General features: G+C 48.7%; 1 protein-coding gene and 1 non-coding gene across 6 annotated transcripts; both read right to left on the bottom strand.

Moving 5' to 3' along the window:
- Positions 1 to 14,248: 14,248 nt before the first annotated feature.
- Positions 14,249 to 53,211, bottom strand: TMLHE (trimethyllysine hydroxylase, epsilon). Of its 5 annotated transcripts, none has more exons than XM_053274354.1 (10): positions 52,839 to 53,177; positions 43,089 to 43,258; positions 42,390 to 42,557; positions 38,472 to 38,653; positions 36,478 to 36,654; positions 31,506 to 31,785; positions 26,883 to 27,002; positions 21,571 to 21,807; positions 19,586 to 19,724; positions 14,249 to 18,264 (listed from the first exon to the last, which is right to left on the bottom strand). In XM_053274354.1, coding segments are annotated over exons 3-10 (1,269 nt in total). In that variant the 5' UTR covers positions 42,392 to 42,557; positions 43,089 to 43,258; positions 52,839 to 53,177; the 3' UTR covers positions 14,249 to 18,132. The 5 variants fall into 5 exon arrangements, with proteins under 5 accessions (XP_053130329.1, XP_053130327.1, XP_053130326.1 ...); XM_053274352.1 differs by lacking the exon at positions 52,839 to 53,177 and adding an exon at positions 43,349 to 45,603; XM_053274351.1 differs by lacking the exon at positions 42,390 to 42,557 and having other exon boundaries at positions 43,089 to 43,208; positions 53,133 to 53,211.
- On the bottom strand, positions 18,766 to 18,840 carry TRNAT-CGU (transfer RNA threonine (anticodon CGU)). The gene has a single exon. It is a non-coding gene; the product is annotated as a tRNA-Thr (tRNA).
- Positions 53,212 to 71,254: the final 18,043 nt, after the last annotated feature.

Here is a 71,254-nt window from a genome sequence, read left to right as displayed (position 1 = left end):
GTTAGATAAATAAATAAATAAATAAATAAATCTGTCTCCTGTCCTTTCCAGTTAGGAATAGGAAGCCGTAATATCCTGGGTCAGACCACCAGTCCCTCCAGCTTAGTATTGTCTACACAGCTATCAATGGGAACTAGTTACCTCCAGCCTCAGAGGAACGATGCCTCTAAGTACCAGTTGCAGGGGAGCAACAGCAGAAGCGAGGGCATGCACAGAGCTCTTGCCTGTGGGCTTCCCAGAGGCATCTGGTGGGCCACGGTGTGAAACAGGATGCTGGACTAGATGGGCCTGATCCAGCAACGCTGTTCTTACACTCTGATAAAGCTACCTTATACTGAGTCAGACCACTGGTCCATCTAGCTCAGCACTGTCTACACTGACTGGCAGCAGCTCTCCAAGGTTTCAGGCAAGAGTCTTTCCCAGCCCTACCTGGAGATACTGCCAGGGATTGAACCTGGGACCTTCTGCAGGCAAGCAGATGCTCTTCCACTGAGCTCTGGCCACATCCCCTAAGGGGAATATTGTACAGCAGGCAGCACTCTCATGTAGTCACCCATCCAAATGTAAACCAAGGCACACCCAGCTTAGCAAAGGGGACAGATCATGCACCAGCTCTTCTTCCCCTTGATTCTGCAGTCCTCAGGCAACTGTGGTGTTCTTGCTGGAAGGGAGAGGAGAAGTGACTCTTTGCAACTTCTCCTTCTGTGGCTGACAACTGGGTTTGGGCCCGGATGTTTGTCTGAAGCAGGTGTTCCAAAGGATGGGAAAAGAACAAAAAAAAACCCACTGATCAAAGATCGGTTCGCTAAAACCTGGGACATGCTAATTATGGACAGAATCTCTTCACAGGTCAAGCGACAAATCGGCCTCCCAGTCTACACACAACCTCTGACCACATTAGATATATATTTTGTGGCATCCGATCAGATTAACCCACAGTTAACATCAGGTTCAATTTAGGTGAGTTTAACAAGCAGCTATTACGGTGGAGAAGCATATTCTCTGTTAGACTGGATATTCAAGAGATGTAGCACAGCTGCTGTGTATATTTGTGTGTGATCAATGACTGTAATAAAGATAGCAGGTCTTGTGGAGAGTTGGTCTTGTGGTAGCAAGCATGACTTGTCCCCTTTGCTAAGCAGGTTCTGCCCTGGTCTGCATTTGAATGGGAGACAACATAGGTGAGCATTGTAAGGTAAGACATTTCCCTTAGGGGATGGGAAGAGCACCTACATTGCAAGATATTTCCCTTAGGGGATGGGGCTGCTCTTGGAAAAGCACCTGCCTGCTTGCATGCAGAAGGTTCCAAGTTCCCGCCCTGGCAGCATCTCCAAGATAGGACTGAGAGAGATTCCTGCCTGCAACCTTGGAGAAGCAGCTGCCAGTCTGTGTAGACACTACTGAGCTAGATAGACCAATGGTCTGACTCAGTATAAGGCAGCTGCTGATGTTCCTATACCTGAAAGATATCAAGGGGGGAAATCCTCCTTGAACTATAGTGACAAGTCTAAAATAACGTACAGTAAACCAGGACATTTGAAATCCATCCTCACTGATTAACAAGTTGTTCTAATAAAAATGAATCAGCCTCCTTTCCTTTCACTGTCTCTAAATCTGGACTAAATTTGGTGCAAATTGACGCCCATGAGTTAGATCTCTTGCGCCTCAAATATTCATGTGTCCACCATCTTGGATCAGGGTGGATATCATCACATTACAAACTGCACCATTAAGGTGTCCCTGTGTGTCACTCCTTACTGCTGTTCCAAATTTGGTTCAAATTGGTTAGACAGTCCGCAAATTAGCCTGCTTGCGCCTCAGAGGTTCACACAGCCGCCATCTTGGAGTGGATGACATCATCACATACCAAATCATTTTGGGCATCCTTATGTGTCCCTATAGCTGTAGCAGATTTGGTTCAAATTGGTTAAACATTTCACAAGTTAGCCTCAAAGGTATATGTGTCCACCATCTTGGATTGGGTTGGGTGACATCATCACAACCTATGCCATTGAGCTGTCCCTATGTGTCCCTACAACTGTACCCAGTTTGGTTCATATTGGTCCAGGCTTTGCAGAGGAGTTGATGTGTGTGGGACACACACACACACACAGAGAATGCCAGGTGATCTCATAAGCCTACTGGAAAGTAGGCTAAAAATGCAAAACAAAAGTGATGGAGATAAACTCCATCACTTAACATAATGGATTATTAGGATCAGGATGATTGTTCTCATTTGAATACAAATACGACAAATATTTATATACTGCTTTTCAACAAAAGGTCCCAAAGTGTGCCGTCAAGTCGATTTTGATGCCTGGCGCCCACAGAGCCCTGTGGTTTTCTTTGGTACACTACAGGAGGGGTTTGTCATTGCCTCCTCCCTCATAGTATGAGCTGATGTCTTTCAGCATCTTCCTATATCACTGCTGCCCGATATATGTGTTTCCTATAGTCTGGGAAACACACCAGTGGAGATTTGAACCGGCAACCTTCTGCTTGTTAGGCAAGCATGTCCCATAGATACAAATGAACAAACAAACAAATAAAATGGCTCCTTCACTCCAAAGAGCTCTAAAAAAGAAGCATGAGAGAGACACCAGCAACAGCCACTGGAAGGATGCTGTGCTGGGGATGGATAGGGCCAGTTGCTCCCCTCCTGCTCAGTAGAGATAATCTCCACTTTTAAAAGGTCCCCCTTTGCTCAGCCGGCAAGGGACAGCTTCGTAGGGTGAAAATACCAAAATCAAGGGTGAGGAATTAAAAAATGAACAGGTGGTGCAAACGCCCTGGGAGTCTTGCTTTGATCTTCTGACGCAGGGGCAGGTGGTGAGGGGTGTAGCAAGGAAAGAGTGGGCCTTGGGGCAAGAAGTGGAGATGGACCTTGCTGCCTCTGGGCCTGCCCTAACGTCTTCTCCACCCCTGTGTCTTTGCTGCAGAAGAACTGGAAAGACGAAGCATTCTCTGCACACCATTTCTCCCTTTCCTGGGCAAATAAGGCCACACACTCTCCATGCACGAGGGCGAGCAGTTGCCCAGTCGGGGGGGGGCCTCCCTCAGCGACCCAAGGGCATCAGTCCCACCTTGCTCAGTTATAACTACGCCCCTGGGGGCAGCCCTCACATTGGGCTGTTGCCACAGACATGGGCATAAGGACCGAAGATGCTGCCTCCTTCTATACGCTTTTCTCTTGTAGAACACAAGCTAAGAACTTGTGAATGAGGCCGTAGTTCCGTGGTAGAGCGTCTGCTTTGCATGCAGAAGGTCCCCGGTTCCCTCCCTGGCAGCATCTCCAGGTAGGGCTGGGAAAGACTCCAGCCTGAAATCTTCAACAGCTGCTGCCAAGCAGTGCAGACAATACTGTGCTAGATCAGGGATTCTCAGCCTTGGGTCCCCAGATGTTATTGGACTTCAGCTCCCATAATCCCCAACCAAAGGCTACTAGGGCTGGGAATTATGGGAGTTGAAGTCCAATAACATCTGGGGACCCAACATTGAGAATCCCTAAGCTAGATGGACCAAGGGTCTAACTCCATGTAAGTTTTAGGGGTGTGCACAAAACCACTGGCCCGGTTCGGTTCGAGTCTGATCAGGACCTGAATAGGACCAGGCTCCAATTCGGTTTTGCCCATCAAATCCCCCCCCGGGTTCGATTTGGTTTGGGGGGTCCGGTTTCGAGTCAATCGATGCCAAACCTGTTTGCACATCCCTAATAAGTTTCCTAGGTTCATATGATTGGTGGCAGAGGTCTGCAGTTTTTCCTCCTTGCTTCTGCAGCAAATAGGCAAATATAAGTTACCCAATAACAAGGATAATAATGCACAGTCAGCAGGGCTTCTCAGTCTCAGCTCTCCAGATGTTGTTGGAGAAAACCGAAAACTCCCATCATCCTCAGCAAAGTGATGATCATCACAGGTGACTGCCCTGCTAACTGAGCAAAGAGGCACCTTTTAAAAGGGGCGATTCTCTATACTGAACAGGGGGAGAGCAACTGGCCCTATCCATCCCCAGCACAGCATCCTTCCGGTGGCTGACTGTTGCTGGTGTCTATCTTAAATTTCTCTTTTAGATGGTGAGCCCTTTGGGGACAGGGTGGGAGCCATTTTTATTTATTTATTTATAGCTACATAAACCACTTTGGGAACTTTTGTGGAAAGTGGTCGAGACATATTTGTCATGTTCGTATTCATGGGAGCTGTCGTTTGAGAAGCACTGCGGGAGAGCATTTTCTACCAGCCCCAACTAACTCTACAGAGAGCTATTTTTCACAGTGGCATGAGAAGTATTTGAAAAGCCTTCTCTGGGTTACTGGCAACGGCTGCCTTTTTCTCAGCCCCTAAACCCGCATCACCTTCCTGTCTTGGTTACCAGTGAAAAGGGAACTGCTTCTCTCTTCTGCAAAGCGGACGAGTGGCCTGCACGTCTTGGAGAGCAGCGTGAGCTGGCCTGCAGCCATTTCTCCTTTCCTCATCACAATCTCCCCACACCTGCATGTGATGCTCTACCGTGGAGTGATGAAATACAGACCTCCATCATCTGGAAGCAAGAGCATCCCATCCACAACATCTAACAGGATCACCCTTCACCAATGCCCTGATCTTATCTGACACAGATAGGGGCCACTTTGCATCTCATCACCCAGAGGGAAAGAAATTGGAATACTTTCTGAACTACAGACAGGTGTCAGCCCCACAGTTGCCTGGACCCAGCTCACCCCCTCCTCCACCATGACTTTAAAGCTAGAGGGCAAAGACCTGGCCAGCGTTCACCTGCTCTCCATCTGCAAATGGGTATCGCTGGGAAGAAGCTGTAGAGATTAATGCTCTCTCAGCCAAGGAGAGAGGAGAGCTGTTCTTCTGGTAGCAAGCATGACTTGTCCCCTAGCTAAGCAGGGTCCGCCCTGGTTGCCTATGAATGGGAGACTAGAAGTGTGAGCACAGCAAGATATAAGAGCGAGAGCCAGCGTGGTGTAGTGGTTAGAGTGCTGGACTAGGACCGGAGAGACCCGAGTTCAAATCCCCATTCAGCCATGATACTAGCTGGGTGACTCTGGGCCAGTCACTTCGCTCTCAGCCTAACCTACTTCACAGGGTTGTTGTGAAAGAGAAACTCAATTATGTAGTACATCGCTCTGGGCTCCGTGGAGGAAGAGCGGGATATAAATGTAGTAATAATAATAATAATAATAATTCCCCTCAGGGGATGAAGCCACTCTGGGAAGAGCAGGAGGTTTCAAGTTCCCTCCAAGATAGGGCTGAGAGAGATTCCTGCCTGCAACTTTGGAGAAGCCCCTGCCAGTCTGTGAAGACAATACTGAGCTAGATGGACCAATGGTCCGACTCAGTATATGGCAGCTTCCTATGTTCCTATGTTGTTCCTATGACCTGCCTACTGATAAAAGTAAAGTGTGCCGTCAAGTCGATTTGGACTCCTGGCGCCCACAGAGCCCCATGGTTGTCTTTGGCAGAATACAGGAGGGGTTTGCCATTGCCTTCTCCTGCACAGTAATGCCTTTCTGCATCTTCCTATATCGCTGCTGCCTGATATAGTACCAGCGGAGATTCGAACCAGCAACCTTCTGCTTGTTAGTCAAGCATTTCCCTGCTGCGCCACTTATAGACTAAGGTAAAACTGAGTGCTTGTTAGTGAGTTAATGCTTTTGTATTTTCTTGTGAATTCTGTGTACCTTTCTTCACTTCTGGTTTCAACCTATCTTTCCCCCAGTTCCTTATTCTGTCCGCAACCCTGGTTTCTTAATAAATTTCGTAGATTTGCAAGTGGCTTCAGTCTGATTTAACAGGTTCTGGAGGGTTACTTGCAAAACTCTTCCCCATGTACCTCGTAAGGTCATTTGCTACTGTTGAGTTGTTTCCAGAATAATAGACTGTTGTCCAGAGCTGGGTTGTGTGGACTCTGGCTGTACAGAGCCTGTAAGTCCCAAGCCAGATGGTTCCTGGTTGTTGAAGCCTAGATCAGTCTTCAGTTGGTGGCAGCCTACCTCGAAGGAATGGAGTGCTCCTAGATGGCAATCAGAGCAATCTCTCTACTTCCCAGGAAAACATAGAGTCACCTCCCTTTTTGTCACATGTACAGCAGGCTGTGTGAAGCACTTGAGGCCATTCAAAGCTATTACTTACACCACATAAGGTAGAACCTTGGGGACGGGGCTCTTGCTCCTACAAAGCATCCACTTTGCATGCTGGAAATCTCAGGTTCAGTCCCTGGCAGCATCTCCAGGTAGGGCTGAGAGAGACTCCTGTCTGAAAACTTGGAGAGCTGCTGCCAATCAGTGTGGACAATACTGAGTTGGATGGACCAAGGTTCTGACTCGGTAGAAGGCAGCTGCTTATATTCAAGAATTTGACTGCCAACCTGGATTTAGGCCTGCCCAGTAAAGAGGACTGCACAGAAAATCTGGGACCAGACAAGATCTGAGTTTCCCCGGGAAGGCATCCTTGTGCACCTAATCCTAACTTTCCCAGTCCTTTGGAACTCCTTGCTACAGATGCCTTACCCAAGCAGCTTATGTTTGGGGGAAGGGACTGTAGCTCAGTAGTAGAGCATCTGCTTTGCGTGCAGAAGGTTCCAAGTCCCCTCCCTGGCAACATCTCCAAGAGAGGGCTGAGAAAGACTCCTGCCTGCAACCCTGGAGAAGCCGCTGCCAGTCTGAGTAGATAATACTTGGCTAGATAGACCAAATTCTGACTTGGTATAAGGAAGCTTCCTATGTTCCTATGGCTGGCGGCAGAGGTTTGCAGATGTCCCCTCCTTGCTTTTGCACAATGCCCAATAGGGGGGTCTTAACGTTGGGTCCCCAGATGTTGTTGAACTATTTATGTATGTATGTAAAATATTTATCGGCTGCCTCTCCAGTGCACTGCTGCTCGGGGCAGCTAACCAATGCACTCAACAATAGAAAACAACTAAATACAATAACTAAAACCATTGAAAATATTATTAAATATTATTAATAATCATATTACAAGAAAATAGCTAAAACAATAGAAAACAACTAGTCTTTTTTAAACTAATAAACTAAATTATTAGTAAATAACAACTAGTTTTTTCAACTAGTTGTATACTGCCCAGAGCCGATTAGTTTAATAATAAACTATATTATTAGTTAATAACTAATAACTAGTTTTTTAAACTAGTTGTATACCGTCCAGAGCCTCTGGATGGGGCGGTTTAGAAATGAAATGAAATGAAATGAAAAAGAACAAGTCTCAGTTTAAACCAAAAAATCAAGATTGCAAGTTAAAAGGTTAAACGTTCACCCCCGCTTCATCCCTTTGGACCGGGGCGTGGGGATAGTGGAGCAAGGGGGTACGAGCATCCCTCAGCAGGCCAGGGTCGGCGGGGCACCAAGCCCCCTCGCCCAGAGCATCCCTTTACATTGGACACAGGGGAGGTGGTCAGTGTCGGGATGAGGCTATTCATGAGGAGGCAAGAAAGGAGTTCCCAGCCAGCGGTTCCGCAAACCCCTGATGTTGGAAACTTTGCAACGAGGCCGAATAGCTCCACCATCCCAGCACTGAGCACACCCCCTGCATCCGATGTGGACGCCGATCCCATGGCTTGGGGGCACTGCTGTTCCCTCTAGCAGGAATACCCAGCTGTGGTTGACGACAACTCCCATAATCCTCAGCCAAAGGCCACTGCAGCTGGAGATGTTGGGAGTTGTAGTCAACAACATCTGGGAATCCGTGTTGCCGGGACACGGCTTGGGCACAAGACATTTAGAGGGTGGGGCTTGCACAAGACACTTAGGTGGTGGAACCTTGCCCCCGCCCCGACTGCCAGCAGGTTCCCTATGCCCCTGCTTTTGATGCCACCCCCCTCGATCCCTTTCATCATTGTGGCAGGGGCTGATGGGTACTGCAGTGTAACAAAATCTGAGGGTCCAACGTCCAAGTTTGAGAAGTTTCTCTTCTATTTCGCCAGGGGAGAGCAACTGTCTCTTTCCAGCCCCAGCACAGCACATTTTCCAATGGTTGCTGGTGTCTAAAAGACCCTTGTGCTTGTGGCTGATGGGCTTTGTAGTCCAACAACATCTGGGGACTCCAGTTCGAGAACCCCCAAGCTGTAGGATTATGCCCCCAGACCATTTGATTACCAGTTCTCGTTTTGAAGGCCTTCTTTGGGAGCACGGCGTTCATTTAGCATACTGCATTTTTCCGATAACTCTTTGACAGACCAGGAAGGCGTCAGGGGAGCAGATATGTAGCACATGCGGTCCAGATCAGATACAAATAAGAAGACAAATTATATTTCTATAGCGCTTTTCAACTCAATGTCCCAAAGCAATTTACGTTAATATAAATAAATAAATAAATAAATAAATAAAATGGCTCCCTGTCCCCAACGGGCTCACAATCTGAAACAGAAACAGAAGATGGACACCAGCAACAGCCACTGGAGGGATGCTGTGCTGGGGATGGATAGGGCCGGGTGCTCTCCCCCTGCTCTACAAAGAGAATCACCACTTTTTAAAAGTGCCTCTTAGCTCAGATAGCAGGAAATGAAAACATATCAGACAAGACAGTGGGTAGTGGGTCTATTTAAAGTTGGCTGCTCCTGCAGCTGCTGAGAAAGTGTCTAGCTGAAGAGCATGTCAGGTTAAAAAGGGTAATAAAATGGGGAAATGAAATCATTTGCACAAGAGATCAAGATAAGACTGCTGTTCCGCATGAGGGGGTGACCACAAGCTTCTGTGGTTTATGCAGCAGGATTACAAGGCACAGCAACGATATGCAAAGAATACCATTGCTGTCTCCAAATTGCTCTTTAATTTCTCCCTCGTTTTCAATAGATTGGTGGGGCTCTAACATGAGGATATTGATCTGAAGGAGAATTCTCTGCAATGGGAAGTAATTGGGGAGGGGGCCGGGGCTGCAGCTTGGTGGGAAAACCCACACCCTTCGTGTGGCAGACGGAATCCCTGGTATCTCCAGGGAGGGGAAGGAAAGAGCCCCGTCTGAAACCTCACCCTGCTAATCTTAAAAACGGAGTTACTGTACATGAAACAACCGACACGATAGAATGCAGCTTCCTATGCTGCTGCCAGGAACATTGGAAGCTGCCTTATACTGAGTCAGACTATTGCTCCAGGCAGCCCAAGCTTGTCTACACAGACTGGCAGCAGCTTCTCCAAGGCTGCAGGCAGGATTCTCTCTCTCTCTCTCAGCCCTATCTTGGAGATGCTGCCAGGGAGGGAACTTGGAACCTTCTGTATGCAAGCAGGCAGGTGCTTTTCCCAGAACAGCTTTACCCCCCAAATGGAAATCCCTTACAGTCTTCACATGTGGTCTCTCATCCAAATGCAAACCAGGGCTGACTCTGCTTAGCAAAAGGGGCAATCTGTTTGCTACCGCAAGACCAGCTCTCCTCCCCTAAGGATGCTTGATGGCGCAAGCCGCTTCATGTATAAACACGATCCTGTGGTGGCTTCCCTGGTTACCCAGTTTCCTTCCAGGCTAAAGTGCTGATATTGGCCTTTAAAGCCCTACAAGGCTTAGGGTTGGGGTTTCTAGTGGACCACATCCACCCACACAGATCTGCTACAGCCCTCCATTCGGAATCTCAGACCCTGCTCATGGCCTTGCCTCTGATGGAGTTTCAGTCGGCAGGAACGAGAGACAGGGCCTTTTTAGCTGTGGCCCCTTGGTTTTGGAATGCCTCCTGGAAGAGCTCTGCCCCACTCTCTTCCTTGGGACCTTTAAGAAATGATTGAAGGCCCATCTCTTTAAAGAGGCCTTTTAATATTTTATCTGCATTGTGTATCTGGGGTCTTTGACTTTTTAAACGTCTAGGTTCCAATTTGGTTTTATATGTTATATTAATATTATAAATTATATTTATATTAATGCTATTATTGTTTTTATAGTGTATCTGTATATAGTGCGTTATAAAATAATATTTAATATATTATTGGTTTTATAGTGCATCTGTTTTATGGATTTTGTGAGCCACCCAGAGCAGTAGTGCACTGGGGGGGGGGGGGGCGCATACATATTTAAAATAAAATAAAATAAAAATGAAATAAATAAATCCAGGGGTTCCCAACCTTGAACCTCCAGATGTTGTTAGAATACAACTCCCAGCCTTTGGGCATTTTGGCTGGGGGATGATGGGAGTTCAAGATCTGAAGTTCCCTTTGCTAAGCAGGGTCTGCCCTGATTTGCATTTGAATGGGAGATATGTGTGAGCACTGGAAGATATTCCCTTTAGGAGATGGAGCCGCTCTGGGAAGAGCAGAAGGTTCCAAGTTCCCACCCTGGCAGTATCTCCAAGATAGGGCTGAGAGAGATTCCTGCCTGCAACCTTGGAGAAGCCGCTGCCAGTCAGTGCAGACAATACTGAGCTAGATGGACCAATGTCCTGACTCAGCATATAGCAGCTTCCTGTGTTCTTAAAAAAATTCCCTTGGTGCAAGTTCACATGGCATGCTCTGTTTCTTCCTTCTAGCCAGTGGGGATGGGGGTGGGTGGGTTTGAGCTTCCTAAAGAGCAATATCTGCATCTCTAAAGAGAGCATCCCTCCTATCATGCTAATGATTCTACCTCAGTGCCTCTCCCCATTTGCCCCTGGGGTTTCAGAAAAAGTAGCTTAAAACCATCATTTTTAAAATCCAGAGATAACGTTGAGATAAGCTAGAATTCGCATCACAAACCCCGATTTGTGTGTGGAGTGGGTCCGACTCCAAGGAATCGCAAAGGGACTTTGGGGTAAGTTCGGCTGGTGTGCAAATGGACACACTCTCTTCTGAAGGAGATTCGGGGTAGAAGCCCTGTGTGTAAAGTCTCTTGGGGACCCATGATACTTGTGAACCTGTATTTCGGTCAACACACAAAATCACAAAGCAGCTAAAGCAAGTCTGCAAGAAAGGAACGAACTGCAGTGTTTTCGAGAGACTAAGGGGAGCTTGAATGGCTTGCTCCCCACTCCCCCACAAGAATATCCCCCCTCCAGCCCCATTTCTTCATTCCAGAAAAGCAGCTCTTGCTCCGTTGGGTGCTCTTCTTTGCAGCTGGTCCTGTGGGTTGGAGACAGGCAATAGCTCACTTATTTGGGAATAGTTTTCCCGGTGAGGTTCACCTGCCTTCATCACTTTGTCCTTTTAGATGCCAGCTGAAGACCTTTTTGTTCACCCAGGCCTTGAAATTTTTTTAAAAGATGATTTTAATTGATTTTAAACTAAATTGTTCAGAATTGTATTTTGTATTCCCCCCCCGCCCATTTTTGGTCTGTTATGATTTTAATGTGCTGTGTGTGTTTATCTCATGTTTTAATGTTGTGTTGTAAGCCACCCAGGGAGCAATTGGTTATGGGACAGCTAACAAATAAAGTTTATTAGTAACTAGCTATTAACGAGTACCCGACATTGCTTGGGTTTATGGTGCAGGTTTCTCTTTGTTATTGCATCCATCTCCATTTTGTGGATCTACCTGTTGTATAATTGCCTGTCTATGCGAGGTGGTTGTTGGGGTTCCCGGGTGCCCTGTTATTCTAGGGTCCTAGACAGCTACTGTGCCAAGTTTTGTCCCAATAGCTCAAAGGGTGTGTGAATGTATAGGGGACAAACAGACATTGAATTGTATGTGTGTGTGGGTACCTCAATCAAGCTCAGAATGCCTAGAAATTCGATGGCTCATTTGATCTGGGCAAATGCTGCCTTTTGATGCTGATAACAAAGACAACTCAATAATAATATTAATAAATAATTTCTCTCTATATATACATCTGTGTAGAAAGAATGATCCTCCTTGCTGAATGCTTACGTTTGGGGTCACCCAATGAAAGAGATGGCTCAGGACTGACTTCTTTACCTGGCACAAGTAGTGTTTAGAACGAACCAGAAGATATGGAGATGGGCGCCAGTTTACAGAGGATTAAAAAGGGATTAGATGGATTCCCAGAGCAGACAGAGGTGTGGCCACAGTTGTTAACTATCTTGTCTCTCTTTTTGAAAGAGCTGGAAATGTTGTATGGACACATAACTGGAGGAATTGTCAGTGAGAGGGGAGTCCTGGCAGAGTCAGGGTAATGAGCAGATAAGTTGGTTTCACAAAAATCTGAAGGGAAAAACCTTCCCCCACATTGCCCCAGTGTAAGTCAATGGAACGGAATGTTTGTGGACTCAGAGGGCACTTAACAGACAAGCAGATGGGCAGAGCTAATGGAACTCTGCAACAAGAAGTGGAAGGGGGGGGGAGAGGCGGTCTTGCACACAAAAAAATGGGGAATTTCTCAGCTCAAAGAATACTCTCTCAAGACAGCCACAACCACTTCGGAGGGGGAAAGGTGCCTAAAACTTTCACCATGCTCAGGCACACCCTCAGCTAACACATGCACACCAGGGATATGCTGCATTTGTTGCGGGTCCATACTTGTGATACAGGGGTTCCCGAACTTGGGTCTCTGGATCTTGCTGAACTACAATTCCCATCACCCTACACCACACCACTATTTATTATGGCAAGGGAGGTGAGAGTTGTCGTGTGTTCCCTGTAACAGGGTTTTCCAGACACTGTTGAATACAACTCCCATAATCCTCAGCCAAAGGCCACTGCAGCTAGGAATGTTGGGAGTTGTAGTCAACAGCTGGGAAACCCTGTTATAAGGCAACACTGGTTGAAGCCCAGCAATAGCTGTAGAGCAGGCCTGCTCAACTTTGGCCACCCAGCTGTTTTTGGGACTACAGTTCCCATAATGCCTAGTCACAGTGGCCAGTAGCCAGGGACTATGGGAATTGTAGGCCAACCTCTGCAGGAGGGCCGAAGTTGAGCAGGCCGGCTGTTGAGTACGTATGTATGTATGCATGTCCCCTTAGCTAAGCAGGGTCTGCCCTGGTTGCATCTGAATGGGAGACTTGATGTGTGAGCACTGCAAGAGATTCCCCTCAGGGGATGGAGCTGCTCTGGGAAGAGCTGAAGGTTTCAGGTTCCCTCCCTGGTTTCTCCAAGATAGGGCTGAGAGATATTCCTGCCTGCCACCTTGGAGAAGCCGCTGCCAGTCTGTGAAGACAATACTGAGCTAGATAGACCAATGGTCTGACTCAGTATATGGCAGTTTCCTTTGTTCCTAGAGTCTCAGGTTGGCCATCTCCCAATATCGTCTATTTAGTTTCTGCATGGGTGCCAGCAAAATGTTGTGCAAGGGATAAATAAAACTAACTTCCCCTATTCCCACCCCCCTCCCAAATCCGATGGGGGTCCCCTGTTAAATGGGGAAAGAGGCACCTTTCAAAGTGGGGATATATTTAGCAGGGGGTGGGAGTGGGGTGAAGCAACTGGCCGTATCCAACCCCAGCACAGCATCCCTCCAGTGGCTGTTGCTGGTATCTACCTTGCATTTCATTTTAGGCTGTGAGCCCTTTAGGAAGCTGCCATATACTGAGTCAGACCACTGGTCCACCTTGCACAGTGTTGTCTTCACAGACTGGCAGTGGCTTCTCCAAGGTTTTAGGCAGGAATCTCTCTCAGCCCTATCTTGGAGAAGCCAGGGAGGGAACTTGAAACCTTCTGCTCTTCCCCGAGTGGCTCCATCCCCCAAGGGGAGTATCTTCCAGTGATCACACATGTAGTCTCCCATTAGGCAGACCCTGTGTAGCTAAGTAGACAAGTCATGCCTGCTACCACAAGACCAGCTCTCCTCTGGGGGACAGGGAACCATCTTATTAATAATTCTTCCTTTTTAAATGAAAAATGCTTTGAGAATGTTTTAGGTGGAAAGCACTCTATCAGTGATCTTCATAATTTTGCAAGCAGGGGCCACTTCAGTGTACACACACACACACCCCTTCAGTGTGAGAGCTGTTTGCCACCATGCGGACCTCTGCACAACACTGCACTTTCCTCTGAGCTGGGAGGGCCTTTTAAGAGAGATGGAGCCCTCTCTCAAGAGTTCAAGGAAGGAAGCACTAGGAAAGCCTACATTTCCCAGCATGCTTTTGAAGCCGGTGCAGGGGCTCAAGAGGGCTCCGTTTCCCTTAAGGGAGCGGCCGCCCCCACCCCGGGCAAATCACAGCACTGGTGAGGACTGAAGTCACTGCACTCCACATCAAAACATACCACTTGATACAGGGGCAGGGAACCCTGGCACGCCAGCTGTCGTCAAGCTACAACTCCCATCATTCCTAGCCACCATTTATTGCACCTGGAGAAGATGGGCGTCGGCCTTCCACAACACCTGGAGAGCCAAGGTTGCCCTTCCCCGCTCTGATGGAAGGAAGCCACCAATCCGCTGCTCCAGCAAGAAATGCCACTGATCTTTTATTAGCAAGTAAAGAGAGGGAACTGCAAAAAGAGAGTCGAGTACAAAGCCTGATGGGAATCCGATCGAGGCAAGAGCCGCTCCCGTCCGGAGTGACAACTGCATAGATTTACAGTAGGCTGGTGGCGGGAGGGTGGGGAAGCAAAATGAAGGCTAAGTCGCCCTACGTAAAATATGTATAGGGAAGGAGCTGGGTAGTGAGAGGAGGCTGTAATGCAACCGGCCCAGACTGTCATTTGGGAGACCGGTGGGGGGCTTGGAGGAGTCCTGTTGCCTCTAAAGGTACGGAGGCCGACAGAAGCCACTTTATTTAGCACCCCCCCCACCCTGCGTCACCTTTACAATTTAGATTAGGGATGCCCTTTACTTGTAAAGGGGAATCCTCCCTTTAAAAGTATACCTGAGCCGGACCACGAGCCGGTTCTTTGAACCGGGGGCCAGTCCGGTTCGAATTCAGACCCCCCAAACTGAGCCGGCTCACACATCTCTAGCTGAAGATTTATGACCCATGGGGATCACACACTGGTGCTAACGGCACAAACGGGTGCCTCCCCAAAGGGGTAACACAACCCTGCAAATAAAACTTTGATGCTGAAAAGGGAAGTGACCCCAGAGGAATTCAAATCTCTTCAGGGCTCGGAAAGCAGAACAAAGATGCACGCAAGTTGAGAGAAATCATTTCGGAGTAGGGCTAAAGAAGAGGTGAGAACACGCTGTAAGTGCAACCACCTCTTTTCCAACTTCGGTAGAGTTGCCATGCCCCCTGGAATTTCGGGTTTGACCCGGATTTTAAGCATCTCACCCAGATTCGACCGGATTTCAGCTTTCTTTCTTTTTTTTAAAGGTGGCGGGGGAGAGCTAAGCTCTAGCCCTTGTAGAAGCAGAGTTATGGAGCAAAATGTGTAGTCACTATTCTGCTCAAAAATTATTTCCAAGCCAATTTACATAATAATATGCAAATAAGGCTCCCGGATTTGGAAAGCCAGAAGATGGCAACCCTAATCTCCGGGGAGGTCAATGTTGCCAAATATCACTATAACCATTCAGCCCCCAAGACGGTGCTGATGGCCAAAATGGATGGGCTGGGCTCATGGACGAATCCCCCTCCGCTTGCAGTTCAGAATAATCTGACATCCTTTGGACATTGGACTCCAAATACATTGTGGTATTAAACGCACACACAGAGAAAGAAAGAAAAAGGACGTTGCATGACATTTCATGGAGATGGGGAGTAACAATAAGTCCCAGAGGTTGTGGATCACAACTCCCATAATCCCCAGCCAAAGGCCACTGCAGCTGAGGATGCTGGGAGGTGCAGTCCACAACATCTGGGAATCGGGGATCAGCACCCACGGTCTACCAAAGGCCTTTCATTTTAAACAATGCTTCCATGGGCGAGAGAGACGGGTCCTTTCCCTTCAAGTCAGGGACAAAGAGCAGGTCTCTGGCTGGCCCGAGGGGCTCTTTTCTTGCGAGTGGCGAGAGAGACGTGGCTTCTTGCATCACCACTTACATTGCCAAGATTCACGACCACCAGGTCATTCAGCCCGAGAGGCCGCCATCTCCAGAGATGCCCTTCTTCTAGTCCATGGGCTCTTTTCCTCTGGATGCGGCGAGGCGGAGATGCTGAACGCAGCTTCCGCAGCTATGCGGAGCCCAGAAATGGCGCGGTGGCTTCTTCTGCTAAGTGCCTGGCATGAAACACACCTGCGGAGACGGCAGAACCCCACGGGCCACGAATCTTCACTGTTCTCCATGGTGGGAAGGACTTCGGCAAACAATGCTCAAGGTGAAAGCAATTTCTCACCACACTGGCCCCTGCACAGAGCTGCGTTTCCCCCAGGGGGGCCCGAGGGGCCTACATCCACATCTTAGAAGACAAACAGGGAGTGCTGGGAAGTGTAGTTCTTGACAGCAATTTCCCTACAGGTGGGGGACAGCTCTAATTCAGGCCTGCTCAACTTTGTTCCCCCCGCCATCTTTTTTTTCAGACGACAACTCCCATAATCCCCAGCCACAGTGGCCAACAGCCAGGGATTAGGGGAGTTTTAAGCTGGGAAGTAGGCATGTGCGCAAATGGCTTGTGCAGAATGGACAAGCGGTGAGAACAGACGGGGCAGGGAGTGGTTCCCTTAAAAAGCAAGATAGGCACGCGCAGAGGCCCTGCACACGCCAATGCCACGCACTGGCAGAGCAAGCGCCGCGCATGGAAAAGCAGCAGGGCAGGTAAGGACCTGCTTCTTAAGGGAACCGCTCCCTGTCCTGCTGAACCGATTCGGCTGCGGGCACCCGAGCCGGTTCGACGCTTCCCAAAGGAGGCATCAAACTAGTTCGTGCACATCCCTACTGGGAGACAGCCAGCTCTTCGGTCTCCCACCCGGTCTCCCTGGCAAACTGCTGGAGTAGAGGATATTTGTAAAGGGGAAGACCCAGAAAAAGATTGGGCGGGGGGTGGCGTGGCAGTTTCAACAAGTCTGGAGAAAAGAAGGAGAGTGCACATCTTAACTTCTTATCCCAGGACCCACTTCAACCTGGCTCCACCTCAACAGGAGAAATACCGGGAAGGACTCCTTTTCCCAGAGCTCCCTGCATGCCTTGCGAGACGGTGCTCTGCTTCCCTGAAAGCCCCTGCAGCAAAGCACAGCACCCGGGACAGCCACCTCCACACGGTGCGATTACCGCATTTACTTGAACAGGAGGAGACTCAGAATTTAAGATGACACCCCCCCCCTTTAAAAAAGAGGTTATGTTTAAGTTATACCTGTATTTACCCCAAAGGAAGAGGATTCTGACTTTAAGACACCCCCCCCGCCCCGATCTCTAGCATTGAGGAATTGGGCAAAAACCTAGTCTTGGATTCAGGTAAATATGGTAAGATCAACAATTAGTTGGGGGTCTGCACTAACCCCAAACACAAACACATTTTGCTGACCCCGCCAAGAGGTCTTCCACTCCAGGAGTACAAAGCCCGGCAAGTTTTTCTTCTAATTGCCCGAGGTATTTTTCCAGCGTCTTCCGGCCTCCGCCACCGATTTCCCGTTCCTGACAGGCACGGCCCCCTCACCTTGCATTGGCAGGGGAGTAGAATCAGAACATTCCTGGAAGGCCAGAGCAGGAAGGACAAGGCAAGGGGGACTGAATGAAACCACACGTCACCTGCTGTGTCCCCCCCCCCCAAAAAAAACTAAAGCGGGCAGGATGGCACGACGGGGGCAGCCCCAGAAGCCCCAGGTGTACGAGACAGAAACAGGAGAAGAAGATGGAGAGTATTGCACCAGCAACCCTACTTGGTAGGCAGAGCGAAGGAAAGACCATCAGCACCACCTTCCTTCTCCAGACCGGCTGCTTCCCTCCCTGTCTTTGCTGCAAAGGTCCCTCGGGCAGCTTCCCCATCCCGTGGAAAGCTGAGGCCGCCAGCAGAGAGGAAGGACGCGCAGAATCCTAGCCCTCCTGGCATGGGGCAGGCGGGTGGGTGGGGGGACGCTGGTTTGGAAGTGCTTAAGGCCTGAGAAAGAGCCCGGCGACGCATCGGCTCTGCTGCGGCTTGACATTCGGCAGGAGAGAGGCTCCCGCTTGAAAGGTTGTGCCGGGACCAAGTCCGGAGTGACAGCGAACGGCCTGCTGGCGAAAGACGGCCAGGGCCGCTGCCGCTTTCGGGTGTCGAGGCAGGCCCAGCTCTGCCCTGCTCAAGCCAAGGAGAACCAGACGCACAGGCAGAGAGAGCACACGCGGATCCAAAGGGCAGTGATGCGTATTGGGCAGCGGACAATCAAGTAATGCTGTGGGGACCCCCCCCCCTCCTCTTGGGGTGGAGGTCAGGTCTCTTGAGGTATGCAAGACGCTCTCGGGCTCAGCGCGTCAGGCCTGGAGGCCCAGGAAGCGGGCCGTGTTCAGCACGTCGTCTCTCGTCAGGTAGCAGCCGCAGAGCTGGCGGTAGCCCGTGAAGGACTCCCGGCCGTGCAGGACCCGCCAGTTGTCCACAAAGAGGGCCTGCAAAGAGAACGAGGGAAACGGCGTAGGGGGCGACCTTGACTCTCAGACCCTTCTTCCAGGGAGCTCAGGATCGTCTACACCAGGGATTCTCGACGCCGGGTCCCCAGATGCTACTGGGCTTCAACTCCCATGATCCCCAGCCCCGGTGGCCTTTGGCTGGGGATTCTGGGAGTTGAAGTCCAATGACATCTGGGGACCCAACGTCGAGAATCCCTGGTCTACCCTGATTGGCAGCAACTCTCCAAGGTTTCAGGCAGGAGTCTCTCCCAGCCCTACCTGGAGATGCTGCCAGGGAGGGAACTGGGGACCTTCTCTGTGCAAGGCAGTTACTCTGCCACTGAACGATGGCTCCTCCCTAAGGCTGAAGCAAGACTGGGGGACGTAAGAAGCTGCTGTTCACCAAGTCTGACCACTGGTCCCTCTATCTCAGTATCGTTAGCACTGACTGGCAGCAGCTCTCCAGGGATTCCGGCAGGAGTCTCTCCCAGCCCAACCTGGAGATGCTGCCAGGGAGTGAACCTGGGGCCTTCTGCATACGAAGCAGATGCTCTACCACTGAGCCACAGACTCATCCTAGAATGAATTACAGGAAATGCACCTTCCTCTCCCCAATAGCCAAAGGAAGGCATGGAATTTCCAAATGGCCATTGGCCATTCGGAAATTCAATGCCTTCCATGGCCACATGGCCCATTAAGCTCAGAGTTGTCTACACTGACTGGCAGCAGCTCTACAAGGTTTCAAAACAGGAGTCTTTCCCAGCCCTATCTGGAGATGCTGCCAGGGAGTGAACCTGGTACCTTCTGCATACGAAGCAGATGCTCTACCACTGAGCTCCTGAGCCATTAAAATCCCTTAGGAAACTGCCTTATATCGAGTCAGACCATGAGTCCCTTGGATTCAGTACTGCCAACTCTGACTGGCAGCATCCCTCCAAGGTTTCAGGCAAGAGTCTCTCCCAGCCCTACCTGGAGATGCTGCCAGGGAGTGAACCTGAGATGTTCTGCAGGCAAAGCAGATGCTCTACCGCTGAACTATGGCCCTTTCCCCTAGGACGCGGCTGTCTACTGAGTCAGAACACTGATCCATCTAGCTCAGTACTGTCAACTCTGACTGGCAGCAGCTCTCCAAGGTTTCAGGCAGGAGGCTTTCCCAGCCCCACCTGGAGATGCTGCCAGGGATTGAACCGTGCACATTCTGCATGCAAGCACTAAGCGGTGGTTCCATCTCCTAACGTTTAGACACATTGGTTGTGTATCCACACCTTCAGCAAAATGCCCCCATAACTGCGACATCCCGAGGCATTCACTAGGACTCTACCTTGCCTGGCTTCAGCTTGACCCACAGCTCGTTCTCCGGCCTCCGCAGCTCGGTGGTGAGAGTCCGGTGTGCGGTGTACCAGCGGTGCACGGTGTCATAAGGCACTGTGTTAATGACAGCTCGGTCGTAGTTGTTGTACCTGTGAAGAAGTGGAACCAGCGTCCTTGGTGTGTTTCGCAGAGCCCAGCTGCTCCAGTTAAATCCCACACATATTAAGCGGCCTTATAAAGAGTCCAACCATCGGGTCGAGAGAATGAGAAAAATAGCATCAGAAGCTGCCTCCTACAGAGTCAGACCCCTGGTCCATCTCTCTCATTACTGCCTACTCTGACCGGCAGCATCTCTCCAGGATTTCAGGCAGGAGTCCTTCCCAGACCTACCTGGAGATGTTGCTGGGAAGTGAAGTGGGCACCACCTGCGTGCAAAAGCAGGGACTCTAGCATGGGGCTAAGGCTTGACCCACAACAGCCACCCAGGAGAAGCAAGTCGGTTTTGTCACCCAAACTGACCCCTTCACAAGCGGCTGAACTCAAAGATAAAGCTGCAACATGGAGATGTAACATGGGATGTAATGAGTACTATCTAAAGTGAAATACTCATGGAATATGCAGTGGAGCAAAGCATGCAGCCTGAATAAAAATACTGGATCCACACAGTGCAAACTAAATTTTACTACGTTAACTAAATTTTACTAAGTTTGTAAGGTCTTTATACAAAGCATGGAGGAGAGATCTATCAATGGCTACTAGTCTGGTGACTAGAGGCCACCTCCAGCCTCAGAAGCAAGATACCCAAATGCCAGTTGCAGGGGAGCAACAGCAGGAGAGAGGGCATGCCCTCACCTCTCGCCTGTGGGCTTCTCAGAGGCTTTGGGTGGAGAGGAGAGCTGGTCTTGTGGTAGCAAGCATGACTTGTCCCCTTAGCTAAGCAGGGTCCGCCCTGGTTGCATATGAATGGGAGACTAGAAGGGTGAGCACTGTAAGATATTCCCCTTGTGGGATGGGGCCACTCTGGGAAGAGCAGAAGGTCAGACCCTTGGTCCACCCAGCTCTGTATTGTCTACCCAGACTGGCAGCGGCTACTCCAAGGTTGCAGGCAGGAGTCCCTTTCAGCTCTATCTTGGAGATGCTGCCAGGGAGGGATCTTGGAACCGTCTGCCTGCAAGCAGGTAGGTGCTCTTCCCAGAAGGGCCCCATCCCCAGAAGGGAATATGTTTCAGGGCCCATACAGGTAGTCTCCCATTCAAATGCAAACTGGGGCAGACCCTGCTTAGCAAAGGGGAGAATTCATGCTTGCCGCCACCACACACTGAGTGGATCCAGCTTTGTTATTCATATGGCACCGTATGCTCCACTGGACATCCCAACCTCTATCCGTAAGGCAGGGGTTCTCCGCTTTGGGTCTCCAAACGTTGGTGGACGACCTGTCTCCGACAACTGCTCTGTAGTCCAACAGCCGCCATTATGGCCAGCCTCAATTAGGGATGATGAGCACGAGCCAGCTTGGGGCCTCCTCCGGGAAGTGCCAAAAAGGCTCGGGTGTGATTCCCTGCAGGAGCTCCTTACCTGCCCCTTCAAGGAAGCGCTTCCCGCCCCGCCAACCTGTGAACGAACCATTCGTGCACATCTCTAGCCACGATGGCCAGAGGGCAGAGGAGTCGTAGTCCAAGAACATCTGGGGACCCCAGGCTGAGAACCTCTGCAGGAAGCTCCTCGGGAGTCCGCGTCACTCGGGTTCCAGCAGAGCGTTAAAGAGACATACATCGACGTATCACACACAACATCCAAAAGGGAGAGAGGGCAACATCACCCTCACCACAACTGGAAAACGCCTCGCTTTTCCCAACCAGCGAAAACGAGGACACACCGCGGTTCACGTCTTGGCAGGGCTGCTGCCGGTCAGAGCCGCTGCTCGGGGGGCTGGGCTGGGCCCAGGCAGGCAGAGGGCCACCCGCCCCGCTTCCCGAGCGATGCCAGCCGCCTCACCTGATCAGGTAGAGCTCGTTGTTCCAAGGGTAGACATTCAGGACGGGGCCCACCCCGATCATGTGGTTGTGGCAGCCCCCCACGCTCTCGATGTACTCGTGCTTCAGCGGCACCTTGGCCAGCAGCTCGAAGTCCTCCGGGGCTCGCTGGAGGACCTGCCCGGCCGCGTAGAAGCCGTCCACCAGCAGCGTCCGGCCGCCTGTCCCTTCGTGGCGGAGGCAGTGGAACACCTGGATGCTGGGGGGGGGGGAGAGGAGGGGCCTGTCAGTCCGCCAGCTGCAGCAAAGGATGCTGGGAGTTGTAGTCTAGTGACCGCTGGAGAGCCTTGGCGCAGAGGAATACTTGACCAATTCCAAATTGGTAGGTTATATGTTAGGAGCATAGGATGTGGACCACTTAAGAGATGCAAATGGCGAGGGGTATATAAACGCATCATTTGTGTATGTGTGCTTCAGCGTGCAAACACACACAGGCACACGCTCAAACCATTGGTACATGTAGCTCAGTATGGTCTACACTGACTGGCAGCGGCTCTCCAAGGTTTCGGGCAGGGGTCTCTCCCAGGCCTACCTGGAGATGCTGCCTGGGATGGAAGCTGGGACCTTCTGCAGGCAAAGCCCTACCATGGAGGCTCAGTATCTCTATCCCCCCAAAAGGTGGCAGGAACAGAGGAAGCTGCCTTACGCTGAGTCAGACCCTCAGTCCATTTAACTTCGTATTGCCTACTCTGACTGGCAGCGGCTCTCCCAGGTTGCAAGCAGGAGGCTAGAGCTTCGGCATTCTCTCGAACAGGGAATCCCAGATGTTGTTGACTACAACGCCCAGCGTCCCCAGCTGCAACGACCTTTGGCTGGGAATTCTGGGAGTTGTAGTCAGCAACATCGGAGATTCCCTGTTAGAGGGGACGCAACTGATCTACAGCCCCATCCCCTAAAAGGACTAACATAGGAAGCTGCCTTATACCGAGACAGACTCAGTATCCTCTATAAAGTATTGAATCTGGGATCCTCTGCATACAAAGCAGATGCTCGACCTCCAAGCTACGCTCTCTCATCCCCAACAAAGGAAATTGCCACCTACGGAGTCAGACCCTCGCTCCATCTAGCTCAGTATCGTCAACAGTGACTGGCAGCGGCTCTCCCTGGTTTCAGGCAGGAGTCTCTCCCCAGCCCTACCTGGAGAGGCTGCCAAAGAATGAACCTGGAACCTTCCGCATGCTAAACAGATGTTCTACCACTGAGCTATGACCCCACCAGCTGACTGGAATATTCTTCAGGGCTCACATGCAGACATAATCCAAATGCAAACCAGGGTTACAACTCAAACCAAACCAAACACGGATGTGTAGTCTCCATTCAAATGCAAACCTGCTTAGCCAAGGGGACATTCATGCTCGCTACCACAAGGCCAGCTCTAGGGACCTCAAAGGGATGGGCTACAGCAGAACCATCACCTGGAGTGAGGGCTAAGGAGCTGGGAAATTTAGATGGGATGCAAGGACTAGCTAGCCCTGTTTTAAAATAGAGGACCCGGTTGTCAAAAAGCTGGATAGAAATGAAATGCACAAGTATATACAAGAGAGCATAGGAAGCTGCTGCCTACTGAGTCAGACTGCTGGTCCGCCGGGCTCGGTATTCTCGGCACTGACTGGCAGTATCTCTGCAAGGTTTCAGGCAGGAGTCCTTCCCAGCCCTACCTGGAAATGCCAGAGGCTCAACTGGGGACCTTCTGCGTGCTCCATCACTAGCTATGGCCCCATCCTGCAGTATCGCCCTATATGGGGAAGGTATCACAGCACAGGACACTGGAAGGCCTGGCGGATGAGAACTGGTCTTCTGTTAGCAAGCATGAATTAGCTAAGCAGGGTCCACCCTGGTTGCATATGAATGAGAGACTAGTAGTGTGAGCACTGTAAGATATTCCCCTCAGGGGATGGAGCCGCTCTGGGAAGAGCAGAAGGTTCCAAGGTCCCTCCCTGGCAGCATCTCCAAGATAGGGCTGAGAGAGATTCCTGCCTGCAACCTTGGAGAAGCCGCTGCCAGTCTGTGAAGACAATACTGAGCTAGTTGGACCAAGGGTCTGACTCAGTATACAGCAGCTTCCTATGGCCTTCTAAGCCATCAAGTTCACTTCCAGCTTCTGATGTTCCGAAACAGACCTCAGAGGGGAAGAATGCAGCCCTGCCCGTCTTACAAAAGATCGCTGTTTTTGTTAGCTGGTTATATAAAGTTGAGAACTGGCCACGGCCCTAGCACAGCTGCACTCGAGAGACAGCACCAATACAGAAGACTCTATGTACTGCCACACTGTATTAATTCTGCGCTGAACCGTTTGAACCTGCTTGGGCCATTCCCGGGCCGTAAAAACATTGGCTTTGGTGGAGATTTTGGGTGCATGTGTATAACACAGAGAATCTGCAAGTTAAGAGCTGGTCTTCCAGAGGAACATAGGAAGCTGCCTTATACCAATTCAGACCCTTGGTCCCTCTAGCACAGTATTGTCTGCACTGCCTGGCAGCGGCTTCTCCAAGATTACAGGCAGGCGTGTCTCTCAGTCAAACCCTGGAAATGCCAGGGAGGGAATCTGGGACCTTCTGCATGCAAGCACCCTTCCCCATCCCCCAAGGGGAATATCTTACAGTGCTCACATGTAGTCTCCCCTTCAAATGCAAACCAGGGTGGGCCCTGCTTAACAAAGGGGACAATTCATGTGTGCTGCCACAAGAGAAGAGGAGAGCTGGTCTTGTGGTAGCAAGCATGACTTGTCCCCTTGAGCACTGGAAGATCTTCCCCTCAGGGGAGGGATCCGCTTCGGGAAAAGCAGAAGGTTCCACGTTCCATCCCTGGCAGCAGCTCCAAGACAGGGCTGAGCGAGATTCCTGCCTGCAACCTTGGAGAAGCCGCTGCCAGTCTGTGAAAGCAATACTACCTAGATGGACCAAGGGTCTGACTCAGTATATGGCAGCTTGCCTATGTTCCTAAGACCAGCAATCCTACATAACGTGCCGTGTGGGTTTCTTGATTCTTGGGTCCTGCCAGAAGATCTGTAGTGCTTTCACACCCACAGACAACTTGACACACACAACCTTCCTCCCTCCCTCCCTCCCACTAGACTAGCGTTTCTCAACCTGGGTTCTCAGGTGTTGTTGGACTACAACCCCCATCATCCCCAGCCTCCATGTCCTTAAAAATTATTTATTTATTTATTTAATGAATCTGTGCACACCCCTAATTACTGGCAGCCCAGGTGGAGGCGGTGGCCAGGGGGGCCTTTGCACAGCTTCGGCTGGTGCACCAGCTGCGTCCCTTTCTCAAGACAGACAGATCTGGCCACAGTTATGCACGCATCACTTCCCAGCTGGATTACTCCAACACACTCTACATGGGGCTGCCCTTGAAGGCTATTCGGAAACTGCAGCCAGTGCAAAATGTGGCAGCTCGGATTTTATCTGGAGCTGCCTGGTGGGATCATATTACTGGACACCCATTTTGAAAGAGAGACACTGGCTGCCGATTTGTTTCCAGGTCCAATTCAGGGTGCTGGTTTTGATCTTTAAAACCTGTAACAGTTTGGGCCCTGGATACCTGAGGGATTGCCTGCTCCCAAGGGTTTCTGCCTGCTTGACAAAGTCACCAGAGGGGGCTCTGCTCCCAATGAAGGAGGCTTGGCTGTTGTGCGGGTGGGAACAGGGCCTTCTCAGTGACTGCCCCCAGACTTCGGAATGATTTCCTGGTGGGTATCTGCTCCCCTTTCTCCATCACAGTTTTTAGAAAGCAACTGAAATCTTGGCTCCCCCCCGCCAGGCTTTTATAGGAGTGTTTTTGTTGCTATTGCTACTCTATCTTTTATGGTCTTATTGTGTATGTTTCAAAAACTTTTAATTAGATTTGTAGTTTTGTATTCCAATTTCATTATTTTCATTGTGTAACTGTTTTTCAGTTTTATGTTTAAATGTTTTTGTAAACCACCTTGAGACCGTTTTAATGAAAGGTGGTATAAAAATAAAATTAAAATATAGCACTGCTAAAGCTAAGCGTAAAGCCGCCTAATGGCGCAGCGGGGAAATGCTTGACGAACAAGCAGAAGGTTGCCAGCTTGAATCTCTGCTGATACCTATATCGGGAAGCAGCGATATAGGAAGATGCTGAAAGGCATCATCTCATACTGTGTGGGAGGAGGCAATGGTAAACCCTTCCTGTATTCTACCCAAGAAAACCAAAGGGCTCTGTGGGCGCCCGGAGTCGACACCGACTTGACGGCACACTTTACCTTTAAAGCTAAGCTTAGAGACAAAGTCATGGAGAACAGGTCTATCGATGGCTACTAGTCTGGTGGCTACAGGCCCTCTTCAGCCTCAGAAGCAGGGGGCCGCTAAATACCAGTTGCAGGGGAGCAACAGCAGGAGAGGGGGCATGCCCTCACCCCCTGCCTGTGGGCTCCTTGGAGGCATCTGGTGGGCCACTATGTGAAACAGGATGCTGGACTAGGTAGGGCTTGTGTTCCTGTGGATCAGACGAAGTGGATAATCTGGCTCCTATTTTACTTAGTTGTAAATTTTACAGCATTCCACATAGCAAACTGATTTCACCTCTTTTATAGAGCCTTCAGGGAAGACCAATGGACTTCTATGTAACTGATCTTCTTGCAGATCAGACGGTATTTGTTGCTTCTTGTGTTGCTAGGTTCTGTGCCTTTGCATACAAGATGCATCAAGCAATGGAGAAGACCCCTGCCCTGACCCCATCAGTTAGGTAAGGATATCCCCGACTGGGTAGATTTTCTCGAAATGCAACTGTGATATCGGACAGATTGCACCAACTGCAATGAATGTCAACTTTGTACTATACTGCTGAATTACTGTGATAGAGATATTGACTAGATAGGCCTTGGGCCTGATCCAGCAGGGTGGTTCTTATGTCCATATACCTGGCCAGTGTCTGGATGGGAGCCCCCTGGGTACCCCACAGAACCTGCTCAGAGATTTCCAATTGGAAAAGTAGGATCCCCACGAATCATATGAATACACTGCAGCTGCGTCTGTTAAAGTCCGCCAAGGACTCTTGCAAGGTAGAACCTCTTCCAGGCAGCTCAGTGAAAATATTCCTTTTCCGAAGGAATATCGAAATATTCAAGTGATATTGACTGAAACGCGTTGGAATCAACCTCCTATTCTGCGGCGGCTTTGGCTATCTCAGCTGCATCGGTTTTGTATCTGCTAAAGCCCCTCACAGACACTTTGAAGAGACGCAGCAGGGCATGCACGGATCGTGCCCACCCAATTTCCTGCCGCCTCACAGGCAACTGGCACCTACCCACAGGGCTCCTGGAAGTAGGTGGTGTCCGTGTGACGGTCCAAAGCCAGCTTGGTGTAGGCCGTGTCTCCCCGGGAGAAGTCGGACGTGAAGTACCACATTCTGCCATAGATGGTCTCTCTGAAAGATGAAACAGCACAGAATGCCCAGTTGGCTTTGCGGGGAAGTAAAGTTGGGCCGTCGGGTCGGTTTCAACTCCTGGCGAACACAGAGCCCTGCGGTTGTCTTTGGTAGAATACAGGAGGGGTTGACCATTGCCTCCTCCCGCACAGTATGAGAAGATGCCTTTCAGCACCTTCCTACATCGTTGTTGCCCAATATAAGTGTTTCCTATAATCCAGGAAACATACCAGCAGGGATTCGAACCAGCAACGTCATGCTTGCTAGGCAAGTCATTTCCCCACACTGCGCCATTAGGTGGCTTGGCGTTGCAGTAGCAGGCAGTTATGGTCTCCATTGCTAAGCAGGGTCCACCCTGGCTTGCATTTGGAAGGGCAACTACATGTAAGCACTGTCTGCTGTAAGATCCTCCCCTTAGGGGGCAGGGCCGTAGCTCAGTGGTAGAATATCTGTTTAGCATGCAGAAGGTCCCAGGTTCAATCCCTGGCAGCATCTCCAGGGAGGGCTGGGAAAGACTCCAGCCTGAAACCTTGAACAGCTGCTGCCAGTCAGTGTAGACACCACAAAGCTGGATGGACCAAGGCTCTTACTTGGTATAAGGCAGCTTCCTATGTTGGTTTCCTTTATTTTAGGGAAGAGAGCTGGTCTTGTGGTAACAAGCATGAATTGTCTCCTTTGCTAAGCAAGGCCTGCCTTGGTTTGAATTTGGATGGGGGGGCTACACGTGAGCTCAGTCAGATAGATAGTGGAAGATAGTGGAAGAGCATCTGGATGACTGCATGCAGAAAGTCCCAGGTTCTCCCTGACAGCATCTCCAGGCAGGATGGGGAGAGACTCCTGCCTGAAACCTTGGAGGAGCTGCTGCCAGTCAGTGTACATACCACTGAGCTAGATGGACCAATGGTCAGACTCAGCAGATGGTAGCTGTCTATGTCAGGGATGGGGTCAGAGCTCAGTGGTAGAGAATCTGCATTTTCAAGCAGAAGGTCCCAGGTTGACTCTCTGGCAACCTCTCCAGGTAGGGCTGGGAAAGGCTGCCTGCCTGGGAGAGCCACTGCCAGTCAGTGTAGACACCCCTGAGCTAGATTGACTGCGGGTCGCTCTGTAAAAGGTAGCTCCCTATGTTCCAGTAGCCACAACTGGAAATGTAGCACTCTCTAGGCAGAGTCTGAAAACTGTAATTTTGTAAGAGTCTGAAATCTGAAGGCGTTAGGGCTGTCTGTGAATGCTCCCTTGTGGGCAAGGAACACAAACGCCGATGCGGGAGGAAAGCTGGGCTCGTGGGAGCCAGCATGACCTGTCCCCTTTGCTAAGGAGGGTCTGCCCTGGTTTGCATGTGAATGGGAGACTACATGTGTCAGCACCGTAAGATATTCCCCTCAGGGGATGGAACCACTCTGGGAAGAGCATCTAGGTTCCAAGTTCCCTCCCTGGCAGCATTTCCAAGATAGGGCTGGGAGAGAGTCCTGCCTGCAACCTTGGAGAAGCCGCTGCCAGTCTGGATAGACCCTAAGCAGGGTCTGCCCTGGTTTGCATGTGAATGGGAGACTACATGTGTCAGCACTGTAAGATATTCCCCTCAGGGGATGGAGCCACTCTGGGAAGAGCAGAAGGTTCCAAATTCCCTCTCTGGCAGCATCTCCAGGATAGGGCTGAGAGAGATTCCTCAGATTCCAATGAGAGATTCCAAGGTGTTTTCGTTGAAAAACACTGTGTAAATATTTGTAAGGACAACTAGAGGCCTGGTGTGCAGAAGGTGCCCCCGCCAACTTGACAAAGTGGGAATTCTCTTATCTTTAGCGGGGGGGTGGGAGCAACCGGCTCTCTCCATCCCCAGCAAAGCATCCCTCTAGTGGCTGTTGCTGGTATCTGCCCGATGTTTCTTTTTCGCTGTGAGCCTTTTGGGGACAGGAACCACCTTACTGGTTCCAAATAATGTTTATATGATGTCGTCTCCCCCCCCCCCCAATGTAAACTGCGTTGGGACATTTTAGCAGTATATAAGTAGCACCGTAGCGTGTGCTCCGTGGCCATGCCTCCTGCACCTGAGTTGCTGGCATCCTACTGCAAAGAGGCACTTTTTAAAAAGGGGCGATTCCCTTGTCTTCTTTCCCTATCCAACCCCAGCACAGCATCCCGCCACGGACTGACACTGGCATCGCCTTTGTGCGGCTTCTTGTTAAGACTTGCAAGGGCTTTGGGGGCAAGGAGCAAGCTTCTCATTCCTTTTGCTGTGTAACTAACATTCTTGTTGAAAGGCAGTGTTTTATTTATTTATTTGTTCATTCCATATCTATACCACCCTTCCAAAAATGGCTTGGGGCAGTAGATATTCTAAATCAACAAATCACAGATTGCTCTCCTGAGGCTACCTGACTACATGACGCTGCCAGGCCGAGTCAGACCTTTCGTCTACCTCACCCAGTACTGTTTGCTCTGACTGGCAGCCTCTCCCCAAAATGGCCTTGCCACCTCGGCTCTTTTTCAGAAGACAAAAGCTGAAACGAGTCCTGGGGCCGTCTGCAAAGCCTGAGCTTGGCGCCCGAACTATGGTCCCTCCTCTGTTAAGAATATAAGAACAGGCCCAAGGAGGCCCATTTAGTCCAGCATCTTGCCTCACACAGTGGCCCACCAGATGTCTCAGAGAAGCCCACAGGCAGGAGTGGAGGACATGCCCTCTCTCCTGCTGTTACTCCCCTGCAACTGGTATAGAGAGGCATCCTGCCTTTGAGGCATCACCTCAGAGGTGACCTCGCCTGCTGTTCATCACCATCCAGATCAGTGTCTGCTGTCACAGGGATTCCCAGATGTTGTTGACTACAACTCCCATAACCCCCAACCAAAGGCCATTGCCGCTTGAGATGATGGGGACTGTAGTCAACAACATCTGGGAATCCCTCTTACAGGGAACATGGATCCAGACTCCGGGTTTTTCATCGGGGTTAAGAACAGCGAGTCTTGTATGCAGATTTAGATCTTGCAGGAATAAAAATATTTATTAAAGAAAGAGAGAAATCTGGGTGGAGAGGAGAGAAAACAGTGAGGAGCATGGAGGAGGAAAAGTGAGCCAGCCTTAACGACAAGCCAGTCACGGGTGAGAATAAGGAAAGCGGAATCCTCCGTTGCAGTGGTGAAGAGTGGCATTCCCACGCAAGAGTGCCTGGTCAGACGTCATGCAAGAAAAGCCATACCCAGGCGAGGGGGAGAGGTGGGGGGGGGGTGGAGCAGGCAAATGGGTGCAATCGAGTTGCCTAATCCTTCCTTCCTAATCCTCAAGGGCAATTCAAAGTCAGTCTGGCCATTTCAATTTAATTGGGAGGGGAAAAAACCCTCTCCTTGCACTTTCCTCTGCAGCTCGGAGTCTGTTTTCATCTTTCGATCTCCCGGGGCCAGAGCTGCCCTCCTAACCTTTCCTGTCCAAACAGGAAATATTGCTCTCTGTGAACGCTAAAATGTTCCCAGCCTTGCTGGGGAAAAAAAAAATTAAAATCCTCATGCCTCAGCTTTTGCTCAGCTCTGGCTGCTCTCAGAAAAAGTCCTGCATGACCTTTAAATGACAAGAACAAAAAGTTTCCCCACGCTTGTGCCAAGAGAACACACTGACAGACGTCATGGTCCTAGAATACCACACCTGAAGCTGCCAGATACTGAGTCAGACCATTGGTCCATCTAGCTCTGTATTGTCTTCACAGACTGGCAGCGGCTTCTCCAAGGTTGCAGGCAGGAATCTCTCTCAGCCCTATCTTGGAGATGCTGCCAGGGAGGGAACTTGGAACCTAGATCTAGATCCCGATCTTATACTAGGGAATTGGAATGTTGCCCTTCTCGTAAATGTCATTTATGCAATGCTCCTGCGTAGGAATAGGGAGAGAAGATGCGACCAAGAGGTTCGTGTAGATGAGACAGCAAATCTCTTCTGGAAAAGTTTGTATGGTTATGTGCAAAAAGACAAGTGTATCTCTTCTAAACAGCAATGGGACAAATTGTGGAAATGGACATTGGACGTTAGCCCCCCGATTACCTGATGTGCCTTGTAATCCCCCCCCCCCCGTTACAGTACTGGGTGCATATACTTTATAACCCTGTGGGTTACCAAATCCTTGTTTGTAAATCTTTGTAGATATATGATGTACAAACAACCACTTTGTATATAATTGTGCTTTGGTAACGTACAGTATGCTTTGGTAATTTGTTGGTTCAATTAAAAAATCTTGCCCTATAAAAAAAAATTTAATTTTTAAAAAAATCTTGTCCTATCTTGGAGATGCCAGGAAGGGAACTTGGAGCCTTCTGCACGAAAGCACTCTTCCCAGAGCAGCCCCATCTCCTAAGGGGAATATCTTGCTGTGCTCACACATGAAGTCTCCCATTCAAATGCAAACCAGACCCTGCTTAGCAAAGGGGACAGGTCATGCTTGCTACCACAAGACCAGCTCTGCTCCCCTTGACCTCTTTGGGATTAGGATGTGGCCATCACCAAGAGAGACAGCCCTACAGGGTTACCTTATCAAACTGATCCTCTCTGCTAAGATCTCCGTGTCCTCTTTTGTCGGGGGAACGTTCTCGACAAAAGCAATCCCATAGAGCAGAAAGTTCTGCAGGAACTCTTTCAGGCCCTCGTTGGTCTCCAGGAAACTCTGGCAGTCCACAGAAGGCACCTCGGCATGCTGGTAGATCTGGGCGTTCCAGAGGATGCGCGGATGCATAACCTGCTGCTTCTGGCCCTCGTAGCTGTTCTTCAGGAGCCACTCCAGCCCGTACCTGGTCACGTGGTTGTCCGGCCCTGGCCAGAGAGTGGGTGGGAGGGGAGAGAGAGAGTCAACGCATTCTAAGAGAAAGAGAAAAAGTCAGCAATGGATTGCAACTCCTAGCTTGGGGGGGAAGACACTTCACTTACCAGAAAAGACAGAGAATATATATAGTTCAGTTAAGTTTATTAACGATCATTCATCACGTATACAGATCTCAGACCAGATCCAGATAAAAGGACATTAAAAGGTAAATATCCATACAAGGGTGTGTGTGTGTGTGCGTGTGCGTGTGTGTGTGTGTACGTACACAAAAGGACAGCCCTGCTGGATCATGCCCAAGGCCCACCTAGTCCAGCATCCTGTTTCCCACAGTGGACCACCAGATGCCTCTGGGAAGCCCACAGGCAAGAGGTCTGTGCATGCCCTCTCTCCTGCTGTTACTCCCCTGCAACTAGTATTGAGAGGCAACGTGCCTCTGAGGCTGGAAGTGGTCCACAGCCACCCGACTAGTAGCCATTGATAAATCTGTCCACCATGAATCTGTCTAAACCCCTTTTAAAGCCACCCAAGCTGGTGGCCATCACCACATCCCATGGCAAGGAATTCCATAGAATAATAAAAGTACTTCCGCTTGTCGGTCCTAAATTTCCCAACTTTCAGTTTCATGGGGTGATTCATGTATATATAAATGTGTGTGTGTGTGTATTTTAAAAAATCTATTAAATAAAAATTAAAATTAAAATAGAGTGAAGCAAACTAAAAGCCTGAAATAACCATTTCTAACTCACCATGAAATGTGCCGTCAAGACTATTTCGACTCCTGGTGCCCACAGAGCCCTGCGTTTTTCTTTTGGTACAATACACCGGGGAAATGCTTGACTAACAAGCAGAAGGTTGCCAGTTCAAATCCCCGCTGGTACTATATTGGGCAGTAGCGATATAGGAAGATGCAGAAAGGCATCATCTCATACTGCGTGGGAGGAGGCAATGGTCAACCCCTCCTGTATTCTACCAAAAGAAAACCACAGGGCTCTGTGGGCGCCAGGAGTCGAAATCGACTTGACGGCACACTTTACCTTTTACTTTAACTCACCATGAGTGCATCTTAATCGCAGCCAGACAAAATTTGCCTACCAGAAGTGAAACACTGGTGTATTTATCAGAGAGAAATAAGTTAATATTAATAACTCAGAGTTATTTGGGTATCTAAAAACAAGAGGAGTAATATAACTGGAGCGCAAATCACGAGAGGAGGAGACAAATATATACATGGACCGACCACAGAAACACACAAAGTGATCTAGAGAGATGTGAAATGCTGCCGCTGTGCAGTCTCCAAAGTTCTCCCTTTGGTACTGCTATTTGAAGAGACGCAGAAGCTTCTCACCGTATCTGGCTAACGTTACCCGTGCACCACTGAGAAAGGCAAGGTTGGCACTTCCAAACTATGCCCATGGCATATCTTGAAGGGAGATTCTGTAAAATTCCCATGGAACAGTGCCTCTGCCCCCGTGGCGCTGGCCAAGTAGAGGACCGAATCCACTATGTTTTACACGGTCCCATATATGATGTGATCAGGGAGAAAATGCTGGGACATTTAGAGATAAATTGAAGGGTTCAGCTGCAGAATGTTTGACTCATCTTCTTACTGACATGTTTCCATATGTAAGTTGCCAAGCTGCCCCTTTTACTTTACTTTCTTTTACACTTAGAAAGAAATTTAAAGCTGCCATGCTCTGTGCTAAATTGTAGCATTGGTTTCGGTTTGAGTAGACTGTTGAAGCAACTCTATGGTATGAGCAACCTACTACGATGACAAGGAATATTTCTGTACTATTAGGAATATTTATATACCGCTCTTCAACCAAAGTTCGGACTGCAAGGCTGGCTTCTGTGAACAACAGGTGTCTATGGGAAGAGAAGGCCCTCCAGAAAGCAATGCTTAAACCTGGAAAACATGGGGCCATAGTTCAGAGGAGTGAACCTGAGACTGCCTTTTCATGAAAGGGCTCCCAGGTTCACTCCCTGGCAGCATCTCCAGATAGGGCTGGGTATGATGCCTGCCTGCAGCCTTGAAGAGCTGCTACCAGTCAGTGTAGACAATACCGAGTTAGATGGACCAGGGGTCTGACTCAGCATGACAGCTTCCTGTGATCCTAACAATCTAGCCAGCAGCCCAATAATATAAGTGTCCTCTAGTCTACCTAATGGCGCAAGTCAGAGGTTGCCGGTTCAAATCCCCACTGGTGTGTTCCCCAGACTATGGGAAACACTTATATCAGGCAGCAGCGATATAGGAAGATGCTGAAAGGCATCATCTCATACTGCGCAGGAGATGGCAGTGATAAACCACTCCTGGATTCTACCAAAGATAACCACAGGGCTCTGTGGGCACCATGAGTTGACACCAACTCGACAGCACAACTTTACTTTACTAGCTATACACTGATTGCTCCTTTGGTTCAAAGATGCAATGCCACAAAGGGCAAAAGGGGTGCAAAGGCAGGGGAGAGGAAGGAATGATGTTTCTATTTTAGAGAGAGCCAGCGTGGTGTAGTGGTTAGAGTGCTGGACTAGGACCGGGGAGACCTGAGTTCAAATCCCCATTCAGCCATGGTACTTGCTGGGTGACTCTGGGCCAGTCACTTCTCTCTCAGCCTAACCTACTTCACAGGGTTGTTGTGAAAGAGAAACTCAAGTATGTAGTACACTGCTCTGGGCTCCTTGGAGGAAGAGTGGGACATAAATGTAATAATAATAATAATAATACTATTCCATTTTATTCAACATCAGCACCATCCTCTTTACACTCCTCCCTTTAAAAGAACAAAAAGGTGGGGGGAGGTTCCAGCCAGTTATTAAGTACCGAGAGCTTCGTCTCCATCAGAAACTAGGCCTGACTTCCTGGTGGGAGCCTGGCCAAGATTTACAGCTGGGGAGCAGGGGCACTGGTCAATCATGCCCTTGGTTGACCGACGGGCTTTTTCTCAAAGCAACACTAGAAGAGATCAGCCCAGCTGCTTGAGTGAGACTTCCCCATTAAAAACGCCTCCGGGATTTGTCCAGGCCTGGTGCATTGAAGACCCACATTTTGCCACCAGGGCAGACCATTCTGTAACAGGAATGTTCGCCTAGCAGGGTGGAGTTCTAGCTCAGTGGAAGAGCATCCGTTTTGCTCAATCAGTCTGCCCTGGTTGCACTTGAACAGGAGACTACATGTGTGAGCACTGTAAGATCTTCCCCTTCGGGGATGGGGCCGCTCTGGGAAGAGCATCTGCATGCAGAAGATTCCACGCTCCCTCCCTGGCGTCTCCTGATAGGGCTGAGAAAGACTCCTGCCTGCAACCTGGGAGAAGCCGCTGCCAGTCTATGTAGACAATACTGAGCTAGATGGACCAATGGCCAGACTCAGTATATGACAGCTTCCTATGTTCTTTATTTCTAGCCGGCTCTCCTCTATTTAGCAACATCTAAGCAGAAATAGCCCACATGGTTCTACTGGAATAGTGCAACACAGAAACTCCTTAAAAAAAAAAAAAGTCTAATCCAAAGATCACTAACTGATTGTTCCCTGTATCAAGGATTCCCAGTTGATGTTGACTACAACTCCCATCACCCCCAGCCAAAGGCCTGTGATGTTATCAGTCTTTATTACGGTCTTTGACCATTATCACAAAATCTAAAACAATACAAACTTTTAAACACAGCCATATTAATAACATAACTGATCACTGGATCTAACCACAGGCGAGCAGAGGGCGATGAACTCGTATTGCAGAACAACAGAATCTTGCGACTGGGTGTGCAATAGACAAATTCGCATCTCTTAGCAAATTTTTGATGTAGAATTTGTCCAGTTAACCTTCGCCCAAAATCTATCTAAAAGGCACACCGCAGGCGCACATGTGCAACTCACTTAATCTCATCAGAGTTACAGGGGCAATCTCTCTGTTCAGTTGGAATCCTACTGTATCTACGTGCCAAAAGTTCCGGCACATGGGCCCTTGAAAAGGCCCATCTATTTTTAGGGAAAATAAGGAGGAATACATAATCCGTTGGGCGGGTTCTCATCCCACCACTGAGCAGGTGGAATGACCTAGAGGTCCTTGAAAGGGTCTTTCGAAAACCCAACATCCCAGATCCTTTGTTTAATATTTCTTTGGCCCTGACCAAACCCACAGAGAGGACTGCCTCAGGTGAAAGACCACAGGTACGGAGTTTCCTGACACATTTCTCCCACCAGCTTGAGCAGTGCCTATCCAATAACAAGGGGAGGAGACCAGAGGGCAGTAAGTTGATTCTTGCCCAGTTCATTAGTATTAGATACCAAGCTCCGGCTTCCATTGAGGTAACACCTGATTCCAACCTCAGAGAGGCATCAGAGATACCGTTGGGGGTCAGATATAATGCTCTTAAGAACCTGGCTTGGACCCACTCCAGGAACCTGTGATGTTATGCAACTGCTGGCATAAGACCTTATCTACCGGGTTCCCCAGTGCATTCCGTAACCTGTCGATTTCTTCTGCCAGCGCCAGAATAAATCTGGAGCAGACGCCCTTCTTCTGCGTGGGGTCCTTGTGCTTCCGAAACAACACTGCGCTAGTCTAATGCTCATCTGAACTTAACCCACAGATCTTCCCAAAGCAGGTGGAAATAACCCAGAAAGCCACCACTTTCTCTGCCGCCTCCCTGCTTTCCCAGAAGAGGATGCTCCACAGACTCACATGTTAGGAAGAGCGTGGTCTCGTCCACCCGGACACCCTTTGGGCTGATGCGCAGGTCCACGCTGGCCGTATCCAGGCTGCGCTGGTTGGTCTTGGTGTTGTAGCAGGAGGCGGAGCGGCAGTGATCACGGAGCCAGACGTAGTCAAAGCGCATGAGGGTGTCCCTGTACTTCAGTTCTGGGGAAGCAACACACCGCCAGGTCAATCGAGCCGGATGGGGCTGTAGTTCAGTAGGAGAGCTACAGCTTTGCATGTTAAGAACGTAAGACCAGCCCTGCTGGATCAGGCCCAAGGCCCATTTAGTCCAGCATCCTGTTTCACATAGTGGCCCACCAGATGCCACTGGGAGCCTACAGGCAGGAGTTGAGGGCCTGCCCTCTCTCCTGCTGTTACTCCCCTGCAACAGGTACTCAGAGGCATCCTGCCTCTGAGGCTGGAGGTGGCCTGTGGCCCTCCAACTAGTAGCTGTTGATAGACCTCTCCTCCGTGAAGTGATTCAAACCCATCTAGGTTGCTGGCTGTCATCAAATCTTGTGGCAGAGAATTCCACAAGTTGATGATGCGTTATGTGAAAAAGTACTTCCGTTTGCTGGTCCTAGATTTCCTGGCAATCAATTTCATGGGATGACCCCTGGTTCTAGTGTTATGCGAGAGGCAGGAAAATGTCTCTCTATCCACTTTCTCTACGCCGTGCATGATTTTATAGACCCCTATCATGTCTCCCCGCAGTCGTCTTTTTTCTAAACTAAATAGCCCCAGGTGCTGTAGCCTTGCCTCTCATAAGGAAGCTGCTCTAGGCCCCTGATCATCTTGGTTGCCCTCTTCTGCACCTTTTCCAGTTCTACAATGTCCTTTTTTAGATGTGGTGAACAGAATCCAATCCCTGGGAACATTACCAGGCAGGGCTAGGAGATAATCCTACTTGAACCTGAGCCAGTCGGTGTAGGAAAGGGTTAGGGAATGTTGGCTCTCATAGGAACATAGGCAGCTGCCATATACTGAGTCAAACCATTGGTCCATCTAGCTCAGTACTGTCTACACAGACTGGCAGCGGCTTCTCCAAGGTTGCAGGCAGGAGTCTTTCTCAGCCAAATCTTGGAGATGCCTCCAGGGAGGGAACTTGGAACCTAGATGCACTTCCCAGAGTGGCACCATCCCCTCAGGGGAATATCTTACTGTGCTCACACATGTAGTCTCCCATTCAAATGCAAATGCAAAGGGCAGAGCCTGTTCAGCAAAGGGGACGTCATGCTTGCTACCACATGGCCAGCTCTCCTCCAATAGAGGAGGTTCCAGGTTCAGTACCCGGCAGCATTTCTAGGAAGGGCTGGGAAAGACCCCTCTCTGAAACTAGGGATGTGCACAAAATACTTTGTTGAGATCCCAGGAGGTGGGGAGGAGGTGCCTTTAAAAGGAGGCAGGCAGGTCCTACCTGAAACCAGAACCAGCAGCATAGGCTGCTGTCGCCGGAGGGGCAGGTAGGACCTGTCTGCTTCCTTTTAAAGGCACCCCGCGCCGAATCGCTTTGGCTGCAGGGAGTCGAATCGTTTTGGCGCCTCTTCAAAGAGGCAATGAAATGATTCGGACACATCCCTATCTGAAACCTGGGAGAGCCACTGCCAGCCAATGTAGAGTTTCCCAATCTAGGTTCCTCCAGATGTTGCTGAACTACAACTCCCATCATTCCCAGCGACAACCTGTGGGGAATGGTCCATCACTCCCCACAGGTTGGGAACCCCTGGTGTAGACAATACTGAGCTAGATGGACCAATGGTCTGACTCAAAAGAAGGCAGCTTCCTATATTAAATGTTCAAGAATTTGACTGCCAACCTGTATTTAGGCCTGCTGAATAGAGAGGACTGCACAGAAAACCTGGAGCCAGACAAGACCTGGTTTCCCCAAGGAAGGCTGGCTGCGAGCCCCGCTGGCTGGCTGGGAGCGCCTAACCCTAACTTCCCCGGGCCTTTGGAACTCCCTGCTACCGACTCCTTACCCAAGTGATCATCGTGTAATTGCCAGGCACAGCTGAGAGATTCTGGGGCTGTGTGATGCCAGCAGGCTGAACCTGGACGCGTCAGTCTGACGTTAAACCGCCATGATGCCCGGCACTTGAGGCCTGTCTTCAGTAGGCAGCGAGAGTTGGAGAACAGACGCAACAGCTGAAGGCCCCACATCCTGCGGAAGGGAGATAGAAATGGGGTGGTGGGGGAGATTTAGTGGACATTTATGCATTTATATATATTTTTAAAAAACTTGAGTGGCACTGTTTGAAATGCCATCACATGGCAGATCCCAACTGCTATACGGGAGACCCTCGTTTCTTCTCACAGGTTCTCCTACTGCGGTCTCCGTAATTCACAGTCAGGTCATAGGGACCCGGTTTCTATGATCTCAGGGGCAAAAATAGGCTATTTTTGCTGATTCACGTCTCTGTGCGCCCAGAAATGACTTCTGGTGGCATTTGCAACTTGGAGGCAGTATGGAGCCATTTTGTGCCTCTTTCTGCAACTGCAACAACAACAACAAAAATTGGGTGAAAATCAGGCAGTTTTTTGGGGGAGGGGGCACTGTTGAAAAGCAAGACACTGTCCTGTACTTCTCTTATTTTTGCTCCCTCTCCACCTTTTTTGCAATTTGGGGTGTGATTTTGGTATGCTCGGGAACCTAACCCCACAGATTCTAATTAAAAGCCTGAATGGATACATGTGTCTTGACAGCCTTTTAAAAAACTGTCAGAAATGGGGAGGCTCCCTTATTCAATAGTCTACCTCTGAATAGTCTAGTCTCGGTCCCTGTGCTGGGGAGGTGTCAGGCCATGCGCTGTGGGCTGCCGTGCCTTGAGAACGCCAAAGTGGCATATTGGACTTTGACCAAGGTGACCTTGGGCTGATCACTGCCTAGCCTACCCTACAGGGCTGTTGTGAGAAAAGTGGGGCGGGGGGAAGGCTGCCGTAGCTCCTTGGAGGATAAACCGGTAATAAATTCTAAATTGCACACTGGAATGCCAAGTGGCTGCACCCAGTCCATCTTTATCTGCATCCCTCCGAAAAGAACTTAAGAATATTGGAGCGGTTTACAGGCAAGAGAGAAAGTCAAGGCCAGGCTGCGGGTGTGGATCATTAATCACGTCCTGGGAGCTGTTAAACAAGATTGAAATCAAGATCTCGGGGAGGAGAGCTGGCCTTGCGGTAGCGAGCACGAACTGTCCCCTTTGCTAAGCAGGGTCTGCCTTGGTTTGCATTTGGATGGGGGACCAGATATGAGCACAGTGATATTCCCCCTCAGAGGATGGGGCCAGAGCTCAGTGGAAGAGCATCTGCTTGCATGCAGAACGCCCCAGGTTGAATCCCTGGCAGCATCTCCAGGTAGGGCTGGGAAAGACTCTGGCCTGAAACCTTGGAAAGTGACTGCTGGCCAGTGTCAACAGTACTGAGCTAGCTGGACCAAGGGTCTGACTCAGGATCCATCTTATTTATTTATTATTCTCTGTGCAAACCGCCCTGAGCCATTTGAGGAAGGGCGGTATAGAAATCTAATAAATAAAGGCAGCTTCCTATTGGCTAGTGACTGTAACGTTACTGGTGCGGAATGATGGACTCCCTTCTCCTGCCCCATGCCTGTGCCATTTTGTAGTGGTATGGGGCCACAGCTAAGTGGCAGAGCATTGGCTCTGCAGGCAAAAGATCGCAATTTTACTCCCTGGCAGCATCACCAAGTAGGGCTGGGAGAGACTTCTGCCTGAATCCTCGGAGAGCCGCTGCCAGCCGATACTCAGCTAAATGGACCAACGGTCTGACTCAGGATAAAGGCAGCTTCTTACATACACCACTCAAAAGGCTTTAGAAGACGGGGCTGGAGCTCAGAGCAGTTGTTTGCAGATTGGGCGGACTCGGTAGAAAGCAGCTTGCTATTCTCCTGTCTTGCTGCTCTGGGCCATGACCACTGGTGCATACTACCTGAGCGGCAGTCCTTTGGAGGTGGTGGAATCCTGCCACTGCCTGCTAAGATTCTCACCTCCAGGAATAACACAAACTGCAAACTAGCCCCAGCCAAAACAGATGACTTGGCTGGAAGTGTCGTTCCGGTTCTCTGATTCGGAATCCGATTCGGAATCCCTCCTTGTTAGTCAAACCTCCCCCCCACCCCCCCACGGCCCCAGCAGGGATTTCTCAAGGCCAGGAGGCAGCTTAGCCAAACAGCATGCATGCCCCACGTCAGGGGCGGCAGGAGGTCATCCTAATCTCCAAGGCAGAAATTCACAAAGCTGCACAACGGGCCTTATCTGCTCACCCAGGGACAGAGTAAGCATGGCCGTGATGCAAGGATAAGTCGTTTAAGGCATAGTTTCTCACCGTGGGGTGGGGGTGGGCAGACTCCGGCAGGGAGTAAGGACCGAGGGGAGAAGAGAATGACCAGTGAAGTGGACAGAGACTCACACACTCCATCTGGCCCCTTCCTCCTCTCAGAACGATGGTTAAAAAAAAAAATTGGCCAACTGTGCAATCCACAGCACTTTACAATACCCAACCATAATTGGGTGACTGCCAAAGAGTCCTGTGAAGTTCCAAAGTCTGCATACTCCCTATGCCAACTGAAGTTTGTCCGATTAGGGGAAAAGCCATTTTGTCTAATTTTGCACTTATTGGCTCTTTAATAAGGAAAAAAAAGCATTCATATAGATGACCTGGAGGTGTCAGCTGCCCCAAATGCCGCTGCTGCTTAGGGGCAGCAGAAAAAATTGACCATGTTTCACCTTTGCTGAGGTCGCTGCATTGGCTGCCAGTTCGCTTCCGGGTCCAATTCAAGGTGCTGGCTATCACCTATAGGGACCCCTTCAGTGTCTGGTGCCTGTGGACCTTCAGGACCGCCTCTCCCGTCCAACTTTGACCCACCCTGTGAGGTCGTCTCAGGTGGGCCTTCTCAGAGTTCCAGGCCCAGGGGAGGTACATGCTGCCCGGGCTCGTAGGAGGGTCTTCTCTGTTGTAGCCCCCTCCTTATGGAACACCCTGCCTCCTGAGATTCGGAATGCCACCTCCCTTAAGTCCTTAAAGAAGCTCCTAAAAACCTATTTATTTTGCTAGGTGTTTAGTTTTTAACGTGTGTGTGGGGGGGGATCTTTTTCTTTCCCCCTTTTCTTTCTCCCCCCCTTTCCTCCCTTCTTCTCTTGTCTTTGTCATAGGAACATAGGAAGCTGCCATATACTGCGTCAGACCATTGGTCCATCCTGCTCAGTACTGTCTTCACAGACTGGCAGCGGCTTCTCCAAGGCTGCAGGCAGGAATTTCTCTCAGCCCTATCTTGGAGCTGCTGCCAGGGAGGGAACTTGGAGCCCAGATGCTCTTCCCAGAGCGGCTCCATCCCTTAAGGGGAATATCTTACAGTGCTCACACTTCTAGTCTCCCATTCATATGCAACCAGGGCAGACCCTGCTTAGCTATGGGGACAAGTCATGCTTGCTACCACAAGACCAGCTCTCCTCTCCGTCGTTTTAATTTATGTAAACTGCCTCGAGTCAAAGGAAGTCAGGCGGTCAATAAATTTGCTAAATAAATAAACAAACCAACAAACCAACCAACAAATAAAAAAATTATAGCATTCTGCACTTTCCAGTTGCTTCACATAGACTATCTTCGCTATCCTCCTGGCAGCCCTGTAGGGGAGGCCAGCAATACGGTTTCCATATCTGAGAGGCTTGTTTAATTAAAGCCTCTCAGTGAGTTCATGGCCAAGACGAGATCTGAACCTTCCAGATCTCCGCTCATCTTCTTCCCCACTCTGCAAGGGTTATGTGGCATCGCCTTAATGCATTTGCTTTCCAGACCGTTTGCAACGAAGAGGAACCTAATTCACACCGCAGATTTAACTTATGGAAAAGATACTCGCCAGTTAAAACTCAAACAAACAATCTCACATGTAAACAGGAAGAAATAAAGCAACCAGCAAACATCCAGCATTCCGTGGTGCAGAATCGGAACTCCTTTCGTGACGTTAAGAGTCCTCAAAAGCCAACACAGAAGGAAAAATGCAACAGGCAAAGAGAACAGGTGTTCATCTCAATCGGTGAGGTTTTTCCGAGAACCTGTAAGCAGAACAACAATTCCCAGAATCTTCCAGCGTGAGACTGTAGGCATAAACTTAGCAGAAAGCGGTTACAAACCCATGCTCGTTCAGACAAGCCTGCCAGGGGAGAATCCTACATTTCCGAGAGCTGGCCACAAAGATTATCTCCTTCCCCGCACACAGCCTCTATCTTCCTCCCTGTTCTAGTATCAGGAGCAGCCAGAGACAGACTGAATGTGTTTCACGGCACAAAGATGTGCAGCCTCTGATCTAATCAGGTAGGGTGATTCTGCGTGCTGGAGGGCCATGTGCTCTCGAATTGCACGCAGACTATGCACACACACACCCCTTTAAACCTTCAATCAACTGGGGTGCTGAAAAGGAAAATCCGCATTGGATCTGGGATTTCTGTTTTTAAGCCTGAAAACTGGTGGGGAACTTGCAGCCCAACAGTCAAGCTTTCCCAGCTTGGTCGGCTATTATTCCCAACTTTCCTTAGTGCTCGGTTTCATGGGGAGACCGAGCAAATATTGTCGGGAAGCAAAGTTACCTCCAAGGTCCAGGTAAGAGCAAGAAGTCGAGGTCTGCACGCCCGTCCCACGAAGCGCAAGCAGCTGAATGACCGGGAGTGCATAGGGACAGGCTTTGCGAGAAGGAACTGGCCGTCCCCCTGGTGGAGACACAACACACTCACTCAGCATCCGTGGGGCAGAAGTTCTCCTGAAAGGGGACAGAGTCGAAAGACAGTGGAGTTGCCGCCGAGAGCCACATTGCTGGATCACGATGGAGCCACCAGAGGGAAACACATACTTTTCGACAACGGGTTTATCTGCTCTCGGAGACAGGGCGTAGGTCAAGGCGGCATATTTCTGTCATCGGTCGAGGGACATTCACAAGAGAAGGGAATCGGCTCAACGTCCCCTAACCAGCTTGAGAAAAACTGTATTGGCTTCATCTCCGGAGAGGAAACTGTCACCCAGAGACCCTGGCGGCTTTGAAAAAATAAATCTGAGAAAGAATTTGATCCCTGGAAGAATGCTTGACATTTACAGAGTGCATTCCAAGGCCTGGGAGCATTTTGCAGGCATAGTCTGAACTCAGCTGTGAGGTTTGCTGGGAAATCTGGTGCCAACTGCTACCGCTCGGTCTAATCTACCTTGCAGGGGGGTTGTAAGGATTAAAATAGCACGGTGAGTGGGGGGGGGCATGTGTGGAGAAGAGCTAGTCTTTTATTTATTTATTATTATTTTTTACATTTATATCCCGCTCTTCCTCCAAGGAGCCCAGAGTTTCATACTTGAAAGTTTCATACTACATACTTGAGTTTCTCCTCAGAACAACCCTGTGAAGTAGGTTAGGCTGAGAGAGAAGTGACTGGCCCAGAGTCACCCAGCTAGTTTCATGGCTGAATGGGGATTTGAACTCAGGTCTCCCCGGTCCTAGTCCAGCACTCTAAAGTAGTAAAGGTGTGCTGTCAAGTCGGTGTCCACTGTTCTGGAGACCACAGAGCCCTGTGGTTGTCTCTGGCGGAATACAGGAGGGGTTTACCATTGCCATCTCAGTATGAGATGATGCCTTTCAGCATCTTTGTATATCGCTGCTGCCCAATATAGGTGTTTCCAGCGGGGATTCGAACCGGCAACCTCTGGCTTGCTAGTCAAGTCATTTCCCCGCTGCATGCAGGTTACGTGGCATTGTCTTAATGCATTTGCTTTAAGGTGGCAGCAAGCATAAATAGGTTTCCTTTGCTAAGCAGGGATCACCTTTGTTTGCATTTGGATGGGTAACTACCTATGAGCACTGTAAGATATCCCTCTCATGGGATGGGGCCATAGCTCAGTGGTAGAGCATCTGCCTGCAGACGGCCCCAGGGTCACTCCCTGTAATCTGCATGGAAAGCGTGGGAAACACTCTTGCCCGACACCTTTGAGAGCTGCTGCCAGTCAGAGCAGACAATACTGAGCTGGATGGACCAATGGTCTGACTCAGTAAAAGACAGCTTCCTATGTTCCTCAAAGAGTAGGATAAAAATAAAATAAGCATTAGAGAGATAGTGTTATTTAGGACCACACGCACAGACACCCCAGCTGCTCCTTCTCCTCTGCAAAAAACCAGTATGAGAAGGGGGATAGCTGAAGGGGGAAAGGAATAGGTGATAAGACCCTTACTACAACCACTGCTTCACCTTCTGGCTATGCCCCTCTCCCCCCATAAGCTGCTTTCCTTCCAGCCAGTTCCTGACCAGTGGCTACGAGACCAGCAAAGTCTGGTCTCTGTAGCCTTCTCCCCATGCAGAGGCCAAGAGAGAGCGGCTTAGCTATCTAGCGCCACCTACAGCCCAATCCCATACCTCACAGGTTCTCAAACTCAGACCCCCAGACGTTGATGGACTACAGCTCCTACCATCACCCCCAGGCATAATGGCCAAAAACGGCTGGGCACACAAGTACGACAGAGAGTTATATTCCGCTTTTCAACCATAGTCCCCAGAGTGGTTTACATGGATATAAATAAATAAAGATGGCTCCCTGTCCCTAAAGGGCTCACCATCTAAATAAGAAACAGAAGACAGATGCCAGCAACAGCCACTGGAGGGATGCTGTGCTGGGGATGAGGACATAAGAAGAGCCTTGCTGGATCAGGCCCAAGGAGACCCATCTAGTCCAGCATCCTGTTTCACACAGTGGCCCGCCAGATGCTGCTGGAAGCCCACTGGCAGGAGTTTAGGGCATGCCCTCTCTCCTGCTGTTGCTCCCCTGCAACTGGTACTCAGAGGCTGGAGGTGACCTATAGCCCTCAGATTAGTAGATAGTCCTGTCCTCCATGAATTCGTCTGAGCCCCTTTTAAAGCCACCCAAGCTAGTGGCCATCACATCCTGTGGAAGAGAATTCCATAGATTAATTCTCCCTGTGTGAAAAAGTGCTTCCTATTGTCGGTCCTAGATTTCCCAGCCTTCAGTTTCATGGGATGACCCCTGGTTTTAGTGTTGTGAGAGAGGGAGAAAATTCTCTCTCTGTCCACTCTCTGCAGAGGAGAGCTGGTCTTGTGGTAGCAAGCATGACTTGTCCCCTTAACTAAGCAGGGTCTGTCCTGGTTGCATCTGAATGGGAGACTTGATGTGTGAGCACTGCAAGATATTCCCCTCAGGGGATGGAGCCGCTCTGGGAAGAGCAGAAGGTTCCAAGTTCCCTCCCTGGCTTCTCCAAGATAGGGCTGAGAGAGAATCCTGCCTGCACCCTTGGAGAAGCCGCTGCCAGTCTGTGTAGACAATACTGAGCTAGATAGACTAATGGTCTGGCTCAGTATATGGCAGCTTCCTATGTTCCTACTCCATGCATAATTTTTATACATCTCTATCACATCTCCCCATAGTCACCTCTTTGCCAAGCTAAAAAGCCCCAGAAGCTGGAGCCTTGCCTCATAAGGAAAGTGCTCCAGGCCCGTGATCATCTTGGTTGCCCTCTTCTGCACCTTTTCCGGGTCTACAATGACCTTCTTAAACTATGGTGACCAGAACTGTATGCAGGACTCCCAGTGTGGCCGCACCATCGTTTTGTACAAGGGCGTTATAACATCAGCAGTTTTATTTTCAATCCCCTTCCTAATGATCCCTAGCATGGAATTGGCCTTTTTCACAGCTGCCACCATTGAGTCAATGAGGAGAGGGCCAGTTGCTCTCCTGCTACTAAATAAAGAGGGATGGGGATCCACGTCTGAAAACCTTGTCCAGTGGGACCGACTCCCAAGTAAGTTAGTGGCACAAATGACCTCTGAGCAGGGGACTGCCACTCTCCACTACGCTGGGGGGGGGAGTTGTGGCCCTACTATTTGCTCTGGCGCCTCAAACATAAGGATTAGTGAAGGAAGTCTAAAGCTACATGAAAAGGGTCAACCTTCCAAGGTTTTTAAAATTGCTTTAAAGTATTTTAAATGGCTTCCCATTGTTTTTAAATTGGTTTTTAATTGTTTTAAGCAGTGTGTTTTAAATTGTGTTTGTTTTTATGCCTGTTGACCGCCCAGAGCCTTTGGATGGGGCGGTCCACAAATGTAATTAATTAATTAATTAATTAATTGGCCAGCTCCAGCAAGCCAAGCCAAGCCACATGCTTGGCCAACATGCTGAAAGGCAGGTTTATGCTGCGTAGGTGCCTCCTTGTTTGCTGCGCACCAAGAGCACAGATTAGGATCGGCAAGGCTGGGCTGACTCACGATTCTGCAGATGGCCATTTAATGCTTGGCTGGGCTTCAGATCCCGTTTCCAGGCCCTTCAGGGGCTCAAGTCACAGAGATGCCAGACCCATAAGCATCTTTGTCCATGCCCAACGTCACACGTCCCTCAACCAGCGATGACAGCCACAGGACGACTTCAAACGTTGAGGGACGTTCAGTCACCTCCTTGCCAGAAACCTGAGCTGGCTTTCTTCTGCATTGAACTGTCCCTTAACTTTTTATTTTATTTTATACATTTTTATACCACCCCAAACCAGAGTCCCAAACTAGGCAACTCTCCACACTGTTTTGTTTTTTCCTGGGAAAGGGAAAGAGGATGGGCACCAAATTCCAAGCGTCGGTTTGCTCAGATTCCAACCAGTGTTCCCCCTATCAGGGACTCCCAGTTGTTGTTGACTACAACTCCCAGAATCCCCACTCATTGCAGCTGGGGATTCTGGGAGTTGTAGTCAACAACATCCGGGAATCCCTCTTAGAGGGAACACTGATTCCAACATGCAGATTTTTGTTCCAAACTAAATATAGAAATTAAAAACCTACTGGGTCCTATGATCATAGGAAGCCACCTTATACAGTGTCAGACCCTTGGTTCCTTTAGGAACATAGGAAGCAGCCATATACTGAGTCAGACCATTGGTCTATCTAGCTCAATATTGTCTTCACAGAGTGGCAGCGGCTTCTCCAAGGTTGCAGGCAGGAATCTCTCTCAGCCCTCTCTTGGAGATGCTGCCAGGGAGGGAACTTGGAACTTAGATGCTCTTCCCAGAGCGGCTCCATCCCCTGAGGGGAATATCTTACAGTGCTCACACTTCTAGTCTCACATTCATATGCAACCAGGGTGGACCCTGCTTAGCTAAGGGACAAGTCATGTTTGCTACCTCAAGACCAGCTCTCCTCTCCAATTAGCTCAGGACTGTCTACACAGACTGACAGCAGCTCTCTATGGTTTCAGGCAGGGGTCTCTCCCAGCCCTACCTGGAGATGCTGCCAGGGAATGAACCTAGGACCTTCTGCAAGCAAGCAGATGTTCTTCCCAGAGCGGCCCCATCCCCTAAGGGGAATATCTGACAGTGCTCACACATGTAGTCTCCCATTCAAATGCAAACCAGGGCGGACCCTGCTTGGCAAAGGAGACAAGTCATGCTTGCTACCACAAGACCAGCTCTTACCCTTCTGAGCTTCGTGAAAAAGAAGCCAAAACACCCTTCGACAACTCAGCATAGGATTTTATAAAGGGTCTTGTGAATCTGTAGTCACTGAAGTGAGCAATTCCTTCCACTAGCTAGATGGCTCTAGGCCTTCATATCAGCCTCTGGGGTGCAGAAGGCACTGGGTTTCCTAGATCTGCCCTCCTAAAAAAACCTTCCCAAGAGCCCTTGTGCTCGACCTACAGAACCTCATTACTGAACCTTCAACCGTCACATGGTATCCCCAGCTCCGGAAAGCCTTTGAGAGATTACATAATGTTCACATCTGAAACCAAGGAACTCCAGAGAAAAGAATAAATTGGGCACAGCAGGACGATATAGCTGGACATTACAAATCTGAAACCCTCCACTTTTAACTTCAAACTGTGTTTCCTCGCAAAGAGTCCATCCTGCCTCCCAAGTGAGATAATCTCCAGAGGCCTTTCCCACTTACCCCACCCGCCAAGGTCAGGCAGATTGTTACTGGAGGGTCTTTTCTATCGTAGCACCCAGACTCATGAACTCTCTCCTTAAGACATGGTTGCATCTCGGTTACCCATGAAGTGCCAGGCACAGCACCGACTGGCTGCAAACCGGTACCGTCACTAACCCACCTCCCCTTTCCTGTGCAGTATTTCATGGTTTTAAAGTTCTCTTCCTAGACAGGGTTGCATGGTACCATACAGGTGTCCGGATCCCACTCCATCCTCAAGCATCTGAGGAGTCCCCCGCATCATTTTACTGAATTCCCTCCACACCAAACATAATAACCAACCATACCTTCAGCTGTCTCCCTCCAAATGCCCCTCCTGTCTCCCCAAAATTAGATGAGGACTTTCTCCTCACATTTTCCCTCTGTCTGCACCCCTAGTATGATATAGTTCCCTGCTATGTGCCGGGCACAGCACTGTCTCCTCTCCCAGAGGAGTTTTCCTCCCATCGTTTTAAAATCAAATTCTGCTTCCTAATTTCTTAAAACAGGACAAATGTATACTTAATTGAATGAATGCGCATCTGGTGTTTTGTTTTGTTCTTAATGGGGAAAAAGGGCAGGCTGTCTGCTTGATATGGGGAAGGGAGAAGAGGAAGGCAAAACAACACAGAGATGTGCACCTTGATTTGCACATCTGTATTAACCCTTTCCTTCTATAGGAAATTACAAATACGATGAATATTTATATACTGCTTTCCAACAAAAGTTGCCAAAGCATTTTACAGATAGATAGATAGATAGATAGATAGGCTCCCTGTCCCCAAAGGGCTCACAATCTTAAAAGAAAAAAGATAAACCCAAACAACAGCCACTGGAGGGATGCTGTGCTGGGGATGGATAGGGCCAGTTGCTCTCCCCCTGCTAAATAAAGAGAATCATCACTTTTTAAAAGGTGCCTCTTGGTTCAGTTGTCCAGACCTGTCCTCATGGAGGACAGGTCTATCAATGGCTATGGGCCACCTCCAGCCTCAGAGGCAAGATCCCGCTCAATACCAGTTGCAGGGGAGAAACAGCAGGAGAGAGGACATGCCCTCACCTCTTGCCTGTGGGCGCCCCAGAGGCATCTGGTGGGCCACGGTGTGAAACAGGATGCTGGACTAGATGAGCCTTGGGCCCAGTGTTCCCCCTAACAGGGAATCCCAGATGCTGCTGACTACAACTCCCAGAATCCCCAGCCAAAGGCCATCATAGCTGGAGATGCTGGGTGTTGTAGTCAACATCTTGAATTTCCTGCTAGAGGGAATGCTGCTCCAGCAGGGCTGTTCTTATGTTCTAGTTAGCAGGTTACTGAAAATGTTCCAGTGGGAACATTGTTGAAAAACTGTATATAAATATTAATAATAAGTATCTCCTAATGAAAACACCCAAAGGCAAACTTCTAGAAGATTTGCAGCTCACCCACAGAGAGAGACAAGGCTGTTTCTATTCCCAAATCACATTTTGTTTATGTACTTTAAGGACCAAAAGATTTGCACGTGCCTCTCCAAATGACAGGAAGCAGAAGATATTTAAACCCCTGCCCCAAAAGCCCAGTTGTGAAAGCCACAACCATCAGCACCAAAACACCTTAGAGCCCCAGTCAAGTTTCCCCGGCTACCTGCGTCACTCCCCAATTGGATTAAAGAGCCTGACTTGGGCTCTAACATTCCCACTCCACTGCCAAGAAGCAATTTAAAAAGCTCTACAAATCTTTCCCTGCTCCCCCTACAGCAGGCCTGCACAGCATAAGGCTGTATATAAATATTAATAATAAGTATCTCCTAACAAAAACACCCAGAGGCAAACAAAGGCAGACCTGGCCCGCAGGAACTTTTTCTTTTTTGCTTTTCTTTTTCTTTTCTTTTGCTTTTTTTTTTTGGTATCCTGCAGTAGGAACCATGAACAGCAGGATCCATGAAGAGCTCTCAGACTGCATGCCTAGAATCGAAGCTTAAAAGCAACTGTGACTGAGGAAGAGAAGAATACCTGGTATTTATTTGGGGCTGGCATGCACCCCACTGACTGAGCAGGGATGGGGCCTATTTTATGGGCACTCCTTGGTTAAAATTGTGGGTCCCTTGACAGAGGGAAAAATCCATAAGTAACTAACAGTTGCTTTCATTGATGTTGTTAATAATTTTAATGTCATAATGCACGGAAAACTGACCTCAGCCCCTGCATGCCAAGTCGTGATTGGTTCTGGCCCACTGGGGCATTTGAGTTGTGCGCCCCGGCCCTACAGGAACATAGGAAGCTGCCTTCCTATGGCCAGTCACGTATCTCTCGGCCTAACCAACCTCACAGGGTTGTTGTGAGGATAAACATAACCATGCGCACCGCTCTGAGCTCCTCGGAGGAAAAAGCGGGATATAAATGTTAATAAATAAATAAAATAAAAATAAACTAGCTGGGCTGGGCGCAGAGCATCCGGGCCTCTAGTTCTCCGCCTGCCTACCGCCACCGTTTTCTTCCCCGCCTGCCTGTGTCCTCTCTAATTTTATTTAATCTGTGTTCGGAATGAGTTTTGTTCTGGGTGGCAGTATCAAGGCACTGTGAGTCCACATGCATCCTGATTTAACCTGAGCGGGATCTGAGCGGGATCTGACTGAGCAGACATCAATAAACATGTGAGTGCACGCACATGCGCACACCTTAGAGGGAACACTGCCGCCCACCTCCACCGTTCCCCCCCCCCCACCATGTTTCCCACCTCGCCTGCCAGAGTTTTCCTCTCCCCCTACTGGCAGCTCACTCACAAACTCTCACGACAAACTGCTACACATGGAATTAGCGATTGGTATGCCTTGGAGAAATGTATACAGGTTGAGTATCCCTAATCCGGACATCCGAAATCTAGAATGCTCCAAAATCCGGAAACCGCCACAGCTTTTTTTTTTTTTTAGTAAGTACAAAACATTATTTTCACATGAAATCTGCATTTCATCTCCACCTAAAACCTAAAATTTCATCTCCACCTAAAATGCCATGTCTGAATTTCATCTGAATTTCATCTCCACCTAAAATGCCATGCAAATGCTAACATGACCAGCAACATTATTATGTTGAAAATTTTCTCACAATTAGTTTTCATTACATTTACAGCTACCTGTAGTTATTGTAAATTCAATGTTTGTTTTTATACTTTAAATAAAACCTAAAAAAATAAAATATAGTGTACAGTAACCTTTTGTGTCTAGACTTGGATCTCATTATAGAGATAATTACAAGATAATTACAAGATCCCATTACAAGATATCTCATTACAGTATGCAAATATTCCAAAATCCAGAAAAGTCCGAAATCCAGAACGCTTCTAGTGCCAAGCAGTTTGGATAAGGGATACTCAACCTGGATAAAGATAAATATAGATTCAGACCACTGGTCTATTTAGCTCAGTATTGCCTACACTGACTGGCAGTGATTTCCAGCTCAGGAGCCTTTCCCAGCCCTACCTGGAGATGCTGCCAAGGAGTGAACCTTGGACTTCCTGCATGAAAAAACAGACGCTCTACCACGGAGCAATAGCACTATCTCCAGGACCACAAAGGAACGAGCAACAAGTCACGTCACTAAGCTGACAATGCCATGAGTATCAGGTATCTGGCATCAAGATATCCCAGCGGGGAGGGCGGCACCCACCACCCAAAGATGGACATACCCTGCTCTCCTAGTCCTGACTTGCATCTCCAGGATTCCTTCCAAACAGCTTCATCCCTGGCTGTGGTTCGAGACCACAGAAAACAAGTGTACATCAGCTAGCTTAGTAAAAGGGAGATAGGAAGCTGCTTTCTACAGAGTCAAACCATTGGTTCACCTAACTCATTATTGTCCACACTGACTGGCAGCGGCTCTCCAAGGCTGCAGGCAGGAGTCTTTCCCAGCCCTGCCTGGAGATGCAGCCAGGGAGCGAACGTGGGGCCTTCTGCATGCCAAGCCGATGCTCTGCCATTGAGCGATGGAAGCTGCCTTATACAGAGTCAGACCCCGGTCTGTTTAGCTCAGTATTGTCTGCACTGACGGGCAGCAGCTCTCCAAAGTTCCAGGCAGGAATCTCTCCCAGCCCTGCTCAAGGGAGACGCTGCCAAGGGAGCGAACTGGAGGACCTTCTGCATTCAAGCTTAGGGAACGGGCAGCTAAGGGGAACATCTTACATTGCTCACATGCAGTCTCCCATCCAAATGCCAACCAAGGCAGATCCTGCTTTGCAAAGGGGGAAATTAATGCTCGCTGTCACAAGACCCAGCTCTCATTCTCTTAGCAGTGGGGAGCAGCTGGGGGTCTCTGATGTCCCTTTCCAGAACCATGGGCTGCCGGGTCGTGGCCGGGGTTTCACCTCTACGTGAGCGCGGAGCGAGGGCTCAGCAATCCGGCCTCGCTGCTCACTCTCCCACCGAATTCAGCGGGGCTTACCTCCGAGTAAACCCGCCCAGGCAGTCCACAGGCTGCAACAGCTGCGCTCACAGCACTGGTAGCCTTTCTCTGAATCCCAGCTGCAGCGGGGCGTGTGGTCGAAGGGCCCTCGTGGCTTGGGAAATGTCCTCTGCACATGCTCAGAAGCTCTCTCGCCCCGCACTCCCCCTGTTCTGCAGGCCACCCCTGGCCACGAAGCCCCAAAGAAGCCCTCTGTGCTTTCAAGTTCAACCCTCCCTCCGGGCCTATTTGCCCCTATTTATTCCTCCAGCCCCGCCACCGGTCCTGACTTGCCTTCCAAAGTCCGAGGAGACCGACCAGCGGCAGCCGGCGGACTTCCAGCCAACCATAGAGCGCGCAGAGCAGAGCAGCCCCAGGAAGACGACCCCCCCCCCGGCACCATAGAGTGAGGGAGGAGCCGGGCGGCAGCGATTACGACACTTCCGGCTCCAAAATAGCACGTGCAAAGCTAGAAGGTTTGAATAAGTCGCACGGAGACTTTGGTGCTCAGAGACTTTAATGTTTCAGAGACTTCCCCCCGTTTCTAACGCGGGTCCTTTGAATGTGAATGTTTTTGTTTCTTTGCTTCTTTATTAAACATTTAAAACTGCGAGTCTTCTCCTGCCTGCAAGTCAGTAGAGCCACATGGCTTCTGTCTGCAGCTGGGTGCGGGGTTTCTTTATTTGAAAGCTGCTTTTTTGCTGCCAGCCCGAGACCAGGGTGGGCAGGATTTATAAACCGTTCTAAGCTCAAGGGCACGATTTGTGTATTTATAAAACTACCTTCCAGGGGAGGAATCTATCTAATATGGTGTTTTTTTTAAATTATCTATTGTGATTTCTATCTGTTTTATGAATCTTAAATGTTTTATGTGTTATATTATGTTTTATTCTGTACACTGCCTAGAGATTAGGGAGAGGAGAGCTGGTCTTGTGGTAGCAAGCATGATTTGTCCCCTTAGCTAAGCAGGGTCTGCCCTGGTTGCATTTGAATGGGAGAATTGATGTGTGAGCACTGGAGAGGTTCTCCTCATGGGATGATGCCACCCTGGTCATGAGCAGAAAGTTCCAAGTTCCCTCCCTGGCAGCATCTCCAAGATAGGGCTGAGAGAGGCTCCTGCCTGCAACATTGGAGAACATAGGAAACTGCCATATACTGAGTCAGACCATAGGTCTATCTAGCTCAGTATTGTCTTCACAGACTGGCAGCGGCTTCTCCATTCATATGCAACCAGGGCAGACCCTCCTTAGCTATGGGGACAAGTCATGCTTGCTACCACAAGACCAGCTCTCCTCTCCCGCTGGCTTCTCAGTAGACAAAACTGAGCTAGATGGACCTATGGTCTGATTCACTATATGGCAGCTTCCTATGTTCTATATTAGGTGGTATAGAAATCCAATAAATAAATAAATACCACATTTCTCTAACGCCCCATACAAGACGTCTCTGGGCAGTTCACAATCTGATAACCATTAAAACATTAACATGATGTTTAAAACAATCTAAAATACAAATAAAAACCCAAACCCAAAGCTGGCTGTAAACACTGGCTTATAAACACATTAATCCTTTAAAACTGCAAGCCTGGCAGTCTTAAAGGATTAATGTGTTTATAAACCAGTTTTTGGAGCAACTGACATGCTTTTTAAAGCCACTGTTTCAGCCTCAGGCTCAGCCTATGGCTTGTATCAGCACTGGAATTTGCAGTCACAGGGACCTTTTTAAAATGTTTAAAACCCTAGTCTTAATTGTTTTCAGAAGCTGCTGGTTCTGTTTTCCCCAGTGATTTTTCTGCTAAAGAAAAATTCCCTTCCTCAAACTTATTTTCTTACGTCAAGAGAAAAGTTGTGATAGCTATACGATCCTCCCCATCTCTGGCAATTTTCAAAAAACACCTGAAAACCCATCTTTTCACCCAAGCTTTCTCAGCTTCCTAAATTTTGGGGGTTTTAATATCTGGTTTATTTTAAAATTAAAAACCCAATTTTTGAGTTTTTAATCATTGTAATTGTTTAATTGTTGTTTTAAAATGTTTTTAAATTGTTAATTGTTATGTTGATTTTAATTTGTTTTAGCTCTTTACTGTTTTAGTGGTTTGTTTTAATTGTAAACCGCCCTGAGCCATTTTGGAAGGGTGGTATACAAATCAAATCAAATAAATAAAATAAATAATAAATATGAGAATGAGTCTGCTTTTTCCTGTCCTGCTCTGCATCTGGTCTGTTTTTTAACGGATTTAGAATTGGGGTGGATGACACCATCACAAACTATGCTGTTAAGGTGTCTCCGTGTGTCACTCACTACAAGTGCACAAATTTGGTTGCGATCGGTTAGGCAGTTCACAGGTTAGCCCACTAGCACCTCTTGTCTGCCATCTTGAATTAGGGTCAGTGTTCTCTCTAACAGGGATTCCCAGATGTTGTCGACTACTATCCCCCAGAATCCCCAACTGCAATGGCTTTTGCTTGGGGATTCTGGGAGTTGTAGTCAACAACATCTGGAAATCCCTGTTAGAGGGAGCACTGATTGGGGTGGATGACATCATCACAAACCATTTCCCATTGAGGTGTCCTTATGTGTCTCTACAATTGTACCCAATTTGGCTAATATTGGTCCAGGCATTACAAAGTTGATAGTGGGGGGACACAGGGAATGCCAGGTGATCTCATAAGCCTACTGGCAAGCTGGCTAATAACCAGTTCCAAATGTCTGCTGCTGGGGTGTGTGCGCTGGCAGCTGACATCTCAGATCTCACTTGGGTGGCCTCCATGCTTTTGTGCAGTGGCAGGGTCGCCATATTCAAGCTCCCCAAATCTGGGTGGCCTAATTTGCATATTATGCAAAACATGCATCAACTAATTTGCATTTTTGTTTATTTGACAGATTTTTATATTTTCTCCTCCATGTGATCGGATCCAGAGTACAAGCCGGGCAGTGCATCTGAAATCCGTGTAAATCTGGATGGAATTTAGCAGCGGGGTGGAGGAACCAAAATCCAGGGGCTACCCTATGGGGACATGGCAAACCTATGTAGCGGCTATTTCCCCTCCAACTGCCCAGAAACAACTCAATGCCTGGTGCATTGTGGGAATATAAGATGGCGGCCACCAACACCTCTAATGTATAGAGGACAGCAGCTGGTGGAAGGAGCTACAACAAAAGGTTCTCATTGCTGTTACCACCAGAATAAGCCCCTCAGGGGCCCTATGGAACTCTGGGGAGACACTAGATAGCAATTTCAGAGGGCCCCTAACCCTAGAACAGGGGTTCCAAACCTGTGGCACGCCAGATGTTGCTGAACTACAACTGCTATTGTGTTAGGCTGCTGTCAGCTAGCTCTGGTGGAAGGGCCAGGAGGAACGCCTTGACTCACCAGCCCCCTGGAGGATCTGTTGTCCAGCTATGGCTGAGGTCCTCCTCCACCAGGTAGCCCCACTCTTCTGTGCTTTGGGAAAGCTCTGTTGGAACAGACCTGCTTCAATTGGTGGCCCTGCCTAAGCTGTAGTTCCTACCACTGCCCACAAGAGGTTCTCCTGCTCAAAGACTGAGTACAGTTTTCTGTATGTCCTTCAAGTCCAGTTTGCATTTATTTTCTATGGAAGATAAACAGCTGTCCAGGAGACTGTACATCTGCATCCTGGATTTGTTTTGTGAGAGTTCTCTTTGCGTCCCGAGATATCTAAGGGTCCATTTGGACATGTAGCCCACGAGCCCGGCCCACAAAATCTGGCCATTGGGACCATCTCAGGGGAGGAATGCTCATAATGATTTTTTTTTTGTTATTATTATTATTTTGCAGCAATCTACCCCCACACACACCACACACCACCCCACACACCCCAAGATGGAAAACAGGTGATAGCATGGTTGCACTCACAATTGTTGTGTGTTACCATCACTTCTTTCTCCCTACCCCACAAACAATTAGGGTAACACTGTGGTTATTTCTGCACTGAGGAAAGGTTAGGGCAAAATGCACCAATGGTTATACTCTCTCTCTAGAATCATATTTGGAGGACATTCAAGAGAGACAGCGTGGTGTAGTGGTTAGAGTGCTGGACTAGGACCGGGGAGACCCGAGTCCAAATCCCCATTCAGCCTCATGATACTTGCTGGGTGACTCTGGGCCAGTCACTTCTCTCTCAGCCTAACCTACTTCACAGGGTTGTTGTGAAAGAGAGTCATTTCCATTCCTCTGACAACATCAATCAAATCTGATAGTAGTTTCGTGTTTTCAAAACTTTTGCCAGCTTTTAAAACACCATTGCAAATTTGACCACGGCAGGCCTGACGGTCAGGACAATAAAAGCACGATAGCACGCTGGCAGTGTTGCAATGCTATCATCTCTTTTCCATCTCCAGGGGTGCCAATCTTGTCAAAATCACCGCAAGCATTTATTCCCCCAGGACGGTATCGGCCATCCCAGCTGGCTCATGCACGTTAAGGAGAAACAGCCCCCCCGCAAAAAGGTTGTATAACTGCTACAGATCTTGGACTTCTGTTCCCTCCTTTCACAGGTAAAAATGAAGATATGCTTTTAAAACAAGACTGGTTGGAGAGCCAGTATTGCAGTAATGGGCATGAATTGTCCCCCTTTACCAACCAGGGTTTGCCTTGGTTTGCATTTGGATGGGGGAGTCACATTTGAGTACTGTCTGCACTGTTCTCTCTGCCATGGATTCCCAGATGTTGACTACAACTCCCAGCATCCCCAGCTGCACTGGCCTTTGTCTGGGGATTATGGGAGTTGTAGTCAGCAACATCTAGGAATCCCTGTTAGAAGGAACACTGACTGTCTGCTGTAAGATATTCAGCTTAGGGGATGGGTCCGTAGCTCAGAGGAAGAGTACCTGTTTGCATGCATGTACGCACAAGGCCCCAGATCTAATCCTTGGCTGCATCTCCAGATAGTGTTGCATCAGATTCCTGCCTGAATCTTTGGAGAGCTGCTGCCAGTCAGTGTAGACCAGGGATTCTCAACGTTAGGTCCCCAGGTGTTATTGGACTTCAACTCCCACAATCCCCAACCAAGGGCCACTGGGGCTGGGGATTATGGGAGTTGAAGTCCAATAACATCTGGGGACTCAACGTTGAGAACCTCTGGTCTACACCAAGCCTGCTCAACTTAGCCCCCCCCCCGCTGTTTTTGGACTACAACTCCCATAACCCCCAGCCACTGTGGCCAATAGCCAGGGATTATGAGAGTTGTAGGCCAACATCTGCAGGAGGGCCGAAGTTGGGCAGTCTTGATGCACAGACTGGTCTGGCAGTAGCTTCTCCAAGGTTGCAGACAGGAGTCTCTCTCAGCCCTGTCTGAGATGCCAGGGAGGGAACTTGAAAGCTTCTGCATGCAAGAAAGCATGCAGATGCTCTTCCCAGAGCGGCCCCATACCTGAAGGGGAATATCTCACGGTACTCACACATGTAATCCCGCATTCATATGCAACCAGGGTGGACCCTGCTTAGCAAAGGAAGCAAACCATGCTTGCGTGCAAACCCTCGTTTCCTGAACCAAGTCAAGCATCACGCAGTGATGATTGTCTGCAGTTAAAAGGGAGGCTGCATTATCCTTGAGAATTGCTTGATTTGAATGACTTCTGGTGGCAGTCTGGCAGGGATGGCTTGGATCGACGGCCCCACCAGACACGTTTTATCACGGTATGTTTGGAGTGTGTTGTTCTGGGGGAAGGACGGAAAACGGCCCTTGAGCTCCCTTGCCGAGTGGCTCCCAGAGGAGAAAACTGAATGAATCACTCTGTGAGCTCAGCATTGAGGCATCTTGGCCTCTGTGAGAATTCCTCTGAAGCCCTTCCTAGGATTCCTGAGGGCTGCTGGGCTCTCCTCTGTGGGGCCGTGGCAGAGAGCCTTTTCAGTGCTTAGCGAACAGCAAGCCGGCCTTGTGTGTGCCTGGGAATGGCCCCATCCCCTCCCTCAATGCAATCTCGTCTCTCTGGACTGCCACATGGCCAAATCCTTTGCTTCCCTCCTGGGATAATTAGCAAGCATGACTCCCAGGCAATTTTTGAATTTCCCTAAAAGGGATAAGATGAGCGGTGGGGGAAGGAGGAGAAATGGCGAATGCTGGTGGGGGGGTGGGGGAAGCATTGCTCTATCCTCCAAGGTTAGAGAGCTGGTCTTGTGATAGCGAACCTGAATTGCCTCCTTTGCTAAGCAGAGTCTGCCTTGGTTTGCATTTGGTGCTATATGTGAGCCCTGTCAAATATTCCCCTTAGGGGATGGGGCTGTAACTCAATGGAAGAGCATCTGCTTTGCATACAGAAGATTCCAGGTTCAATCCCTGGAGCATTCCCAGGTGGCAATTTTACGTTGCTTCTCCACGGAAGGGCTGGTGGTGTGCATTCACATCTTGTCTACAGCGGCAGATTAAGCTTTTTGCCGCCCATAGGCAAAAAAGGCTTTTGCCGCCCTTTTACCTTAAACAAAAAAGGTTTGCCTTTTCAAATATAAGGTAAAAGTGGGGTCCTTTCTCCTCCCCGCTCTGCTCTTGCTGCAGCCGCCGCTGCCCACAGAAAGGGGTGGCAAAATTTGAGGAGGTGCAAAATTTGCTGCCCCTCAAATTTTGCCGCCGTAGGCAAATGCCTACTCTGCCTCTCCGTTAGCCCACCACTGAACAGGGGTGTAGTGGAGTGGGGGCGTGCAGGGACGGAGCACCAGGACTTCTCGCCTCCTCTGGCTGTTGGGGTGGGCGTGGCCATGGGGGCTGGCATGGATTCAGAAGTGCTCCCTGCACTTCTGGATTTGCAACTACATCACTGCGTCTAGATTTACATCGAAGTCCCTGTGAGCTATTGGGGAGCACTCCACACACGATTTGGTTTTTTTCATTATGCACTGGAACGTAGTGTTTTTACCCCAATGTATATCTGGAGTTTAAAAAAAAACACCACTTTTGGCGTCAGTGTTTTAGGCAAATTTGAACTTGCAGTAAAGCCTCGTAGGGCTGGGAAAGACTGATTTGAAACGCTGGAGATATGCTGCCAGCCAGTTTCGACAATACTGAGCTAGCTGGAGCAATGGTCTGACTCAGTAGAAGGCAGTTTCCTATGTCCCTATGTCGCTAAGTTTTATTTTTATTTTTATATTATATATATATATATATGCAACGCAAGACCCTTTGGAAGGGTCTTCCAACACACACACACACACACACACACACACACACACCGCCTTTCATTAAAACAACAATCCCAAGACGGTTTACAGCAAAATTTAAAAACAAGATTATAAAAATGACACAGTTAAAATATTAAGCTTCCAAAGGGTCTTGCATTGCATTAGTAAGGCTTGTATTGTAAGGCTTGCATTAAGGGAGGGAGAATTCTGCCAGGCCTGGTTTCTCCTGACACAGCGACACTTCCATAGGAAAATCAACCAGTTTATCCCGCTTGAAGAAGAGTCCTGTGTGATTCAGAAGTCTGCATGCCCTTTCGCCAACCAGAGTTAACCCAGGAAATGCCGACAGCAGCTCTTGAATCCCCAATGCTCAAGAAATGATGCATTGGACACAATTGTTTGTTTATTTGGGTTGGTTTGACACATGCCGTTCGGTTTTCCCCAAACTTTTGTTTGGTCTTTCTTCAAGGGGAGGAAGGAAGTCCCAGCTTCGGATGTTTATCTATTCTGTCCTGGCTGATTTTCTCTTGGTCTCGCTCCAACGGCCGATAAACTAGCTGGGAGGAGGTGCGATGAGGACAGAAGAGCCTGGGAGAGGTCAGCCTCCATCCCTCCCTCCTGCACCCCTTGTCACAGCCGCTCTGATCCATTTCAGCTTGGGGATGCTATTTCCCTTCTCTGCTGGCTAAGTCCCTTTCGGAGCTGGCACAAGGAGAAGGTGCTATGCGGCTACCAGCCCTGCTAACTGAGCCAAGAGGTACCTATCAAAGTGGTGATTCTGCATTTAGCAGAGGGAGAGCAGCTGGCCCTGTCCATCCCCAGCACAGCATCCCTCCAGTGGCTGTTGCTGGTGTCTAGCTTGTGTTTCTGGAGAGGAGAGCTGGTCTTGTGGTAGCAAGCATGACTTGTCCCCATAGCTAAGCAGCGTCTGCCCTGGTTGCATATGAATGGGAGACTTGATGTGTGAGCACTGCAAGAGATTCCCCTCAGGGGATGAAGCCGCTCTTGGAAGAGCATCTCAGTTCCCCAGGTTCCTTCCCTAGCAGCATCTCCAGGATAGGGCTGAGAGAGATTCCGGCCTGCAACCTTGGAGAAGCCGCTGCCGGTCTGTGAAGACAATACTGAGCTAAATAGACCAATGGTCTGACTCAGTATATGGCAGTTTCCTATGTTCCTATGTTCTTTTTAGATTTTGAGCCTTTGGGGGCATGGGGCTACCTTGTTTATTATTTATTTATTTTTCCAAGTAAACCGCTTTGCAAACTTCTGTGCATAAATAGTAGTAGTAGTAGTAGTAGCAGTAGCAGTAGCAGCAGCCATCTGAAGTCCTTTCCTGATCTTGTGGTAGTAAGCATGAATTGGTCTTTTGGTGGCAAGCATGAATTGTCCCCTTTGCTACGTTGGGTCCACCCTGGTTTGCATTTGAAGGGAGACATGCACGAGCATGGTAAGATATTTCACTCAAGTGATGGGGCCACTCTGGGAAGAGCATCTGCCTGCTTGCATGCAGAAGGCTCCAAGTTCCCTCCCTGGCAGCAGCTCCAAGATAGGGCTGAGAGGGAGACTCCTGCCTGCAACCTTGGAGAAGCTGCTGCCAGTCTGTGTAGACAATACTGAGCTAAATGGACCGACTCAGTGTATGGCAGCTCCCTCCCTGTGAATATAGATGGGCAGGTGTTGTGCAAGAAATGTGCAGTTATTGAATGGGGTCCAGACCAGTTTTGCAGAGGCAGATTTGCTGTCTCAGGGAAATTCCAGGAAATTCCATGCAGACTCATGCATCTTGCAATATTTAGGCGTGAGGAAAAGGCAGGTCCCCTCCCTCTCAGCCCTTTAGAACGTGTTGTATAGACTGTGGATAGACAAGTGTCACAGAGTCAGATTGATGCCTACACGTGTCTTATCAAACCCAAGTTGGACTGCTTGATCCACCCCTCTCTCCAACACAGACATACATGTGGGGCAGGTTACAACTGAGCAAACATGTGCAATGCAGACAGGCCACCAGTGGGGTAACTGCACCCAAATGTATCCCTGAAATGGGATAATTTCCCCATCGGGGTCAATGGGCATCTCAAATACAAGTTGTTCTAGTAAGAACTAATCTGCCTACTTTCCTTTCACTAGCCCTACAACTGGACTAAATTTGGTACAAATCAGTTAGGCAGTTCACAAGTTAGACCATTTGCACCTCAAACTTTCATTCATCCAGCATCTTGGACTGAGGTGGGCGAAATCATCACAAATGACACTGTTGAGGTGTCCCTATGTGTCACTCACAACTGTACCAAATTTGGTTCAGATCGTTTAGACGGTCGACAGGTTAGCCCACTTGCACCTGAAACAACTACACGTCCGCCATCTTGAATTGGGGTGGATGACATCATCACAAACTATGCTGTTGAGATGTCCCTATGTGTCACTCACTACAACTGTAGCAAATTTGGTTCCAATCGGTTAGACGGTCCACAAGTTAGCCCACTTGCTCCTCAAATGTCCGTGCATCTGCCATCTTGAATCGGGATACTTGAGATCATAACTAACTATTCCATTGAGGTATCCCTATGTGTCCCTACAGCTGTAGCAAATTTGGTTCAAATTGGAGAGGCGGTCCACAAGTTAGACCTTGAACATAAAATTTACACGTCTGATATCTCGAATAGAGGTGGATGGCATCATCACAAACTGTGCCGTTGAGGTGACCCTACAGCTATGCCCAATTTGTTTCATTTGTCCAGGCATTACAAATTTTTAGTGAACTCAAGCACAGTAAGGTCAGAGTAGATTTTTTTAAAGACCGAAAAAAGATGATTGAATCTGGTATTAAGAGTGTCAAAGACAGATTAATAAATGAAGAAGTAAATGTCATTGCAGGAACTACCTTGGTGTTTGAAACATATACCTGGCCAAGACAAAACTTAGAAGTATTTGGAGTGGCTGAAAGTACCATACTTCTGGATCATTACAAGTCCGTTATGTGTGGAAATGCTGAAAATGAGCCAAATCTAAAAACCAGAAGTGGTTGGGGAGTGGTACGTATTTAAAGTATTTGCTAAGGACTTGGCAATACGCGACATATTGGCCAGGGCCCCTTCACAACGAGATCTTTTCCCCATTCTGTCCAAACTTTTGAATAATATTTGTGTGCTTCCTACTTCTTCCTCAAGGTGTGAAAGAGGTTTCAGTCAGACAAATTTAAGAAAGAATAAATTCAGCTCTTCACTTGAAAGTGAAAATTTAAGTACAATTTCATTTATTTGATTAATTGATTGATTGACTGATTGATACTGTATATCGCCCTTCCAAAAATGGCTCAATAAACTTGAATGGACCCTCTGTTCGAGACTGAGAGAGCCATTGACAAGTGGTTCTTCAGTGCAAAATCTGCTAGGAACGTGCATGAATTTTGCTCGAATCGATTCGTATTTGAATCAATCTGAATTGGAAACCATTGAATAAAGTGGAGATCTGTTCGAATCAATTCCAGTTCACCCAAATTTGATTGGGCTTTGGGCGAATTCCAATCTATTCAAGCGGATCTCCATCCTATTCAATGGTTTGAATTGATTTGAGCAGAATTTGTGCACATCCCTAACATCTGAAGGTCAAAAACACCAAAAGATACAGGTAAGTGATGATTTCCATTTCAGTCTAACTCATCTACTATGTACATGAAACGTAGTGTTGGATCATGCATGTATGATATCACTAAGTGCGTTTATACAGTATGGCAGCAGTAGCTTCTTCCTGACAGCACATGTACCACCATAGCATCTGACTATTGAAATTTTTGTCTGGCTGATGAACTGAGCCAACCTTTTTTCTCCCCTGGAGATTAGATCTGTAACGTTTCCAGTGCTCTTAGAAACAGGCTGATGTTAGAAATGCTGATGGCTGCTGTTTTAAATTTGAACTTTTTTCCAGAGAAGGGCCGATGTCTTCTAAAGGCTTAATTGCCTCTTGGGGAAGGGCTGGCTGATGCCATCAGGAAGACTCCAGGCCTGTGATGTGGTTGAATGAAAGCTCTTGGGAAAGACAGGCTTGTCTCAGCTCCCACAGTATGATACAAAGACTCCCTTGAAACATTCCATGCCTTGAGGAACTGAAAATGTTTACGTGGCTGAAGGGATTTGTGGTGGATCCTTTGTACTACCCAAGGCAACATCAAAGAGTGGGTGGCTCCCACTTGCTCCAGGAGAAGAAAGCCCACTGGGGGAAAGTCTTCAGGCACTCTCTAACTTCAAGCCATTAGGTTGTAAACTCAGTGCTTCCTACATAGTATAATATATGTCCGACATGGCCCATAATGGGCAAATATTTCTGGAGTATTGAATATATGCCATGCAGGAATGGATGAGGGGAACTTTGCCTGCTTGTGGAGCTGAGACCAGGACGGGGCTGACTCCTCGGTTCCTCTGCTTTCTTGGCTGGGATCTTGCAGCAGAAACATAAGAACATAAGAACAGCTTTGCTGGATCAGACCCAAGGCCCATCTAGTCCAGCATCCTGTTTCACACAGTGGCTGACCTGTGAAACGTAGGATCCTACTCAGTTCCTATGCATCTTTGGAGGGGCAAGCTCAATTGATTGGACAGCTTTTGGCTTGCACAGAACTGTGCTGCACACACAACACACAGACGTGTATACAGTGAGAATAAGGTGTTTAGCCTGGGTTCTGGCTGGAAGGTGCAGCTGATCCATGGGAAATTAAAGGTAGATCCCCCGCATAACACTGTGTATCATCAGATACCGTGTGTCTTAATTATAAAATTATAAGTTGTAGAATTATAAATGGGGTGAAGGTTTGTAGGTAATACATGAGAGTCTGTGAAGTCCATAGGTGCAAAAAGGTGAAGAAACTCTGAGTTAAAGGTTTTTCATAATGACCTTTGCTGCTATTAATCAAGTGAGAGCCCACGACAACTGGGGAATTGAGCATGAATTTATTTATTTATGTATTTATTCATTCGATTTCTATACTGCCCTTCCAAAAATGGCTCAGGGCAGTGTATATTAAACCAAAACTATTAAAATCAATTAACAATTAAAAACTGAGACTATAAAACACCATAAAACAATTAACAGTTTAAACATTCAAAACAGTTCAAAAACCCTGGAAAACCAGGTCACAGCAAGTTAAAAACACTTACAACAAATTAAAAACCCGGGAAGGCCAGCCTCTCCTGAAGGCCAATAATGAATTCAAATTAACGATTTCTGGTTGAGCAGAATTGGTTAAGCAGTAACTCATTACCTGCTGTAAGACATCCTTGTAAGACATCCTTAGGAGAAAGGGTCATAGATCAGTAGCCAAGCATCTGCTTTGCAGGCAAAAGGTCTGAGGTTCACCCCCTGACAGCATCTCCAGGTAAGGCTGGGAAAGACTCTCGCCTGAAACCTTGGAGAAGCTGCTTCTAGTCAGTACAGACAACACAGCACTAGATAGACCAGTAGAGAGCTGCAGCCAGTCAGAGTAGACAAAAACTGCACAACGTTGACCCTCCAGCTGTCATTGGACTACAAATCCCATCACCTCCAGCCACAGGGCCAATAGCCAGGGCTGATGGGAGTGGTAGACCAACATCTGCAGGAGAGCCGAAGTTGTACAGTCCTGGGATAGACTATACTGAGCTAGATGGGCCATGGGTTTGCCTGGATAGATGGTAGCTTTGTATGCTGGTGATGGGGCCAGAGCTCAGGAAGAGCATTAGACCGCAGATCAGGGGTAGAGCATTTGCTTGCATGCAGAAGGTCCCAGGTTTAATCAAAGGTGCACCTAAGTAATTTTGGAGCCTGGACCTAAAGGCATTTGCTCCCCCCCCCCCACTCCCCACCAGATAAGCTGCAATGTGCTGTTTTTTACACCAGAACATGCTCAGGGAAAGCAGGAAACTCTTTTTAAAATTATTATTTAAAGAAGAGATTCTGAAAAAGACACTCCCCACAGATTTGCAGAGAGGCACCACATTTTGCACGGACAATCTTGCCACTTAAATTAGCAGGCCGTGCCCCGCAAGGCAACTGGACCTCTGCCCGGAAGTCCAGCCCATAGAACACCACTGGGTATAATCCCTGGCAGCATCTCCAGGTAAGGCTGGGAAAGAGCTGTTGCCAGTCAGTGCAGACAATACTGGCCTAGATGAGTCAAGGATTGTGACTCAGTAAATGGCAGCTTCCTATAGCCACCTGATGATCTTTCCACACAACTGGGCCTGTTAAAAGCACTGTCCCCAGAATGCCCGGACACTTGAGGAAGTGAGAAGTTGGAAGGGAGGAGGCTGATGGGCTCGAGAGGTTTCCCTAGCACATCTCTGTGAGTCACCCACCCTGTTTTCCCAAGGTATAGCCACTCAGCGTCTCCCCCCACCCCTCACATCCCCTCCATCCTGTGTGCAACTGACAGCTGGGACTGATCCAGCAGCTTCAGCAGAACTTGGCTGTGAGCTGAGCCCCCACACCACCCACACCAGTGTCCCTGTGGAACTTCGGGATGGTTTGTGCATGCGCATTCATCCCCTGAACATGGACAGCCATGCCTAGCACAAACTACATCAGCTCATGTGGGCCCCACTAGACATGGGTCTGTCATTTAAAGAGAGAAAGAGAGGGTATATTTCAAATTTTACACAATGTATTTTCATTTGAAGGTATTTCTAATAGACTCATTGCAAAATATCTGCTTTGGGTTAGACTGATTTTTCCCCATTGCATCATTGCCAAGTAAAAATAAAATTTGATTATTTCTGTTTTCATTGTCTCCTTTGTTAGAATATTAGACGTTTTTGTAATGCTATGCTATGGGGCCTTCTAAGGCTGTTCATAGTTTATTAACACTAATAATAGCTATTATTATTAATCGTAACAAGCTTTAAGCAGCCTAATAATTAGCCATTGATAGCTACAGGGGTAGGCAACCTGGCTCTTGAGCTGTTGATGAGCTACAACTCCCAGCACACCCGGGGATGATGGGTGTGGTAGTTTAGCAACAGCTGGAGAGCCAAGGTTGTGGTTGGGTATGATGGTGTTGTAGTTATTATTAATTATTAATCATTATTTCTTGTTTACACAGTCAGCCAGGTGTTATTGACTGGTTTGTTTTATCCAGAAATTGAGTCCTTCCCAAGGACCTGGGATGGCTGAATTTTATCATCAATACTGTTGGTTACTATAGATATCGTTGCAAAATATAGGCTGTTCCCAGTAAAGTTGCTTTTTGTAATTGGCTGATGGTGATATCTGTGGCCCCTATGGTGTTGAGGTGCTCTTCAACATGTTTTGGAATCACTGCTAAGCACTGTCCGTATATTCAGTAGCGATATAGCAATGGAGTTTGGACTAGACAAGTGTGCTGCATTAATAATGAACAGAGGGAAAATAAGAAAAACAGAAGGAACAGAACTGCCCAATGGAAGCAAGATCAAGAACCTGGAAGAGAAAGAACCTTACAAATACTTGGGCATTCTCCAGGCTGATAACATCGCACACACTGAAGTTAAAAGAAAAATTGGAAGTGAATACATCAGAAAAGTCAGAAAAATCCTCAAGTCCAAACTCAATGGCGGGAACATGATACAAGCCATAAACACCTGGGCTATACCTGTTATCAGATACACTGCAGGAATAATAGACTGGACCCAGGCAGAGCTAGAGACGCTAGATCGTAAGACCAGGAAAATCATGACCATCAATCATGCTCTGCACCCCCGCAGTGATGTCGATAGGCTATACCTCCCTCGCAGCTCAGGTGGAAGAGGACTGCTACATGGAGCCTGGGCCACGCCCACTTGGCATGTGATGTCATGTACAAAGGGGAGGGGCCCATGCATGTGACATCACAGCACTGGCGGGGTGGAACACTCTCTCTGCTCCGCCCATAATTGTATACACCTCAGTCATGCTTCCCCCTCGTCGCCCTCTTTTCCAAACTTAAAAAAGAAAGAAAGAAAAAGGTCCACACATGCTATGCACCACTGGATTTCTGAACAGGGCACACATGGTGATTGTCAGCTGAATGTGTGGATGGGCTCTCATGGAAAGCATTCCATTGGAAGGGAGATGGCAGCTCTTTCATTCTCTTTGTGGCCCCTAGATCTGTAAGGGCCCATTTGAACATGTAGTCTATGAACCTGGCCCACAAATTCTGGCCACTGGGACCATCTCAGGGGAGGAATGCTCATGGTGTGTGTGGGGGGGGGGTGTTGCAATGTCTACCCCCTAGAGATGGCAAATAGGTGACAGCACGGTTGCACAGCTTTCACTTTGTTATCACCCCTTACATAGGAACATAGGGAGCTGTTGAATCAGAACCTTGGTCCATCTGGCTCAGTATTGTCATCACAGACTGGCAGCAGCTTCTCCAAGGTTACAGCAAGTAGGAGTCTCTCTCAGCCCTAACTTGAAGATGCCAAGGAGGGTACTTGCAACCTTCTGCATGCAAGTAGGAAGATGCTCTTCCCAGGAGTGGCCCCATCCCCTAAGGGGAATATCTTACGGTGCTCACACATGTATCCTCCCATCCAAATGCAAACCAGGGTAGACCCTGCTTAACAAAGAGGACACTTCATGCTTGCTACTACAAGACCAGCTCTCCTCCTCCTCTATCTCTCCTTTATCTCTCCTTCTTTATCCCTACCGATAAACGTAGCATTGTTACACTTTCCACTTTCTTTAGCCTCAACCCCTAACAATTCAGATAAAATTGCAGTCATTTTTCCACAAAGGTTAGGGTCAGGGTTTGGGTAGCAATGAATAAATGCTTTTACTCTCTCCCTGGAGTAATCTTTGGAGGACATTCTTTCCAAGTTTCATTTCCATTTCCCCCGACATAATTGTCTCCGCAGATGATACCAACCACCCCAGTCGGCCCATATACTATGCAAGTTGTCATTGGATGATGCAGTAAAACAGTGATGGGAATACGTGTATGAACCAGACCCAATCCTGGACAATCAAATGGAGAGAAAGCAATCTGCATATGGGTCAACTTATTCTTCCAGAAGACAGACACATATGAGGGCCATCTGCCACCTAGACAGGATTGTCCCCATACTGTCGCACAAACCAGGGCTTCTCAAACTGGATTCCCTTCCCAGATGCTGTTGGACTACAACTCCCATCACCCCCTGACACCGTGGCAGGGGATGATGGGAGGTGTAGTCCAACAATTTCTGGGAAAGGACCCCAATTTGAGAAGCCCTGAAATAGCCCAAGTAAGGACTGTAATGCGAAACTGATTAATTAGCTCAAACATTTAAAAACATTATGATGGATGCAAAGGGTGCTTATGATTCCTTGAGCGCGCGCTCTCTCTCTCTCCACACACACACACACACACACATATAAATTTTAATACAAGTAATTTTTAGAATAACAGGTGGCACGTTCCTTCCTGTGTGACTTGTTCTAGGGTGATCTAAAAACAAAGGCTGACCTCCAGAGGAATTTATTCAACAGGACTATGCAGGGGTTACTCTAAAGGACTACTTAATTTCAACAGGACAATTTAGGAGTATTTTAATCTAGATCGTCAGCCAAAGCAAGGATTGCTTTTGTGGTTAAAAGAGTGGAAGGCTCAATGCTAATGGCAAATATGGCCACAAGGGGACGCATGTGAAGCACAAGTTCTCTTGAAACTGACTCTAAATTTGCCACATTTAATTTAATTTAATCTTACTTTTTCTCTGTCAGAAGTGTGATTAGAAAACCTACTGACCAAAAAACCCCTCTCTCTTTGGTTTTCTCTTCCAAATTAGCAACATTGCTGCATGCTAGCAAATGAGGAGAGAAAGAGAGAGGGACCAAAAGTTGTTTCCTTGTCCTCAACAGAAGCACAATTGCTTCTGAGGTTGGCATCTGTATAGAAGCCATGTGCATGATGGGAGTGAGTCTCCATCATCTTGAAGTGAGAGCTTCATGTCCACAGCATCTACCAAACTTGCCTAATCCTGTCTAACACAGATGTGCAGGCTAAATCAGCCTTTACCACATACTTTGGTTTATTTCCATTTAGGGTCCTCCCCCTTGGTCTATGGAATAGCCCCGCGGCCTTCCAATGTTTGAAAAATAACCTATTAAATGGATTAAGTGACTTGGCGCTTGTGTCTTTAGATGATGTGGCAGTCTTCAGTTATTCCTGGTTGTATCTCTGGAAACATGTACAAAAGTTGTGGCAGCTCATAAATGAGGCAGACTAAACTATCAAGGCAGCCAGGTGTCAAATGGGCTTACCTGAAGTTGTCTGTCTGGGCTATCGGGTGGGTCAAGGGAACACCAAGCCTGTAACCTCAAGAGGAGACCTGGTCTGGTGGTCGCAAGCATGACATGTCCCCTTAGCTAAGCAGGGTCTGCCCTGGTTGCATATGAAAGGGAGACAGCGCTTGGTAAGATATTCCCCTTAGGGGATGAAGCCACTCTGGAAAGAGCAGAAAGTTTCAAGTTCCCTCCCTGGCAGCATCTCCAAGATTGGACTGAGAGAGATTCCTGCCTGAAACCTTGGAGAAGCTGCTGCCAGTCTGTGAAGACAATCCTGAGTTAGATAGACCAATGGTCTGACTCTGTATATGGCAGTTACCTATGTTCCTATGAACGGAGGGAAAGGGCACTGGTCTTGTGGTAGCAAGCATGAATTGTCCCCTTTGCTAAGCAAGGCCGTGTATGAAAGGGAGACTAGAAGTGTAAGCACTGGAAGCTATTCCCCACAGGGGATGGAGCCACTCCGGGAAGAGCAGAAGGTTCCAAGTTTCCTCCCTGGCAGCATCTCCAAGATAGGGCTGAGAGAGATTCCTGCCTGCAACCTTGGAGAAGCCGCTGCCAGTCTGTGTAGACAATACTGAGCTAGATAGACCAATGGTCAGACTCAGTATATGGCAGCTTCCTATGTCCCTATGTAACTTCCCAGATTGAAGCCATTGTAAACCAGGATCTGCCCAAAATTAAGAAACAGGTCCGGGAAGGTATGGGACTCATTACCTATTACTGTTGCTTTATTGCCCAGCCAGCTGGCTGCACCCCTCACAGATCTGTGTAGGAAATCCCTACCAGATAAAGTAATCTGGACTGCCTTTGATGCCCTTAAAGCTCAACTGCTTTCCTCTCCCCTCTTGCAAGTGTCTGATTTTGGCAAGCCTTTCGTATTGTACACCAATGTGTCAGACAAGGGCTTGGGGGCTGTCTTCACCCAAGAGGGGTTGGATGGACACAGAACCCCACCCCATGGCCTTCCTCAGCAAAAACGTTACCCCCCCGCCCAGGGTGGGACACCTGGCTACAGTGGGAAAAGAAT

The sequence above is a fragment of the Hemicordylus capensis genome, chromosome 11 (assembly GCF_027244095.1).
Source record: "Hemicordylus capensis ecotype Gifberg chromosome 11, rHemCap1.1.pri, whole genome shotgun sequence".
NCBI classification, from domain to species: Eukaryota; Metazoa; Chordata; class Lepidosauria; order Squamata; family Cordylidae; genus Hemicordylus; species Hemicordylus capensis.
Note: the sequence above shows the minus strand (reverse complement) of the source record. Positions and strands in the feature narration are given on the sequence as shown.

What these genes read in the sequence shown, in the direction of transcription:
- TMLHE (XM_053274351.1), bottom strand. Translation starts at nt 53,188, where the DNA reads ATGGTTGGCTGGAAGTCCGCCGGCTGCCGCTGGTCGGTCTCCTCGGAC. An exon ending in ATTACACGATGATCACTTGG is followed by an intron (nt 36,655 to 38,471) that starts GTAAGGAGTCGG and finishes TTGCTTCCCCAG; the next exon opens with AACTGAAGTACAGGGACACC. An exon ending in TACTTCCAGGAGCCCTGTGG is followed by an intron (nt 21,808 to 26,882) that starts GTAGGTGCCAGT and finishes CCCCCCCCCCAG; the next exon opens with CATCCAGGTGTTCCACTGCC.